This window comes from Ochlerotatus camptorhynchus, unplaced genomic scaffold (assembly GCF_037179485.1).
Source record: "Ochlerotatus camptorhynchus isolate MF236.1 unplaced genomic scaffold, CSIRO-AGI_Acam_v1.1 ptg000529l, whole genome shotgun sequence".
Lineage (NCBI taxonomy): Eukaryota > Metazoa > Arthropoda > Insecta > Diptera > Culicidae > Ochlerotatus > Ochlerotatus camptorhynchus.
In genome coordinates this window covers 49,105-110,052 of record NW_027041013.1, presented here as the reverse complement: position 1 = coordinate 110,052, position 60,948 = coordinate 49,105, and the positions used below count along the sequence as shown (strand labels likewise).

The 60,948-nt window shown below is 43.9% G+C and overlaps 3 protein-coding genes across 3 annotated transcripts; 2 read left to right on the top strand and 1 right to left on the bottom strand.

Moving 5' to 3' along the window:
* Positions 1–4,259: 4,259 nt before the first annotated feature.
* Positions 4,260–9,268, top strand: LOC135713002 (uncharacterized). Its single transcript, XM_065236088.1, has 2 exons — positions 4,260–8,241; positions 8,367–9,268. The coding sequence occupies exons 1-2, from the start codon at positions 4,260–4,262 to the stop codon at positions 9,266–9,268; spliced, it is 4,884 nt and encodes a 1,627-aa protein (XP_065092160.1).
* A 7,888-nt stretch (positions 9,269–17,156) lies between these two features.
* On the top strand, positions 17,157–23,243 carry LOC135713001 (uncharacterized). Its single transcript, XM_065236087.1, has one exon. It carries the CDS (start codon positions 17,157–17,159, stop codon positions 23,241–23,243), a length of 6,087 nt encoding a protein of 2,028 aa, XP_065092159.1.
* An 817-nt stretch (positions 23,244–24,060) lies between these two features.
* On the bottom strand, positions 24,061–25,767 carry LOC135713000 (uncharacterized). The gene has a single exon (XM_065236086.1). It carries the CDS (start codon positions 25,765–25,767, stop codon positions 24,061–24,063), a length of 1,707 nt encoding a protein of 568 aa, XP_065092158.1.
* Between the last annotated feature and the right edge of the window lie 35,181 nt (positions 25,768–60,948).

Here is a 60,948-nt window from a genome sequence, read left to right as displayed (position 1 = left end):
AAGCGAATTGTTGAATCGTGTACAGTAAACTTAAATGCAGGCCATCGTTCAGAAATATTTTGCTGAATGGATTTACTGAACATTTAGAAGAGATGAACCAGCCTCTGGCTGCAAGTCTCGCTAATAAAGATAATCTAACCTAATCTAACCTAACCTACTGAACATTTAATCTTCCATCACCCAAAATTTAAGAAATTTTGGAGCACATTATTACCCGAGCAGGCATAATTAGGATGCCATAACAAATGCTGATTTTAAAGATTCAAATGATAACACTAGTTTACAAAACAACATAAAAAGTGTGAACTTTAGTGGTTGACCAACGTTTCTAATGCAAAATCCTACGCTGAATTCAATGCCGTGGTCAGAAAAAATTAAAGTAGAGCTATTTTTGAGATACACAAAAATTTTGATTTTTTGAATTTTGGACAAAAGTACGATTACTAAAATGTCAATATCTTTGGAACTAGTGCACCAATTTTAAATCTTTTTTTATGAAAATGAAGTTAAATAAATTTTCTATCTATATTTCACTAGAATATTATGTCTTGATTTTGAAGTCATTTAAAAATGTACAGCATTTTTTTTAATTTTTCCTGCGAATTTTCCATAAAAATCTTGTTTTAATCAACATTTTTAATGGGATAAAAAGATTCAAAAAATCATTCCATAATTTATTCTTAAAGTCCATTAAAAACTGGAGAAAATGAGCCTTTAATGGATGAAATTGGTTGGAAATTGTCGAAGTTATGAAATTTTTTTTGTAAAATCATGGAAATTGAATGTTCCAAGATTGGCCGTTGTCCCGCTCCTAGGTTCATGCACCACTTCCAGTAAGCCTTTCTGCGGACGTGTACGCATACGGTGCATTTCACTAACACTACCAGCTGTCACGCAAAATTAAATGGGATATTTTCAACAATATAATTTACGCTAGTGTTTGTGAGACCGCTCGGCGAGAACCTAACGCAACCAACTCAATTTGACAGCTTTCTTTCTTTAACATTGCTTAACGATGTATACGACAAAACGTGAATTCAAGTGTAAAAATGATCCTCAAAAGTTTTGCTACGCATGTGGCAACTATATATTTACAAAATCGGTCAATTTCACTGCTTCGTTGCAAACTGCATACAGGCTTTATTTTAAAATTGATCCTGGAGACTTTGACGAACCGTGGATTCCAAAAGTATTATGTAGTTCGTGCAAAACGTGCTTGGCTAGGTGGATGTCAGGCGCAAGGTAAATTGATTTTTTGAATAACTTTCATATAAACCATTTATGTACAGCATGGTAGTGCTTTGTTCTTTCCTGATCGACATTATCTTACTTCATCTATTTTTGATAAGTGTTAATGTCTTACTTACTAACTCACTTATTTGTTATCTGTCAGTCACTATTTGTCCTTTGACATGCCCACCATATGGCGTCGACCGTTTTGTCATGCAACGGATTGTTATTTCTGCTTGACAAAAGTTAAGCAACAAGGACGTCACAAAACAGTTGAGTATCCACAAGTGGCTTCTATGACAAAACCTGTTCCACATTCAAGTTCGGTCCCGTATCCTGTTTATCCAAAGCGGAAACGAGCGCCCTCTGTTGAATCGACCGTTTCAAAAAGTGAGGAGGAATTCAAGGAGGAATGCGAGGAAGACTTCGAGGTGGAATTGGAAAGAAACCCAAAACTGTTTACACAATCCGAATTTAATGATTTGGTGCGAGATCTCGACTTATCGAAGGTGAAATCCGAATTGCTGGCATCACGCTTGAAAGAACACAACATGCTGAGCAAGGAGGTCAAAATTTCTTGTCACAGGAATCGTCACAAGAAATTTGACAAATATTATTCTACAAAGGACAAGGCATGTTTTTTCCATGACATAAACGGCTTGTTTGAAGAGTTTGGTGAGCCATATGATCCAGCTGAATGGCGTTTATTCATCGATAGCAGCAAGTTGAGCTTGAAAGCCGTTTTACTGCATCAAGGGAATGAGAAACCTTCTATTCCATTAGCTCATGCCGTAAATATGAAGGAAACGTATGAATCAATGGCTCTATTGCTCAATTTGATAAATAACAATCAACACAATTGGAAAATTTGTTCCGATCTTAAAGTGGTTGCCATGTTGACTGGATTGCAACAGGGATACACAAAATATATGTGTTTTTTGTGTAAATGGGACAGTCGAGCTCGTAAGGAACACTACGTCCGAAAAGATTGGCCAAAACGGGATAATTTCACAATTGGTAAAGACAACGTTAAAAATGATCCTCTTGTGGTAAAAGAACGCATAATACTTCGACCACTACATATAAAACTTGGGCTATTCAAAAATTTCGTCAAAGCGTTGCAAAAAGAAGGGCCGGCATTCCAGTACTTGAAATCAGTATTTCCAAATTTATCTGACGCAAAGATAAAGGAAGGTGTATTTGTTGACGAGAGTGATGAGCACGGCGAACGTTTTCATCAACAGAAGATGATGGAACGTCGTTACCAAGGGTTTTGGGATGAAGCAATGATGGGTGACTATTGTTGGTTTCTGATTCGAGAAACAAGTTCAAAACATCGAAGACAAAGTCATTCGATTCTCAATCATTTTTAATAAAACCTAAATAAATTTCTTTTGTATCAACTCGGTTTTAAATCCTGATATGCCTTAATCAAATTGATATGTAGAGAAAAGAATCTCCCATGAAAACTTTACATGCGATTTGGATGCTTACAACGACACCTAGAAAAGGAACTCTAAAGCTGTTGTATTTCAGCAACATTTTTAAGTGTTTTACAAAAATGCTCATAACTTCGACAATTTCCAACCGATTTCATCCATTAAAGGCTCATTTTCTCCTGTTTTGAATGGACTTTAAGAATAAATTATGGAATGATTTTTTGAATCTTTTTATCCCATTAAAAATGTTGATTAAAACAAGATTTTTATGGAAAAATTTGCAGGAAAAATAAAAAAAAATGCTGTAAATTTTTAAATGACTCAAAAATTAAATTTTTAATAAAGAAATAATATTCTAGTGAACGATAGCACATTTATTTAGCTTCATTTTCATAAAAAAGATTTAAAATTGGTGCCCTAGTTCCAAAGATATTGACATTTTAGTAATCGTACTTTTGTCCAAAATTCAAAAAATCAAAATTTTTGTATATCTCAAAAATGGCTCTACTTATTTTTTTTCTGACCAGGGCATTGAATTCAGCGTAGGATTTTGCATTGGAAATGATCATCACCTTACCGAGTTCAAAAATGCTGTAAACTAGTGTAATCATTGAACGGAAATATGCTCTTTTGACAAATATTGATCAGGCGTGGGTCAAAAAATGAGGGTTTAATTCAGGCCCCATTTAGTGAAAAATACGTGTTGAAGCACTGATCAAAATGTAGCATTGTTTGAACGTCACTTGCATGCGATTTCGTTCTATCCATGTTTCACACCCCAATTAGGACAGTTATGATCATCTGTGTAGATTTTCGCCGCCAACGATTGGCAACACAGGCACGAATAGACCCGAAAGGAAAGAATCGAGTTTTTAACCTTCGCATACTCGCCGTCATTCCCGTGTCATTCCCGTGTTAAAAGTGTAGTAGTTCAGATCGAAAAATAAACCTATTTCTTGAGAAGCCTTTTTCTAAGAATAATAAAGTGTATTGTAAAAGAGGTATCCTGCCTAAGTGATTCACTCACCTGCCACTGGAATCACCCGCTTTCTGGTGCCCGTGCGTCGATTGATGTCCTCTGGAACCTGAAAAGAAGGAACTTCTCCTCACCTTACCTGTGCTACTACCGCTCAGAGGGAAACACAACACACAAACAACACAACGTAGGAAATTTCTGGGTAAGCGCCTACATAAATTTGGTGCCGTGACCAGGATCTTCGACACCGTCGCGGTCAAAGCATACGACCGAAGCACGTGGGACGATCCACTGGGCGCTGCCATCTTGCTCCCGCCATTTCAATGGAGGGTCATTCCGTACGGTTTTTCTACTACCGCCATCACGGTTTCGGCCATCTAGCGCCATTGTGGAAGAATCGAAGCTGTTATCCAAGTGACGCCGTTCCGTCATTGTATCCAAGCCATCCGTTCCAGTTTGCAGCTTTCTTGAAATTCAAGGCACATACTTGCCTTGGAACTGGTGAGTACCATTCCAAGTGACTATCTATTTTCGTCCGGGTCTATCGTGGTCTTTTTTGTTTAACAGACCTTTTTCGTCTACGGAGCATCGAGTGCCGTGTTACCCAGTCCAAGATGCCGCTGCAGCTAGATAAGGCGACTCTGCTTTCCCGGAGGGCAACGATGATCACCGCGCTGGGTCGGGCAGAGGCGTTCGTGAACTTCTTCGACGAGCAACGCGATCGGATGCAGGTGCCCATTCGCCTTGAGTACCTGAACAACATGTGGGCCACGTTGGAGGAGGTGCAGGGGCAGCTAGAAGACAGCGAAGACAGCGAAGAAGGTAGGCAAAGTAATGCTGGTATCCGTGCCGATTTTGAGCCGCGGCTCTTTAGAATAAAAGCCGATTTGATCTCCAGACTTCCTGTTGTCACTCAGCAAGCTCGCATCCCTGAAACTTCTTCGCACAGTTCCACTCTCTCTGGGTTGAAGCTTCCTACAATTTCGCTTCCTGAATTCGACGGGGACTATATGCAGTGGCTAGGGTTCCACGACACATTCTTGGCTTTGATCCACTCTAACGCCGAGGTTCCTGCGATTCAGAAATTCCACTATCTGAGGGCAGCTTTGAAAGGTGAAGCAGCGCAGCTGATAGAATCTATCTCGATCAGTTCTGCAAACTACAATTTGGCATGGCAGACATTGGTTGACAGGTACGCCAACGACTACCTATTAAAAAAGCGACATCTGCAGGCTCTTTTTGAGGTTCAATCGGCGAAGAAGGAAACTGCTGCGTCATTACATACACTGGTGGACGAATTCCAGCGTCATACGAAAATTTTGTGTCAACTAGGTGAACCAACGGATTCCTGGAGCAGCATCTTGGAACATCTCCTGTGTACAAAGCTTCCCAACGATACGCTCAAGGCATGGGAAGATCACGCGTCAACCACCAACGAGCCAAACTACAACTGTCTGATCGAGTTTCTTCAGCGTCGTATGCGAGTTTTGGAATCCATCTTGGTGAACCATCATCAGCTTGCATCCACTCCGAATGAGTCCACGCATGCTTCCAGGAAGCCATCGCATTTTCGCCTCTCGTCTTGCGCTTCCACTTCTAGTTCTGGTATCAAATGTCCGGCTTGCAACCAGGAACATCCGTTGATGAAATGTGCGAAATTCAACCAACTTTCCCAGTCCGAACGACAGCAACTCGTTTCCAACAAACGTTTATGCCACAACTGCCTGAAGGGTGACCACATTGCTCGAAATTGTCCTTCGAACTACAACTGCAGGCACTGCAACAAGCGTCACCACACCATGCTGCATTCTGGCGGGAGTTCAAGGTCAGCAAGCGAGTCATCCTCCGTTCGTACTTCTATGCCAACACAAGCTATTCAGTCTAGCGGTTCTTCTGTACCCAAGCCAGCCTCCCAATCCTCTGTTGCAGCAGCTGAAAGTATTTCCAGGGTCGTCGTCAGTGCTTCTGCTCCGCAGCCTCGAGAAGACGTTTTCCTTTTGACGGTGTTGGTGAAGGTCGTTGATGCGTACGGTCAAGATAACATTGCTCGCGCTTTGCTCGACAGCGCTTCTCAGCCGAATTTGATTACTGATCGCTTGGCACGCAGGTTGCATTTGAAGAGAAGTTCTGTGAACGTGATCATCCAAGGGGCTGGTAATCTTTCGAAGAGGGTGCGAGAATCAATCTTCGCTCGGATCAAGTCGAGGAACGATGCCTTCGAATGTGGCGTTGAGTTCCTACTAATGGACACAGTGACATCAGATCTTCCCGCACAGGACATTTCCGTCAATGACTGGCAGATTCCTCAAAATTTAGCGCTGGCCGATCCCATGTTCAACAAGAGTCAACAGATTGACATGGTTCTGGGCGCTAAGCATTTTCACTCCTTCTTCCCAAGCACTGCTCGTCTTCAGTTGGCTGAAAACCTTCCTATGCTGGTGGACAGTGTATTTGGCTGGGTTGTCACGGGATCAGCAAGCATGATTCACCCAGCTCAACAGCAATCTTCCAATCCTACCATCGTCGCTGTTTCCATGCTGACACTCGAAGAGAGTATCGAAAGATTCTGGAAGACCGAGGAACTGACCGTCAGCAACAACTATTCGATCGAAGAACGCTATTGTGAAGATTACTATCAGTCCACCACGTCTCGAGATACGACAGGCCGATACATCGTTCGTCTGCCGCGGAAGTCTGATTTTGATGCCATGCTAGGGGAATCCAGGACCAGTGCTCTTCGACGTTTCGATCAACTGGAGCGGCGTCTCGATCGGGATCAGAAATTGAAGGAGGAATACCACAACTTCATGAAGGAGTACCTCTCCCTCGGCCACATGCGTCTGGTCGAAACGGACGACGGGAATTACTCCCACACTTACTATCTACCCCACCACCCCGTGATAAAGGAGGAAAGTACGACCACCAAAGTGAGAGTCGTGTTCGATGGTTCGGCTCGTACTTCTACCGGCTTCTCCCTCAATGAAGCTCTCTGCGTGGGTCCGGTGGTTCAAGATGACCTTCTCGCTATTATCCTTCGGTTTTTGACGTACCCCGTGGCTCTCGTCGGCGATGCAGCGAAAATGTACAGGCAGGTACTGCTGCACCCAGATGACTGTCCTCTGCAATACATATTTTTTCGGTTCTCCAAAGATGTTCCTGTTCAAACTTACATGTTGCTAACCGTGACATATGGACTAGCCCCATCCTCCTTTCTCGCGACGCGTACTCTCCAGCAGATTGCGACGGATGAAGGTGATGCATATCCATTAGCTGGTCCATCAGTACCCAAAAACTTTTATGTGGACGACTACATCGGAGGAGCAAATTCTATTGAAGAAGCTGTTCAGCTTCGGAGGGAGCTTTCGGAATTGCTTGAAAAAGGTGGCTTCATGTTGAGAAAGTGGACGTCGAACCGCCTAGAAGTTCTACAAGGACTCGAAAACGATCAGATTGGGACTCAATCGAGTTTGCAGTTCAGCCCAAACGAGTCTATAAAGGCGCTAGGAATTCGCTGGGAGCCAGAGCCCGATCAACTGCGGTTTGATTCCCAAATACAGCAACGTGACGATCCACCCACGAAGCGGTCCATCCTCTCCGACATCGCTAGGCTCTTCGACCCACTCGGCCAAATTGCACCTGTCGTTGTCACAGCGAAGATCCTGATGCAAGAATTGTGGTCTCTATCGTGCGACTGGGATGATCCTGTACCGCATGCCATTCAACTAAAATGGGAGAACTTCCGGCGTGAGTTACCGAAGATCGCTACTTACCGAATTGACCGTTATGCATTCTTACCGGAGGCTAGAGTAGAGCTACATACTTTCGCCGATGCTTCAACAGCTGCATATGGAGCCTGCACGTACGTCCGCTGTGAAAACGCCCTGGGAGTGGTGAAGATTCGTCTGTTGGCTTCGAAAAGTAAGGTGGCGCCGCTAAAAAGACTGACCATCGCCCGACTTGAGCTTTGTGCTTGCGTCTTGGCAGCGCATCTATATCACCGCATCAAAGAGTCCATCAACGTCCACGTGTCAGCATCGTATTTCTGGTCAGATTCTTCAGTCTGCATATACTGGCTTCGCGCACCTCCTAGCTCGTGGAAGACATTCGTGGCGAACAGGGTATCGGAAATCCAACATTACACTCATGGTGGCAGGTGGAATCACATATCTGGCTCAGAGAACCCTGCAGATCTCGTCTCACGTGGGATGTCAGTTGAGGAATTTGTGAAGAACGAGGCGTGGAAGCATGGTCCATCCTGGTTGGCCGACCCGCAGCAGTCCTGGCCGATTTCAAATACGTCTACCGTTGCTGAAGTAGATCTGGAAGCAAAAACCGTCGTTGTGTCCGTCCAAACGACACCCAGCATTAACCCATGGTTCCTTCGGTGGTCGTCATACAATCGCTTGCTCCACACCATGGGATACTGCCTGCGTTTCGCTACTAAAGCTCGATCAAAGACTAAAACCCAGCCAATTGCTTCCGTTGCTCCCGGCACCATCCGATACCCGAACAGCAGCAAATCGGTCAGCTACCTGCTTCAAGGATCGTTCCAAGTCGTCCGTTCTCCAACACAGGCGTGGATTACGCTGGTCCGTTGTACATCAAGCCTATTCACAAGCGCGCCGCGCCCGCAAAAGCTTACCTGTGCGTATTTGTATGCTTTGTAACAAAGGCCGTTCATTTGGAATTGGTTGGGGACCTTTCTACCCAAGGATTTCTAGCGGCTTTGCGACGGTTCACCTCAAGGCGGGGAGTCCCAACCCACCTATATTCCGATAATGGGAAAAATTTCGAAGGAGCAAAGCGCGAACTGGTCGAGCTATTCGCCAGATTTAGGAGCAACAACGAGCAGAGCATAATCGCTTCAGCCTGCTCCGAGCAAGGGATAATGTGGCACTTGACTCCTCCTAAGGCACCACACTTTGGTGGCCTATGGGAAGCAGCGGTCAAGACTGCCAAGCGGCATTTATTTCGCCAATTAGGTAGTACACGTCTCTCGTTCGAAGCTTACTACACTATTTTACATCAAATCGAAGCAGTAATGAATTCTCGTCCATTGCTCCCGATGTCCGACGATCCAAACGATCTTGCTGCACTGACGCCGGCACACTTCCTCATCGGAACGTCTCTTCAGGCCCTGCCCGACCCAGACCTCCAGCACACATCGGTGGGCACCCTCGATCACCTCCAAAAGCTCCAGCAACACATCCAGAAATTTTGGAGTCACTGGCGATCAGAGTACCTGCAGGAGTTAATGAAGGACACCAAGCTTGCTGCACGAAACGACGAGATTCAACCCGGACGAATGGTCATCTTAATCGACGAAATGTTGCCGACGCCCCGTTGGCCGCTTGCCCGCATTACGGAGGTGCACCCTGGAAGCGATAAGTTAATTCGAGTTGTTAGCCTACGAACTGCGAAGGGCATCATCAAGAGACCAATCACCAAAATTTGTCTGCTGCCGCATCCAGAACCGATTCCCGAAGAAGAACGACGTGACGATCCCACCGCTGATTTTCGCCGCCAACGATTGGCAACACAGGCACGAATAGACCCGAAAGGAAAGAATCGAGTTTTTAACCTTCGCATACTCGCCGTCATTCCCGTGTCATTCCCGTGTTAAAAGTGTAGTAGTTCAGATCGAAAAATAAACCTATTTCTTGAGAAGCCTTTTTCTAAGAATAATAAAGTGTATTGTAAAAGAGGTATCCTGCCTAAGTGATTCACTCACCTGCCACTGGAATCACCCGCTTTCTGGTGCCCGTGCGTCGATTGATGTCCTCTGGAACCTGAAAAGAAGGAACTTCTCCTCACCTTACCTGTGCTACTACCGCTCAGAGGGAAACACAACACACAAACAACACAACGTAGGAAATTTCTGGGTAAGCGCCTACAATACGTTTTGTTTTGATGATCAAAGATTGAAGTTGCTCAAAAGGAAAAAATGATTATTTATCAGTATAAATAAATATAAAAAATAATATATTCTCCTTATTTGAAAAATCTGTATTTTTTTTTTTTCAAAAATCTGTAATCTGTATATACAGATATCTGTATCAAAATATTGAAAAAAATCTGTATGTTTATAGATAAATATGTATATGTGGCATAACTGCATTGACCACTATCTCATGCATTATGGCAATCAGGAATTTCGTCGCTCGGCGTGGCAGACCTCATAAGTTCTACAGCAACCAAGGAACCAACTTTGTCGGAGCGGATCGTGAAATGAAGATGCTTGAAAAAGTGATCAACTACGATGAGATCATGAATGAGTTCGCTAGTTCTGAGATCGAGTGGGTGTTTAATCCTCCGCTGGCATCACATATGGGTGGAAGTTGGGAGCGGCTAATACGAGCACCTGATGGCCGTCTGCATAACTAAAAAACCGTCCGATGAAGTGCTGCGAAACACTCTAACCAAAATAGAGAACGTGGTAAACTCCTGGAAACTCACGCACGTGCCGACAGACGACGGTTCTGCTCCGGCTCTCACCCCGAACCATTTCCTACTCGGTTCATCCAACGGATCGAAACCACTGGTCAAGAGTGACGACTGTCGTCTCGCCGTGAAGCAGAATTGGTGCACCTATCAGATTCTGGCCAACCTGTTCTGGAAGCGGTGGGTAACTGATTTTCTTCCTGAAATCACTCGTCGATCCAAATGGGTCCAGTCTGTTAAGCCGGTCGTTAATGGAGATGTTGTAATTATCGTCGACCCTAAGATGCCCCGGAGTTGCCGGCCAAAAGGAAAGGTCATCAGTACGATTTCCAGTAAAGACGGTTGTTGCGGTCTACTGTGGCAGTCCCCATCGGGAGCGTTTGAAAAATGATCGATAGGGCCACAGCACAACTGTCATAAAATAATAGGTAGAAATGGAAACGTTAGATTGGACTGTCATCGACAAGAATAAATGTGTGAGAAGACCGTCGCATGGTTAATGCACTTGCTGAAAATTAAAGTGATTAATTTGTTGGTAGTCTAAATTAAATCTACATTATCAACTGAAAGATCAGGAACAAACTAAATGTAAATATTAAGTAAAATTTAAATACCCACTTACTTACCTACTTATATTAATCTACAAAGGACTTCACAACATTGAGGTTATTACTACGATTCATGCACTAGGAAAGGATCCATTTGACCTAGTTTCCCGTGAGTTAAAACTTACAGCTAAAATACATATTATTATTAAACAGAACAACTATACTTTAACAAGGAATCGGGCAGTAGTAAGTCTACATATTTGAGGTAAAATTAGAGAGCGGAAAATCCAGGAGGAAAGAGGAAACTAAAATGGTAACAAACGATAAAATTTAATGTTAAAACGAAAACTAATTCAATTAATAAATGACAGTTTGAGTCTTAAACTTAATTAATAGGTGTATTTATATAACTTAAAGCTATTGTATAAACCAAAACTAGTAACAACGATCAAATTGAACCTACAGCTAAGGGTTGATGCATATATTATGACACGCTCTAAGGAGGGGGGGAGGGGGTTTGAGATTTTGTGACAAGCAATGCATTAGGTACAGGAAAAACGTGACGATAAGGGAGGGGGGGGGGGTAAAATTTTCCTCGATGTAGCGTGACATAACTAATGCATGGGCCCTGACCTTATACTATTGTTATCACTGCATCTGAGATACATCCGATGTATTGAAGTAGCTACCAGAATCGGCCTTACTGCTAAAACTTTCAGCTGTTTTATTGATTGGATTGAGGTTGAAATTTACAAAGGGAACAAAGGAAAATTATATTTTTGATCGTATTTATACATTTGTATCTGGGCGAGAATTATAACTTTGTAAACGTCCAGTTGAATTTAATTCAACAGTCTATTGAAATATTTCAGAATTAAACACCTTTTCGATTTTTTTTTTATCAAAATTACCATGCATAATTTTCGTAAAAAAAGTCTAATTTTCTGTACAGATTTATCTCAGACGTCATTTCGATTTAGTTTAGTTTGGATTTATTGATTCAGAAATCTATAATAGGGGAAAAGGATGTAATGTCGGCCTAAATACCCCTAATTTGGGCCCATGCCTAAATTAAGCAATCGACTAAATTTTCAATAGCGACCAAAAATATTCATTAGTACCGTCCCAATGACGCGTTCATCTAGATACAATTGATAAATAGCAGATTTTTAGCGGTGGGCCCAATCTTAGATCCATAGGCCAACATTGAGGCCATTTCCCCTATTTTTTCTTGAATCATCACGGTTCCGATGGTTGTTGAATGATTCATTTCTAATGCAAACAAATTAGGATGTAAGCAAACCGGCGAATGAGATCCACAGAGCCTAACCACCTTGACATGCGTTGGATGAAATTTTCCAGAAATTTTGCTGAGATGTGCCAAAGTTCTGTAATGAATAGTAGTCGGTTAAGACAAGCAGAAAGTAGGTGAATTTAAGCAAATATTTGAGATAGCTACCATTGTCAAAAAACTTCGTTTTACAAGTGTTGGGAACGATGATAAGTGGACTGTATTTTTTCTATAGGTAACTGGTTCCCGGATAGATGAAGGGAGATTTGGTTTTCTCTCGCGCAAATCGAAACACTTAATTTTTATCGAAACATTCAACACCGTTTATTCTCGGAACACTTTTTTACTCGGGACAATTAGTTTAACGTTTACTGTAGTTTTCTTTACCAACTATATTTGAGCGAGTTTTTATAAGCAAGAAGCTCCAGAATGTTAATTTCCCTAGCTTATATAGGTTGGGTTAGTGGGAAATTACTAGCCTTTTCTCTGTCTAATCGTATACTCATCTTTATTCCGCGTAACTCGTCTAATTTTGATTAGTCATATTCGATGTTCTTCATCAGTGGTCGTCAATGGATGTTGCTACGCTGGAAATAGGTCGACTCGCTCGGGACTAGTTGATTGCGTCTCGTACATTCTCCCCCCGTTGAAAGGGAGCTTTCAACACCTTATTACCATCGGTACTGTGGACTTATCGAAACTTCTCGGGACTTCGCCTTCACTGTTATTGATTCAAGTTGCTTGATTCTTGCGGTTGGTTGTCCTTTATCGGCAGCATACTAAGTCGTGAAACCGACCGCTTGTAGACACCTCGGGCTGTTCTCACTGTCACGACTCTAACGATGTTATCGTTACCAGGAAAAAGTTGCTCAATTCGCCCCAGTAACCATTGTTGAGGAGGAACGTTGTCTTCTCGTACTATCACTAGCTGTCCTGCTCTCACTGGAACCTTGGTGTGCCATTTCGATCGTTGTTGGAGTTGATTGATGTAATCCACGTTCCATCTGCTCCAAAAATGCTGAACATATTGTGTGATTCGATTCCATCGGGACAGGGTGTGCATGTTTTCATCAGTCAAGTCAGGTTCAGCAATAGCGTTGAGTGGTCGGAAGATTAAGAAATGACCAGGCGTCAGGGCGTTATAATCGGTAGGGTCGTCCGATAATGAACAAAGTGGTCTGGAATTTAATGTTGCCTCTATTCTCGTCAACACTGTGGTCATTTCCTCGTAAGTCAGTATCGCTTCACCAAGGGTTCGACTTAGATGGTACTTCAGCGATCTGACTCCAGCTTCCCACAAACCTCCAAACGATGGCGCACGAGGAGGAATGTAGATCCACTTAATGGTCTTTTCTTCGACAAATTCTTGTAGTTTCCGCTGGAAGGGCTGCGAGTTGAAGAGTTCGTGCAGTTCCTTTAGGTTGTTGTTTGCTCCAACAAAATTAGTCGCATTGTCGGACATTAGCTTGGCACACTTTCCTCGTCGGGACACAAACCTTTGTAGCGCAGCGATGAAAGCAACTGAAGTCAGGGATCCTACTAACTCCAGATGAATTGCCTTTGTTGCTTGGCACACAAATACGCAAATATAGGACTTCGCACGGGTCGTTGATCGAATTGTTGGCTTCAGGTACACCGGTCCACAAAAATCCACCCCTGTGTTGTAGAAAGGGTAGACTAACTCTACCCGGTCCAATGGTAGGTCGCCCATGTACTGTTGCAGTTGTTTCGGCTTGTGACGAAAGCATCGTAGACAGACGAATCGTTTTACAGAAGTCTTACCACGCTCAATCCAGAATGTGTCCCGAATCATCGACAGAGTTAGCTGGTTGCCGGAATGTAGGTTTTCACGATGATACTCACGAATGACGGCTTCCGTAAATTTGTGGTACGGAGGTAGTATGCACTGATGCTTCATGTCGAAATTACAGTTTTTGTTCCGCAGTCTACCGCCGACACGTAAAACTCCATGCTTGTCGATAAATGGTGAAAGGTTGATCAGTTTGTGCTTTGAGTCGATCACCTTTCCTTGCTGCAACTGGTGGATCAGCTCGGGGTAGGCCTCCCCCTGCACTAACTTCACCAACTGTTGTAAGGCGGCTGTCTTCTCCGCATTACTTATCTCCTCTGTTCTCGGAACTTCAGGCTGCTTCTTCAGGATACTGATGAATCTCTGTATCCATACCATAACACGAACCATTCGTCGATAAGAGCTGATGTTCACGAATACAGGGAATGATTCAATGGGTTGCTCGACACTAAGGTTGACAGCTACTCGAATTTCAGAGATTTCTTCAGGATCTTGGAACTCCTGTAGCCACACAGCTTCAGTACTTGACAGGAACTCGGGACCATTCCACCACAAAGATGAATTTTGGAGATCCTTTGGCATCAATCCTCTCGATATGATGTCCGCTGGGTTGTCGTTGGTGCCTACGTGACGCCACTCCATAGTCGATGTCAATGCCTGGATCTTTGTGACACGATTTGCCACAAATAGCTTGAGTTGTTCTGGACGTCGATTGATCCAAGCAAGAGCGATTGTAGAATCGCACCAGAGTACAGTTTGATCCGTAGAAATGTTTAATGATTTAATGGTAGCAGTGACTAATTGAGCTAAGAGCAGAGCACCACATAATTCCAGCCTGGGTATTGTAAGATCAGGCTGCGATTTTTTTGGGTTTGTGGATTTCTTGATAGGGGCCACACGTGACTTTGAGCATACTAGCGATACATTGACCTGACCGTTTTCTTTAGTGGACCTCAGATAGATGCACGCACCGTAGGCGTAGTTTGATGCATCACAAAAACCATGGATTTGGATGGAGACCGATGCAAATGGCAGAATGCAACGCCTCACCTTGACCTCTCGTAGACACTCCAACTGCGACTTGAAATCTGCCCATTTTTCGATGTCTTCTTTGTCAGCATCCTCATCCCAATTTTTCTCCTTCTTCCACAAGCCTTGCATGATGAGTTTCACCACGATGATTACTGGCCCAGCCAAGCCAATTGGATCGAAGAACTTTGAGATGCTCGATAATATATCCCGCTTCGTAGTCTCCGATTTGCCGACGATGATGGAATCAACGTTAAACATGAAAACATCTTCGTCAGGTTTCCAAACAATTCCAAGAGCCTTAACCGATTGTTTCTCACCAACCAGCAATTTCTTCTCAATGCTGTCCTGAGGGAGAGTTTTCAGAAATTCACTGCTGTTCGAGCACCACTTGTGAAGCTCGAATTTGCCGCTTCCAAAAAGTCCGATGATCTCATCTTTCAGCTGGATCGCTTGATCGAGTGTTTCTGCTCCTGTTAAAACGTCATCAATGTACGAATCTTCAGCTACAACCTTCGCCGCCCAAGGAAAACGTGCTGCTTCGTCGATACAAAGTTGCTTCACTGCTCGAACCGCTTGGAATGGTGCACTCGCTAGTCCGTAAGTCACCGTTGTAAGTCGATACACGATTGGATTTCTTATTTCCTTGGGTGTCCACAGAACAAGTTGAAATTGTTGATGCTTATCTGCAGTTAATACCTGTCGATACATTTTACCAACGTCTGCCGTAAACGCAATCTTCGGAACTCGGAACTTCATCGATATTTCATTTAGTTTGGATTGTATCACCGGTCCAACGAGCAGGTTATCGTTCAGTGATTTTCCGTTGCTAGATAACGCTGATCCGTCAAAAACAACGCGGCATTTTGTCGTGCTACTGTCCGGCTTCTCGACTGCATGGTGAGGAAGGAAGTAATCGTGTCCAGGTTCAGATACGTAAGTTTCCAAAGGACCAACCTCCACCATATGCCCTAGACTGATGTATTCATTAATGAAGTCCTCGTAATCTCCAGCCAGCAGCCAATTTTTGCTTAGTCTCCTGTCTAGGGCTTGAAGTCGTTTCAATGCCATCTGCTTCGAATCACCAAGATTAGGACAGCCTTGCTTGAAGGGTAATTCCACCACGTATCGACCATCCTCCTGACGACGGTGAGTCTCGATGAAATGTTGTTCTGCTTGATCTTCTTCAGTCGTACACTTCGATTCAGTACCACAATCTTCCACTTCCCAGAAACGCTTCAGCAATTCATCCAGATCCTCGTTTGTGACCAAAGCAGAAACTAGTGGCTTCTTGACTTCCACGTTTCCACCAATCACCCAACCAAAAAACGTTTGTTGCATAACAGGGCTACCATTTAGCAGAGGAACCCGGTTGTTCTCCAAGATCTTCCTGTATACATCCATACCAGTCAAAACATCAATTTTATTTGGGATGTTGAAAGATGGATCCGCCAAAATCAGATTTTCAGGAATCATCAAGGTATCTACCTCAAAACCTTCGAGAGGAAGATCTGCTGTTGGTTACGCCCGCTCCAGATGTGTGTACTCCCACCGCTGATCTACGCCACTGACGAGTGAGTGCAACCACACCCATCGCTATACGAGGGATTGTCACGTGGTGAGAGGAAAAAGTGGTCAGGATGTAAACAAATCAAACTATGGAAAGAAGACAAAACAAAAGTGAAATTGCCCTGCCAATTGCGAAAATTAAAACTACTTATATATATACTTATTATATACACTAAATCTACTGCTTAAACCTAGTGAACTAAACCTAGTGAACTAAACCTAGTGAACTTGAGTGCTAAATATTAGTTGCAAATTATTGATTCTTAATCTAGAGGTGAGAATATGAAATAGTATGACAGGAAGATTCTTAACCTATTATGTGCTATTATTAAGGTATCGATGAACCACTAGAACTTCTACTTGCCTTCTGAATAAGTTATATGTGGCCCGGAAAAAGGTGAGGTAAAAAGAATTTAAACCTAAAACATGATCCTAAACACAAACATCTAACTAGGTACCTACGGCTAAACGATTACTTATAACTACCAGCAAATTCGGCTGCTCTGTTACCGTTGATAGGTGAGACATTATATCTAGAGCCAAGGCACACATTAGTAAACTAAACTTAAACCTACAGATTTCCTAAACCTACGAGAGTTGTTGGATCTCTCAAGCGATTATATTGCCATACAGCGAGAATCACTAAATGTAAGCATTACATGAAAATTATCCTAAATTAGCCTAACTTAACTGAGTATTCCACAGGAATTTTATAACTTTCATTCGCTGAAATACATTGGTTGGTGAATAAAGTTTATAGAATTTGATTCATTTCGGCTGTTACCAACATTTTATAAAATTCATTTATAATATCGATCCCGAGATGTCGAAGAAATCCACCGAATCTGAACGGGTAATCACCGTAGTACCGACGGAGGACGATGTAGCAGCAGGTATCGCTAGTGGCGTAGCAGTGGTAGCCACGACCGTCCTCGATGGTGTAGTATCCCTTCCCAGTAAAACGCAGGTAACCTCTAGCCTAGTTAATGCTCAATCGGTACATCCATCTCGTAGTACCGGAGCGAATCAAAAAACGCAGAAGTTCGATGCCGCCGGTAAAATGCCAATGTCAATTCCGACCGTGTCCGACGCGAGACGAAATCCGATGCGCGTTGTTCGAAGGAAACAAGGTTTCCATTGTCACTTGTGTAGTGAGCGTGATAGTGATCATATGGTGCAGTGTGATGGTGATGGTTGCAAGCAGTGGTTCCACTACGAATGTGTGGAAGTTACGGATGACATCGCGAACGTTAGTTGGATCTGTCCCCTATGCAATACCGCAAAGGATTCAACACCAACAGCGATTAATCCCCCCACCAGTACCACCACAAACCAGATGGTTTCCAACACGTCGAATGAGCAGCAGCAATGGACAGTCGAGACAAAAAATGATACTGGTGCAATTCGAACGAAGAGTAAGGCAAGTTCAGCTAGGAGTGAAGCAAGAAGGATAAGGGAGTTAGAGTTGCAAAAGCTCAATGAACAGTTCGAGCTGGAGAAGAAGTTTCTGGAGAGAAGGTTCGAGATCCTGAAGGATTACGGTAGCGAAACGTCAACGATCGCCAGCGACTTGGAAAGGATGTCGAAGATCCAGGAATGGGTAGATGAAACCGAACGCCATGGTGTGGAGAACGATTCCGGTTTAGTAGAAGAGGAGATTAACGGTCATGCATCGAACATCTCGAGGAGGCCACAGGAAAACCAAATTCCGATTCTCGCTCAGCACAATTACCAACCATCGATTCGTCCGGACCAACCAGGTCAGCCATTGCAGCGTACATATACACATCATCCCAATTCCACCGTATTTCGGTCATCAAACATCCCTTCGATGAATCCAGGCACATTGGCAGACGGCAACGAGTTTTTTCCTGGACAGCGTTCAACTCCAGTTCGTCGACCACCTCCTGCAGCGCAACCTGCGGTGACCTTCAACGACGAGACTGTGTGTATCCTGAATCGAAGTCAACTCGCGGCACGCCAAGCAGTTTCCAAGGATTTACCAGAGTTCAACGGAAGTTCAGAAGACTGGCCACTTTTCTTTTCTATATTCAACTCCTCGACCCAAATGTGTGGGTTCTCAAACGAAGAGAACATGCTTCGATTGCGAAAGTGCTTGAAGGGAAAGGCACTGGAGGCAGTGAGGTGTCGACTGCTCCATCCATCAAACGTAGTAGGAGTGATGTCGACGTTGAAAATGCTCTACGGAAGACCGGAGGCCATTGTTCACGCAATAATCCGAAAGGTTCGTGCACTACCACTACCAAACATGGAGAAGCTGGAGACAGTCGTAAACTTCGCGCTTATGGTGGAGAATCTTGTCGCCACGATCCAGGTGTGTGAAGTTAGCGATTTCGTGTATAACTCATCGCTAAGGTACGAGCTGGTGGAGAGGCTTCCGTCAACTCTCAAGATGGACTGGGCCAAATACTCTCGTGGAAGGCCGAATCCAACCTTAATCGATTTCAGTGCGTGGCTGTACACGACGGCGGAGGATGCCAGTGCAGTTATGATCAGCAACACTAGCAGCGAGAAGCGAGGCCGAGAAAACAAAAAGGATGGCTTTCTGAATTTCCATTCCGAGTCGGAATCCACGAGAGCAAGATCTACCGAACCATCGACCAAGACGAAACCTTCCGGTGCTGCATCCAAGGAGCAGTGTGCAGTGTGCAAAGGAACGTGTCCGTCCGTAGCGAAGTGCAAGAGGTTCGAGGAGTTCAGCTACGATTCCAAGTGGGCAACCGTGAAGGAGTGTAAGCTATGCCGGAAATGCCTGCGAAAGCATAACGGATCATGTAAGCAGTCCAAACCGTGTGGAAAGAACGGATGCGAGTTTCTTCATCATCCTCTGCTTCATAACACGCAGAAACATGAAGCTCCGAGATCGCCAACGCCGATGGCAGCAACACCCAACAGCACCCAACCAGAGACGAGAAGGACGGATCATAGCTGCAACGTTCACCAAGGTCAATCGGAGATCTTGTTTAGAATCGTTCCGGTTATGCTGTATGGGCCAACGAAGACGATACGCACCTACGCGTTTGTAGATGATGGGTCTGAGCTCACACTAATAGAACAGAGCCTGTCCGATGAGTTGGGTGTGCAGGGACCGACGAAATCCCTGTGCTTGAAGTGGACCGGCGGAACGCAGAAGATGGAGAACCAGTCGCAGCAGATCAACCTGCAAATTTCCGGCGTGTACAGTTCGAAGAAGTACGAGCTGTCAGGTGTCTACACGATGTCCTCTCTGCAAATTCGTCCGCAAACGTTGCTGCTTGCGGAGATCCAGAGGAAGTACCCGTATTTGGCAGGGTTGCCACTCGAGTCGTACCACAACGTCAGTCCTCGTATTCTCATCGGTCTGGACCACGCTAGACTTGGCCATGCCATCAAGAGTCGGGAAGGTAAGGACCACGAGCCCATAGCAGTGAAGACGCGCCTAGGGTGGATGGTCTTTGGAAATTGTGCCGGCAAGGAGGAAGCTACGCGGTATGTGAACTACCATAGCGTGCAAACGTGCGAGTGCAACCGAGATCCGGACGAGGACCTACATAAAATTGTGAAATCTCATTTCTCGCTCGACAGCCTTGGAGTCGTAAAACCGGACAAGTTGCTAGTCTCGCATCAGGATCAACGGGCACAAATGCTTCTAGAAACTCTCACTCGTCGTACAGCTGATCGTTACGAATCCGGCCTCCTTTGGAAGTACGATAATGTCCGACTTCCGGACAGTCAACCAATGGCGCTGAAGCGGTGGAGATGCTTGGATAATCGTATGACGAAAGATCCCGTGCTAGCCGAGGCGCTGAAGGCGAAGATCGACGACCACGTAAGGAAAGGCTACGTAAGGAAGTTGACAGTGGAAGAGCTGCAAACACCACGATCCCAAGTGTGGTACCTCCCAATTTTCCCGGTCGTTAACCCGAATAAGCCGAGCAAGATGAGACTTGTGTGGGATGCAGCAGCCACCGTCCATGGAGTATCGCTCAATTCCGTCCTGCTCAAGGGCCCTGACCAGCTGACGTCTCTTCTTTCCGTGCTGGTACAATTCCGAGAGTTTCGGGTGGCAGTTTCTGGTGACATTCGTGAGATGTTTCACCAGGTGAAGATGCGAGAAAATGACCAGCATTGCCTACGTTTCTTCTGGAAGGACGACGACCAAGCGACGGAGCCGAGTGTCTACGTAGTGCAGGTGATGACTTTCGGTGCTTGTTGCTCACCAAGTACTGCACAATATGTGAAAAATATTAACGCTATGCAGTTCGAGCGGGATCATCCGGAAGCTGTCAATGCAATTGTCAAACGGCACTATGTGGATGATATGCTTGTGAGCGTGGAGTCCGCAGAGGAAGCAATTCAGCTTGTACAGGACGTGAAAAGGATTCACGCATCGGCCGGTTTCGAGATGCGGAACTGGATATCGAACTCGCGTAGCGTCTTGGCTGCGGTGAGTGAGGAAACGACGAAGGAGAAAAACCTCGACATCGGCGAAGAAAGCATCACCGAGAAAGTTCTTGGCATGTGGTGGGATACCTCAAAGGACTGCTTCACCTACAAGGTCTCCGCGCGATACGATGAGGAGCTCATATCAGGAAACCGTCGGCCAACCAAAAGGGAAGTTCTACGCACTCTAATGATGGTATTCGATCCATTGGGACTCATCGCGCACGTGTTAATGTTCTTGAAGACGTTGCTCCAGGAGATCTGGCGAACGCCGGTTGGTTGGGATGACCCGATCGAGGATTCGCAGCACGACAAGTGGTTGGCATGGTTAGCGATCTTTCCGCAGATAGCAAACGTTGAAATACCACGCTGCTATCGAGTGCAAACACCTGGTGGATCAAGTACCGTAGTGCAAATGCATACATTTGTTGATGCAAGCGAGAACGGGTTTGCTGCGACGGTGTACCTACGATTCGACAACGGCGATACCGTCGAATGCGCACTAGTTGGTGCCAAAACAAGAGTTGCGCCGCTCAAGTTTCTGTCGATTCCTCGTTCCGAACTGCAAGCGGCAATCATCGGTGTGCGTTTTGCGGATACCATTTCGAAATCACTCTCTATCAACGTCAGCCAGCGAACGTTCTGGACAGACTCCAAGGATGTACTCTGTTGGCTGCGTTCAGATCACAGGCGGTACAGCCAGTTCGTGGCATTCCGTGTCAGCGAAATCCTCGAGACTACGGATATCATCGAGTGGCGATGGGTGCCGACGAAACACAACGTTGCTGACGAAGGAACGAAATGGAAAAGAGCCCCCAACTTGTCAAGTGACAGCCGCTGGTTCCGTGGACCGGAGTTCCTTATCCTCAAAGAAGAAGATTGGCCTGTGAATCCGTTTCCTGGAAGAACTACCGAGGAGGATTTACGACCGCATCTGCTTCTGCACACTCAATCTAGTGATCCAGCAATTCATCCACCGGATTTCTCGAGGTGGACCGACCTGCTACGCGTAACGGCCTACGTACTGCGTTATATCAACAACCTGAAACGTTGCTGCTACGGCCGACCGCGAGTGTCGGGACCGCTGAAAAGACAGGACTTTATCGATGCAGAAAATCATCTGTTTCGCCAGGCTCAATCTACCACTTTCGCAGAAGAGGCAGCTATCCTCATGAAGAACCGTCTGTTGAAGGTTCCAGCAAAAACGGTTCCCAGATCAAGCCTGCTCTACCAGTGGTGTGCCTTTCTGGATGAAAATGATGTGCTGCGTGTCAAAGGTCGAACGAAGGCCTGTATATTTATCGATCGAGATGCAGCCGAACCGGTGATTCTTCCCCGGGATCATCCTGTTACTCGCCTCATCATCTCTGCAGTACACGATAGATTCAATCATCAAAACCACGAGACGGTGGTGAACGAGATACTGCAACGCTACCGTATTCCTCGCCTGAAAGCAGCGTACCATCAGATCCGGAAAGACTGTCAACAATGTAAAATCCTCCGCGCCAAGCCGCAGCCACCAGCAATGGCTGACCTTCCTCCAGCTCGCCTGGCCGCCTTCACTCGTCCCTTCACTCACACGGGAGTGGACTACTTCGGTCCGATGATGGTATCGGTTGGAAGACGTACCGAGAAACGGTGGGGGGTTCTCGCCACTTGCTTAACCACTCGCGCCATCCATCTGCAGATCGCTCACTCACTGACCACCGATTCCTGTGTAATGGCCATTCGGAACATCATGGCTAGAAGGGGTATACCTGCTGCGATCTATAGCGACCGTGGGACCAATTTCCGAGCTGCAAGTAAGGAGTTACAGAGTGCTACAGAAAAACTCGACCATGATGCGCTAGCGAAGGAGTTCACCTCCAGCCACACTGAGTGGTCTTTCAACCCTCCCGTCACGCCTCACATGGGTGGAGCATGGGAGCGTTTGATTCGGAGTGTCAAGCAGAACCTCGGACGAATGCAAACGAGCAGAATCCCGACTCCCGAAGTACTGGAGAACACGTTGGTGGAGATCGAGAATATTGTCAACTCCCGTCCTCTGACCAACGTACCAAGCGATGGTGACAATTTCCCGGTTTTGACGCCCAATCACTTTCTCTTGGGATCCACCAACGGCCTGAGATCGTGGGCTCCTCTGGACGATAGCCCTATCCTGCTTAGGAACAGCTGGAAGCAGCCGCAGGTGATAGCGGACGCGTTCTGGAAGCAGTGGGTTCAGGACTACCTGCCTACAATTACCCGTAGGACTAAGTGGTTCACACCGGTGAAGCCGATCACAGTTGGAGATCTGGTAATCATTGTGGATCCGAAGCTACCACGAAACTGCTGGCCAAAAGGCCGAGTGATTGCCACGTGTCCGGCTCCAGATGGTCAGGTAAGGTGGGCTACCGTGCAAACCGCATCGGGGGGTATCTACGAACGACCAGCGGTGTCTTTGGCTGTACTCGACGTAGGCGTTTGAGACGAATACGCTTTAGGAGGAGTCTTCGCGTATTCCGGGGGGAGTGTTGGTTACGCCCGCTCCAGATGTGTGTACTCCCACCGCTGATCTACGCCACTGACGAGTGAGTGCAACCACACCCATCGCTATACGAGGGATTGTCACGTGGTGAGAGGAAAAAGTGGTCAGGATGTAAACAAATCAAACTATGGAAAGAAGACAAAACAAAAGTGAAATTGCCCTGCCAATTGCGAAAATTAAAACTACTTATATATATACTTATTATATACACTAAATCTACTGCTTAAACCTAGTGAACTAAACCTAGTGAACTAAACCTAGTGAACTTGAGTGCTAAATATTAGTTGCAAATTATTGATTCTTAATCTAGAGGTGAGAATATGAAATAGTATGACAGGAAGATTCTTAACCTATTATGTGCTATTATTAAGGTATCGATGAACCACTAGAACTTCTACTTGCCTTCTGAATAAGTTATATGTGGCCCGGAAAAAGGTGAGGTAAAAAGAATTTAAACCTAAAACATGATCCTAAACACAAACATCTAACTAGGTACCTACGGCTAAACGATTACTTATAACTACCAGCAAATTCGGCTGCTCTGTTACCGTTGATAGGTGAGACATTATATCTAGAGCCAAGGCACACATTAGTAAACTAAACTTAAACCTACAGATTTCCTAAACCTACGAGAGTTGTTGGATCTCTCAAGCGATTATATTGCCATACAGCGAGAATCACTAAATGTAAGCATTACATGAAAATTATCCTAAATTAGCCTAACTTAACTGAGTATTCCACAGGAATTTTATAACTTTCATTCGCTGAAATACATTGGTTGGTGAATAAAGTTTATAGAATTTGATTCATTTCGGCTGTTACCAACATCTGCTGTTATCCGCTTAGTAACCAGACATTCGATTTCGGTCTCGTACCTGGAGGTGGTAGAACGAATCGTAGCGTGAACCTTGTACTGGACAGCAGAAGTTTTACCGCAGACCCCAGAAACATGTACATCTCCCTTGGTTTTTCTCAGCCCAAGCCGCTGAACGCAGTCTTCGGTAATAAAGTTGACCATGGATCCAGAATCCAAGAGCACTCGGACCTTATGTAACTTCTTGTGGTAATCTTCGACGTAGACGACGGCAGTATTGAGCAAAATTTGACGATGAATCGGAATGGAACGACAAGTTTGGGAAACGGTGATATTCGACACAGGAGGTTCGGATGGCATCGGTTGTTCACGTTGACCTTTGGGTTGTTCAATCGGTACATTCTCCCTCGGGACTACGGAAAATGATTGTTTGGTTTCCAAATGCAGCAATGTATGGTGTTTCTTCTGGCAGGTTCGACACAAACTTCGATTGCATTGACTCGACGTGTGGTTGTTGGACAAACAGTTGAAGCAAAGGTTGAGCACTTTCGCCTTCTCGATACGTTGTGGAGGAGTCAGCTTCAAGAAACCTTCACACTGGTTGATGTAATGGTTTTGACGACACAAGAAACAACTGATTTTGCTGCGCTCACGAGTAGTAGTTGCAGCGAATGCACGATTCGATGACGACGATCGAGGACCAGAAGCAGAGCTGGAAGGTTTCGACGTACGATTGACAGTAACAGGGGCACAACTTTTGTTCATACATTCCAAATTCTCCAGCATACGGCAGTGGTTTCCCAAAAAATCTACTAATTCCTTCCACGATGGAATTTCACTTTCTCCGATTTCTGCTTCATACTCCCGACGAGTTCGTGGGTGAAGACGCATCATCACCATTTGGCCGAAAACCAATTCGGACATTTTATCCAGTGTAATTCCAAGGGCATTCAAAGCTCGAATGTGCTTCAGAAAACTATCTAGCATTGTTCGCAAACCTGCAGCATTTTCGGACGTCAGAGAGGGAATCTTGAACAAATCACCCAAATGTTTTTCGATTAACCATCGCTTGTTTTCGTAGCGACGGGTCAATGCATCCCAGAGAGAGGAGAAAGTCTCTTCGTTGCATTGCAAGTTTCTTGCTTCCCCACACAGACACATTCGTAGATAGTGCAAGCGTTCGAAATCGTCCAAATTCTCACGACGACAGATAATTGAATTAAACTGATCCCGAAAGTAGATCCAGTTTTCATAATGACCGTCAAATTTGGGAAGCGGAATGTCGGGCAATTTGGATTTTGAGGAATGAGAATCGGATTCTTGTTTCACGGAACTGTTTGTTGGAGGTCTGGCTTGCTTCACATGACGACGTATTTGAAACCGTGCACTGTCGAGGGTATCCTCAATTTCCTCACCATGTTCGTTGAGTTCGGCAACGTCATCGTCCTTAACCAAACTGTAAAGCTTCGAACGGGCATCGAGAAACTGTGAACGTATATCTTCAATAACGGAAAGTCTTTCCTCCAACTCATCGAGATCCCCATTTTCCGCAGAAAAATCCTTGGCAAACTTCAGTTGTTTTAGCGAACGGTCGCGAATTGCGTTAATCGTTCGGTAGAGGCAAACAATTTGAATCTTTTTGTCGGTCATTTTGAGGTCACGCTAGTATGCTTTAATGTGAGCTCGCTCAAGGAAACAAAATGGCTCAAGTCACCTACCTTTTCGTCGACGTGGGGCGTCACTAGTTGTCTCACTTCTACACAATGGCTGCCGCTGGCGTCAGTAGGCACTTTATCGTTCACTTGCTGGCTGGATTCTTTATGCCTTTTTTGGCACTTGTTGCACTTTATTCTTCTAATTGGCCTCTTCCTTTGGCTTCTTTAAGTTCACTGACTCTTGGGTCTTTTTTAAAATTCACTTTTAGTTTTGTCGTCTCGGCACGTTCAGGCCACACAAATTTGTTCTTTTTAGGTTCTTGTTTCGGCCTTTTCAAGGTCCACACACGGGATACTCGGACGGAACTATTATTTCAGTTCTCACACTCACGACGGCCAGAAACTTATCGCACTCCCGAAGGCAACCCTTGGTCTTTCGACGGCGTTTTTTGTTTGTTCAAATGGGATTGCCTCACTGGCAAATCAAAACGGTTCACCTTTAGGAAACGAATTTCAATCGTCTCACTCACACTCGCAATGGATGCGATGGAAAATTTTGGTTATTTCGCGACAAAATTTAGGTTTTCGGCTAGCCAATTTATTTCACACACTCCCGATCTACACTTTCGGTACGGCGGTACGTTAATTGTCCGGACTATATTCGCAATTCGAGTGCAAAGTCTCGAAATTGCCACGAATCAAATTTTGCACGTGCTTTGCTCGATGGTCATAAACACAATGGCGAACAAAATATTTTCTGCTGCCTTTATTTGCACGGCTCATACACTCGCTCGGTACGTCACTCGCTCTGTCCCGTTCTGACGCGTGCATATTCTTGTAATAGGGCTGTGGCACATTCGTCGATCGGCGTCACAGTTCGATGTTATTTCGAATTGGTCGTTTTTTAGTTTTCACTTGGTTCATCCGCGGGCCTTTCATCTATCCGGCTCGAAGGACCAAAATACAGTCCACTTATCATCGTTCCCAACAACAAGGTTTTTTAATTGTAGTAAAATGATCAAACTATTCATCCGTCTGATTCAATCGATCCCATTTTTTCCATCCAAAATAAAACCCAAAAAATGCCGCACAGTCAACTCACTCTGGAAAAACGACCGTTTTCGCCGGCTTGTAAAACGGACCACCCGCGGAAGTTCGTCTTTCCGTCAAATGATCGCTTCTTGTACCTAGGTTAGGTATTGTATTGATTCCACTACATAATGGGAAACCAAACCGATCGGATAGGGTAGGGGAAGTCAGTAGAAAAATTGGTTTTTAATTTAACACCTCGTGATTTTCAATGTCCAATTCCGCTACGGTACCTTTTGCCTTTGACTTTTCTCCTGTCTCCCGACGAGGTCGAAGGTGTTTGCAAACTTACAAACGCTGCGGTGGTTGGCCGTTGTACAAAATGTGGCATCCAGGCGAGACGAATCAAGCTGAGAAAACGGGCTCGTTGTGTTGTTCGTCTCGTGACGATCGATCTCGGTAAACATTCCCGCTGGGCAGAGGTTCATGACAAATGTAAATTATAGAAACATGTTATTTATTTAAGATTTGAATCTGCGTGAAACATCTGGACCACTTCCCACGGTGGCGACCGATTTCGGGATACGATTATTGTTATGTTTGTGCGGTGTCAATTTGCAGTCATGGCGCGGCAATTGCAACTGCTAACGTTCAGGCATAAACAGCCGGAGTTACACACCGCAATTTGAATGCAGAGAGTGCAACAATGTAGGCGATTCGTTCCACGACATTAGCTGCTTGCTGCTGTGCCGTTTGCGGTCGTGTGAGGCTACTTCTTCCGACAAGCCGCAACCAAATGGGTTTATGGGTTTATTCAATTGCTGATTTTCGATAGCGACGTGGTGCGAATGAGGAGGGGGTTTTCATTTAAAGTAATATCGTATTTGAAGCAGATTTTTTTTTATTATTAATTTATTTGATAAGGCTCAACCAAAGTAACTTTACAGAGCCGAGGATTCTTGTTCACTATACAATACATCTTAAAACTATAGTCAAAAGGTACAACACAATAAACATTTTATCTTCCGATATCCAATAGGCCTCCTCCACCAGGTCGGGAGTCATTGTATGGCGAGTTCGCCAACGGGGGTCAGAGCGCTTCCATTGCAGCAATGGACGCAAAACGTGGTCAGCACTCACGCGTTCATCACGAAACGGTTGCTTTCCAAAGTCGACGACGCATCGACTGAAAGAACTGCTGATGAAGAACAATGAGGAGAACCACACAATAGTTGCTGCCGAGTAAACAGATGATCGCGTGACACACATTGAGAGTACAGAGATTTTCACGTCCGGTTGTATTGGTGTGATATGTGAGAGCGTGTTAGTGAATATCCGAGGAAAATACATAACAAATCGATGTAAAACTCATTTTGACAGATCTACTTTCATACATTTTGACGTAGGACTACGTCTGTGATTTCTATATGGGGGTACACTTTGTGAAAACCGAAAATGGAACATGTAACAAATTAAGAAAGATTTTGAACGTTAATAACTCAGCTGCCCCTGGTCCAATTTCAATAATTTTATCACCAATCGATCAGAAATATGGCTACGCATCGAATGTTGATTTTCAACAATAAACTATTGAAAAACTGGTCAATGTCCAGCATTGTCCAAAAGCGTCGAATTAACTTACAAATCCACCAATTACCTACATTAGAGTGATGCAAAATTTGAAATTTTCGCTCCACAATACTTAAACGATTCCAATCGGATCCTGACTAACCTCTCAAAATTTGAACCCATTTGGTGAGACATAGTAATTCCAATACAAACCATATGAAGTTTGTATGGGAATTACTATGGTAAAACCAAGATTTTTGTTCATATCTATCTAATAATTCACCATATCGGTCTGCTTTAAAAGCATTCAACTGTACTTGTAGGCTACAACTTTGCTGAAGACTTCTTTTTGATAAAATGCAAGGATCGAAAGTTATCAATGGTTCAATGCGCTGATGTCTTATGATCATGCTCAATCAACTGCTCAGCAGGCAACATTGGTGTTTCTGAGGCGTTGAATAGGACACACAAATCATGGCTACTATGTCACACTGCAAAATACAGTGTTGCCTACAGAGCAGCTGCTTGATCATGTCATGAGTTTACCAATCTCTTAAATAATTAATAACTTTTTCCTGTCTCGTGTTACATAGAAACGATCTTGAGCAAAGTTGTAGCTGAGAAAATTTTCTATATGAATGGCAAGCGAACTGTTTCGCAGCTCAATATGGAAAAAGACTGGAAGGCAATGAACAAAAAGTTGAGATTTCCCATAGTAATTTACATGTTTTTTTTTGTTTTACGGTTTAGCGACTTTGCAGTCAATTTAATTGTTTATATCAAAGTTTGAACATACTGAGAGGTAAGCACATATCATCGGTAAGAGACGTGTGTGTGAGAAAATTTGCGAAAAAAAAGTAGAAGGGTCTGTGCCTAGGGGCACGAACGGAAGCTTGACGTAGGACAGCTAGTGGACGGAATAAATGTGAAGAGCATTTAGTTCTTTTAATTGATCAATCATCTATTATCTAAGCTCTTTCCGTTTTTGAATTGTAGGCGTACCAAATTTGTATTAATTTTTTTCAAAGTGAAAGTTGATTAAGAGAATCAATCAAAATCACTTGTACCCCTGCTTCCAAGTTTGGTTACAAGATTACAACTCTGGAGAGCATTTTGTGTGGTCGTTGAGGGTCTGTGGTTCTGAATATGGACAAACGAGCACAGATAAATTCTATTCCAACTTTTTACTGATGTAGGCTTGATGGCCCTGAAAAGGGCCATTTTATTGAAGAGTACATCCATGGCCACTTATGCTTGGCGTGTTTAGTGTAGATGACAGCATCACGGCCCTTATTTTCCAGGAACACCTTCAGCACACCTCGTAGATCAGACTGGAGATACGTTTGACACCACCACGGCGAGCCAGATGACCGATGGCGGTTATCTCGAAGAACTTTGCGATGACGCAAGACCTTTTCCTCCTTTGCCACGACCAGTCAATTGTTGCTTGTTCCTACTGCTGCTATTGCTGTTCACCACGCCGTCCGAAGCGAAAATGAGCTTATGCCATACAGCAGCGCTCTTTTATATCTTTTTAGGTTAAAGCAGAACGATTTGCAACCAAGTGGTATAAAAGCTACAAAGACTCCTCCCATTATGAGTAGTTTGCTATCAAGTAGCGACATTGGCTCATTTCCTTTTGCGTACACGGCGAATGAGAACGACCCAAATTTGAGTTTAGTTCACTCATAATTGCCAAAAATGCAGTAACTCAGCGATGAGTAAATTTGTCTCATGGTTTCCTGTGGAAAACCTAAAAAATCTGCCAGAAAATAAGGAAATTGACGAAAATTTTATTCAGTCTCGGAGTAGTACCAATAGACTGAGTGAATCCTATCTTTACTTTTCTCAAATTCGGAATTTTTTCCCTTGAAAAATCCTGGAAAATCCTGGAAAAACCTGGAAAAACATGAGGAAAATTTACTCATCGCTGAGTTCCTGTACTTTATTTCTTCTTTCTGAGATAACTAAACTCAAATTTGGGCCGATCTCATTCACCTTAAAAGATATCGGCGGCGGTGGTTATCGTGATTACCTCTCATCCCAGCAGGACTGGGTTCTTTCTCAGTCGCACCGGCATGTTCTGAGGCATAACATATCTGATCCCACCTTCCTTCGGGAAGAAAAGCCGTTGATCCCCTGTTCATGTGTTGCTTTGCGTGTTTAGTGTTGGTGACAGCATCACGGATCTCATTTTTCAGGAACATCTTCTGCACACCTCGTAAATCAGACCGGAGATACGTCAGACACCGCCACGGCGAGCCAGACGACGGATGGTGGTTATTTCGAAGAATTTGCGTTTGGTTCTGAATATGGCGATGAGTGTGCAAAATATTACGCAATTCCATCCTCCCTATTCGCACGCGCCCGAGGATCGGAGGCGAATGCCACTTCGACTTGTTTCGTCTACTTACTACTCTCTGACGCCTGTGCTGGGGAAGCAGCATATGCATGTAGGTAATTGGTGGATTTGTTAGTTAATTCGACGCTTTTGGACAATGCTGGACATTTACCAGTTTTTCAATAGTTTCTTGTTAAAAATCAACATTCGGAAGCATTGTTATCGATGCGTAGCCATATTTCTGATCGATTGGTGATAAAATTATTGAAATTGGACCAGGGGCAGCTGTGTTATTAACGTTCAAAATCTTTCTTAATTTGTTACATGTTCCATTTTCGGTTTTCACAAAGTGTATCCCCATATAGAAATCAAAGACGTAGTCCTACGTCAAAATCTAAGGGCACCGGTGGGATTCGAACCCACAATTCCCATTCAGTACACGGGTGCATTGCCAATTATACAACGGTGGACCTATGGTGCTGGAAGCTCTGGCAAAACTGGAAGTTATGCTGGCCAATAAAGGCACCAACAGCATTTTTCGCAGGAAAGTCCGGGAATCCATTATCGACTTTACTTTATGCAGTCCGTCACTGGTAGCAAACATGGATTGGAGAGTATGCGATGCATATACCCATAGCGACCATCAGGCAATCCGATATGGCATTGGTCATCGGAATATTGTGGCAGTACGGAGGACGAGAACTTGTGACCGGAAGTGGAAGACGAAGGCTTTCTACAAGGATCTTTTCATTGAGGCACTTCGTGTGGACAGGAGTTCCACAGATCTAAACGCGGACAAGCTGACAGACATTGTAGTGAGAGCATGTGACGTGACCATGCCGAGGAAACTGGTGGAACGAGGTACTTAGCACGCTCTGCGCTAGTTGTCTCAGAGCCAGAAAACGTGTTCAGAGAGCAAGAACGGCAGGGTTGCGACCTATCACAATTACTATCGCCAAACAGCTGATGGTAGTAACGCTTTGTACATTCCTATCAATGTGCTCGTCGAAGCTCTCTCCATAACCATCCATCAAGTTGACGAAAGAAGTAAAAAGCAACTGATGAATGTCGTCTTCTGTTGTGATCCATCACCGATCTGGTCATTCCCGACAATCACGACACTCATCTGTGCTCGTTTTGAAGCAGTTGCTGCTTTGCTTGCTTATGTGAGTGTGTTGGTGAGTTAACCCAACAGCTTCCGTATCATGGTGCCTGCTTTGTTTGTAACTCACACAGTCACGCCTGCCGAGACGAACTTGGAATGCGTAGGCATTGTTTTGATTTTCTTCTGTCGTTTCGCTTTTTCTCATGATCGTACTGCAGAAGTCTTCACTGTTTTCGTTGTGCTTTTCATCATCAGCAGCGAGTGTAACGTTTTGCTTGTGAGCAGCGACCATTACTGGTGATTGTTGTTTGCCATGGCTCTAACTCTCACCGCGTAACAAAACGATCTGTCAGCGATAGTCGGTTGATGCGAAGACGAGTGTCACGTGAGTGTCATGAAATTTTGCATCACTGACGGAAGCAGACAGAGAGGAACGAAGAGGAGTGTTTCGAGCGGCCAGGGCCGCACTTAAACGAGAGATAAAGCAGAACAAGTCAAACTGTTTTAAGGAGCTATGTAGAGATGCTGATGCCAACCCCTGGGGCGACACATACCGAGTCGTGATGGCGAAGATCAGAGGTCCAACGATGCCTGCTGAAATGTGCCCAGAGAAGCTGAAAGTCATCTTGGAAGGACTTTTCCCGAAGCACGACCCAACGACCTGGACTCCTACACCGTACGGAGAAGGAGAGGGAGATAACGTCGAAGTCACCAACGAGGTACTCGTAGCAGTGGCGAAAGGATTGAAGGTGAAGAAAGCTCCCGGTCCGGATGAAATCCCCAACGTAGCGTTGAAAGCGGCGATCCAGGCCTGGACGAGGGTCACTTCCCTGACAGGTAGAAGATACAGAAGCTAGTGTTGCTGCCGAAACCAGGAAAACCGCCGGAGGATCCAGCATCGTACAGGCCTACATGCCTGCTGAATACACTCGGAAAACCCTTGGAGAGGATCATCCTAAACAGGCTGACGAAATCAACGGAGAGTGAGCACGGATTGTCGGAAAGGCAGTTCGGATTCCGGAAAGGGAGATCGACGGTGGATGCAATTCGGACAGTGGTCGAGAGAGCTGAGAAGACGTCCAAACGCCGTGATAACGATCGACGTCAAGAATGCGTTCAACAGCGCCAGCTGGGAGGCCATCGCCGAAGCACTGCATAGAATGAGGGTCCCTGATTACCTGTGCAGGATCCTGAGGAGTTATTTCCAGAACCGGGTTCTGGTCTACGAGACAGACAAGGGACAGAGATCGATTAGGATCACATCGGGAGTTCCACAAGGCTCCATCCTTGGTCCAACGCTCTGGAACGGGATGTACAACGGCGTGCTAATGCTGAAACTGCCCAAAGGAGTTGAGATCGTTGGCTTTGCGGACGATGTCGTCTTGACGGTAATAGGCGAGACGCTGGTAGAGGTGGAAGTGTTGGCGACCGAGGCGATCGACATGATTGGTAACTGGATGCAAGGAGCGAAGCTGCGGACAGCCCACCACAAATAGGAAGTGCTATTGGTCAATAACTGTAAGGCGGTACAGCGGGCAGAAATCACCGTCGGGGAGCACGCCATAGCCTCGAAGCGTATGTTGAAATACCTGGGAGTGATGATCGATGACCGGCTAAACTTCAACAGCCACGTTGAATATGCCTGTGAGAAGGCTTCAAAAGCCATCAATGCGCTAGCTAGAATCATGCCGAACAACGCGGGTCCCAGCAGTAGCAAGAGGCGTCTTCTGGCCAGATGATGCGTACACAATTCGATGTTATCTTCATTATGACGTGTAAAGTGAATCAGGATTTCTTCGAAAATCTATTTGCAATTCTTAGATTAAACGGCGGTACGCATGATCATCCTACGCCATTACAGGCTCTCGGTCGCTTGCGATTGGTTTTTTCTGGGTAATAACATAAACCAACTTAAACGATATCAGAAAACGCAAAATAACCGAATTGATGAAGCTTACATCATGGCGAAGATGTTAAGGAAAAGAAAGGACTGCAGCAATGAAGCACCAAAGATATTGAACAGTAACGAAGACCACGGTGACAACGATGAGGAACTCGAACCTTGGCAGTTTGTTCCTGCTGAACGAACTTTAGAGGAAGCCGATGGTGCAGAGTATGTAGCTGGATTTATAGCTCAAGGAGTCAAGATAAATTTTCCGGATCTGGAACGAGATGGAAGATGGCCTCTGTTCGGAGAACTGTGGTCAAGACCTTTTCTACGGCGGACTTATTCATGGAGTGGACGTCGCATTCAGTAAGAGGTTATATTCAAGACACGACGTAGTATTACGAAAGGTAGTTTTGATATCACCTGGGGCCTCCCTTAGCTCAGTCGGTAAAGGCGCAGCTACAAAGCAAGACCATGCTGGAGGTGGCTGGGTTCGATTCCCGGTTCGGTCTAGGAATTTTTCGGGTTGGATAATTTCTCGACTTCCCTGGGCATAGAAGTATGATTGGACTTGCCACACAATCATATCAATGCAAAAATGGTACAGGCATCGAAAGCTCTCAATTAATAACTGTGGAAGTGCATCTAGAACACTAAATTGAGAGCACGCAATAAGCTAATATGCGATATGCAATAAGCTTGAAATGCGAAGAAGAAGAAGAAGAAGTTTTGATATCACAGCAAAAGTATAGTATATATTAAATTGATTTCTTAACTCGTTCACTGATAACGTTCGATAGGTTGAAATTCGGAAGCAATTTGAGAGTTCCGTTTTTGAGGTGCTCTGTCGATGTCTATGAGTACGATATGTATAAAAGCTCGTACTCTTAATAGTTAACTCTTTTATCAGTCATTTGTGGTCCTGAAAAGGACCGATGGATTGGAAGCTTGGAAGCCAGTTTAGAACAATGCTGTGGAAATGTTTCCTCGATGTTCTTGGAGATGATAGCGGTGCGGAAATTAAATATGTATTGGGAAAACACATCAATCACAGAAACTGAGCATACCTTACGGTTCCTACGTTTATGCTTTTTGATGCAAATTTTAAGTCTCTTCTTTTAAGATAATTCGGCAAGCTTTTTTTTGCCGTAATTTTCTTAATAGGAGGCATAATCAAAAGGCATAAAGATAGGTACCGTCTGGCATGCTCAGTCCTCGATATCAATATTCGGCGTCTGTGTTAGGGAAACCACTTTTCGCATCACGGAGACGCATCGTTTTCTTATTACAAAATTACGCATTTTCGTGAACAAAACGCACGGAATTGTTGGTATTGGAGGACGGTTAATAGTGATTGGAGGCATTTCTTTGCAAAAATTTTCCAATCGCGAGATATTCACGATCAATCATATAAATTCCGGTTTATTTTGCTTTTTCTAGCGTCCTGCAGAAAACCTTACGAACTGTTTCTGGTTAATGGACGCATTTGACCACAAACGTTTTGTTTCTGGGTACATTATCAAAAAGCTTTGAGGGTGATGTTGCTGGCAGCAAACGTTCAATGACAATTAACTCTTAAACAACAATAATCTACGGTGGTCCTGAAAAGAACCGTTTTGTCGTGATGGTTTAGTAATGCGGATGAGGCTGACGAGCTGTATGTTGTTTAGAACGAGGGTGACGTGTTTCGCATAGATGGCCCACAGCGACTCACGAAGATGGATCCCCATCAGTAGCGGGGAGGCTTCTTCCTCTTTCTTCGGTGAATGGACACCCATGTGGGCTGCAGTTTGCTGCTTGGGGCAGCCTTCCGTTGTGTACTATGTTCAACGCCACGCGCCGAAAGCACTGCTGCTGCTGACGACCGACAGGACCCCGCCGGAACTTACGGTGATTGAATAAGCACCGTTCAGGGAGACCGGATGGAATTCGATTTTGAAATCTGTGTTAGGGAAAGGGCTGTTTGCAGGCAATTGGTGATAATTTTGATCACTATCACAACAGTTGGACATTTGTATAATTTTCAGTAGTGACCTATTGAAAATTAATGAAGTGTTCAATTTAGCAGGTTCGTAGCAACATTTCTAATGCATTAGCTTGTTTAGAATTAAAATCCATCCGCTATTGACAGAGTTATACGTGGTCAAAACCGGACCACTTTTCGTAATGCAGTCGTTTTTGTTTTTTTTTAAATTGCACCCCCAATATGTTGCCGAAAGAGGTAATCCTACGTAATCCTACCTGACGTCACCAATCAGTTGATCGGTAATGTTTACATTTTTTAAGCTACTAACACAAACAAGCTGCGCTCTGGGCCTTATATACAGTCATCGGTGTTAGAGTAGGATGCATCAGGAAGCAGCCAGAATTTTGTGAAATATTTCACGCAGTTTGAAATGACGGTTCGTCGTTAGTGTATTTATAAATATCGGAACCACAGACAAACAGGCGTAACTCTTTGAAAAAGTTTTCTTGAAAACATACATAGTATCTCAAAACATAGGACCTCAGTAACAACACCTCTCGGGCTACTCGTGGAAAACATAGCTTACTCTCTAACTCACAAACAATATTGCATAAAAGTTTTATAGGATGTATAGAAACGTGAAAGTGATCCGATGCCAGCGCTGCGGCGAGTAGTTCGCGGAACTGATAATATTCAAATCAGCCGTTAAATGCGTGACCGAAGATACACAATGAAAAGCTACGTCTGTTTGTCTGTGTCGGAACGGTCTTTAGCTGTTGAACGAAAGGTGGTATAAATGTAAACCCCTGAATAAGGCCAAGCGAATAGACCGAAACATCGGATATAAAACATCGTATAGCTTTGTGATCAGAGTTGTTAATGACGTTAAAGTCTTTCATACAAACTCCCTTTGAAGACGTTAACGCTGAAGTTAACGATTATCAACCACGGTGTGATCCACCGTTAAACTGAAGAGCCAATATAAAATGTAGTATTTTTAAGTTTTATTACGAGCTTATTCACTGGCGTGCACAGGGTGGGGCAAGGTGGGGCAATTGCCCCTCCTTTTATTAATAAGATTACATTTCCAAATTATGATATAAAATAACTTGATTTCTTGATAACTTGGTAAATAACTTCATTTCAAGACCAACAATTGAAAAGGCCACAACTCCATTTTGTAAACAAACCTTGTAAGGCCATTTTCTCTTGAACTGAAATCTACATTCGCAAACTTAAAACACAATCGGGTAGATGAGAATATCCCCTACCTGTTCATTTTGTTGGTTTGCGTTGGCGGACTTCGGTTTGCGACAAAATGGCCTTACAAGGTTTGTTTACAAAATGGAGTTGAGACCTTTTCAATTGTTGGTCTTGATTTCATACTATAAGGGCACTGAAAACCCTTTATTGCGTCAATTCCTTTGAGATGATGCCTGAAAATTGCACCACAAAGGTGCATGAAGGGACAAACTTCAATGAAATTTTTTGGTCCAAAAATTGCACCCCAGTGGCGTAATTTTTTTTTTTCAATTAAGGGTTAAAAGAAGAGGGTAAATTTAAGGTTGAAAAAATTCACCTTCGTGGTGGTAAATTGTAGAAAAAGCTTTTTTTTTAATAATTCTGGTGTAAAAATATCATCAATGAATAATTCTGGTGGAAAAATTGAATCACGCAAAAAATTTGGAGGTGCACAATTAACTGCAACACTGTGATGAATGTAGAAGCAAGGTTTACTCATGTTTCTGGTGCATAATTTGCATCGTTCTGATAAATGCAAGCTTCATTGAAAATTTATGGTGGAAAATTTGCATGAAGAGGCAAAGCCTGTAAATTGCACCACAAAGGTGCATGGTGAAACAAACTTCACTGACAATTTTTGGTGCACCGTTCTGGTGAATGGAGGAGCATGCTTTATTGAAAATTTCTGGTGCAACATTTGTATCGCTCTGATAAATGAAATGAACAGAAAATTTCTGGTGCACAACTTGCACCGGTCTGGTAAATGAAGGCACAAGCTTTATTTGAATAAAGATATATTGAAAACTTCTGGAGGAAAATCTGCACCGTTTTGGTGAACGGATGGGCAAGCTTTTCGGAAAATGTTTGGTCTCAAATTTGCATCCTTTTGCACAATAGAGGAACAAACTTTAATAATATTTTCTGGTGTAAAATTTGCACCATTCTGATGATTGGAGGGAAGCTTCTTTACTGAAAATTTATGCTGAAAAATCTTAAAATAGGGGCAAGCTTTATTTGGTGGAAAACCTGCAACATTCTGATGAAAGGAGAAGGATATATTGAAAATGTCTGGTGGAAAATGGAAAAAGGATATCTGCACCAATCAGAAGATTGGAGGACAATTTTTATTGAACATTAACCGTAGAAAATTTGTATCGTTCTGATCAATTGAAATTTCCTGGTGTAAAATTTTCTGGGACAAGTTGTATTGAAAATGTCTGGTGCAGGATTTGCAACAACCTGCTGCATGGAGGCGCTAGCTGAATTGAAAATTCCTGATGTAAAAATTGCACAGTTCTGGTGAATGGAGGAGCAAGCTTTATTGAACATTTCTGGTAGAAAAACTACAACGTTTTGGTGAATGGACGGACAACATAAACTTGACTTCCGAGAAGAACCTCAAGGGTATTGAATTCTGAGGACAAGTTCCAAAAAAAAAAAATGATTTCTGGGGATGATTCCATAAAAATTCTGCGAATAGTTTCTAGTGAATCCTGCAGATAGTTCCAAGATAATTTTGAAGAGAATACCGAGAGAATCAAATTTTGAATGAAATTCCAAAGGGATGTTGGGACAAATTTCAAGGAAATTCCGAGGATAAATTCAACCTCATTTTGGGAAGAATTTCTGGAGAAACAGAGGAAATTCTTCTGCAACTTTAGGGGAATTTCAGTTCCAAGGTGTTCTGAGAAAAAAAAGTTCTAAAATATTCCGAGAAGAACCTCAATGATATTGAATTCCTAGGACAGTTCCAAAATATATCTGGAGAGAATTCAAAGAAAATTCTGCGGATAATTTCTAGTACACCCCGCAGATATTTCCAAAATAATTTCGAAAAGATTACCGAGAAAATCAAATTTTGAGTGAAATTCCAAAGGGATTTTAAGCAAAATTTCAAGCGAATTCCGAGGAAAATTTCTAGCGCATTCAGTTCCAAAGTGTTCTGAGAAAAATCATAAAGAGTTCTAAATATAATTCCAGTGAACTTCTCTTAGGAGAGTTCTAAAAAAATCCGAGAAGATCCTCAAGGATATTGAATTCTGAGGACAGTCCCAAAGAATTTCTGGGGAGTATTCCAAGAAAATTCTGCGAATAATTTCGAGTGAATCCTGTTATAGCAACCGGTGAACACTCGTGTTTATTTCAGTTACCGTGGAGACGTAATTTGTGATTAGCCCCGGTCCCTTTCAAATTGTATCATTATTTATGTACGGTCTTTATATTTGAAATGACGTTTCACATTCATCTAGTGATGGCCGATTTTCATTTGAATAATCGATTAATCGATTAACGAACCGAAAAGTAAAATATTTGTAATCAGTTATATCATGCCGATATAAGCATTAACATCTCCAGAGGATCATCACCGATCGTTTCAAACATGTGCTGCACTCTCATTGGTGCAAAAATGGCAGCACAGCGAACAAAAAAAAAATCGATTAGTTGTTAATCGAGTAATTAAAAGATTGGACATCTCTGATTTTGGTGTGATTGTTTTGATCAAAATGAGCGCAAAATTTCATCTCTACCGAGGGGACAACAAAATCACAATATTACCTTGAATACGGAGGGTATTCATTGGATGAAAGGGACCGTGAAAGAGGACACTAAAATAGAAAGTTTTTTTTCCGACAGTTTCATCTAAGCATTCATCTTTTTCATAGCTCCAAGATGATTCCGGAAAGAATACCGAGAAAATTAAGTTTTGAGTGAAATTCCAAAGGGATTTTGAGGAAAATTTCAATGGAGTACCGATAATTTCTAGCTCATTCCGGGAATAATTTCTGGATAGTACTGGGGAAGTTCTTCTGAAACTCTAAGGGAATTTCAGTTTCAATGTGTTCTGAGTAAAACTCAAGGAGAGTTCTGAAAATAATTCCAGAGGACTTCTGAGAAGAATTTCAAAAGAGCTCATAGAGTTCTAAAAAAAAAAGCTTTTGGATTCCCTAATTGAAAAGTGGGTATTAGTTTGTCATTGAACGTTGGTCGATTGTTGTCTTACTAAAAAATCGTCTAAGAATCTTCTCTGAAAATTTCAACGGATAGCTTTGAGTGTGTTGGTTTATTTCCTTTTAATTCCGTTATAATTGCTTATATTTTGACAGATACGCGTATTTCGTCTACTACTTGCAGACTTCATCAGTGCCAAGCACTCAATATCACTGATCAAGATTGGATTGATCAAGAGCAATATACTGTTTGTTCACTGCTATGCGCACTGTTTGAACCTTGTACTTGTCGACGCATTGTGCAGGAGAATGCGATTCGTATTGGTCATTCATCTCGGTTTGTCGATGCTATCACCACTATCTGACGTGACTTCAGCTGAATTCAACCACCAAGGCAACAACATCGCAGCAAATGTATAATTTAGGATAAAGCCCTACTATCGCAACCATTTGACGAACCGGCCATCATCGACATCGTCGATGGGATTAAATTGCCAATTTCCATTGGCTGTCTGAAAGCAGTTTGCATTGAAGAAGATGAATCACCACCGGAGCAAAATATAAATAAAATTAGCTAAATTGAACAGTAGGGAAAAAGTGGGAGGAGGACAGCACCATCTACGACGTACTTTGGAGTACTCCCCATCCCCAGGTTAAATGCACCAAAGAATAAAAATTGCCCCTCCTTAACAAGATTCCTGTGCACGCTAGTGAGCTTATTACAGACAAGTTTTACCCGTACCTTTCTCAGTGATAATACCTCTAATTATTTAGTTTATAACTGAGAAAGCCGTTTTAATCAACAACTATACATTCCCAGTCGATAGGGAAAATGGCTCTAACGTTGGCCTATGGATCTAAGATTGGGTCCATCGCTAAAAATCTGATATTTATCAATTTTATTTAGATGAACGTGTCATTGGGACGGTACTAATGGATATTTTTGTTCGCTATTGAACATTTAGTTGATTGCTGAATTTATGTATGGGCCCAAATTAGGAGCATTTAGGCCGACAATACATCCATCTCCCCTACCATATCAATTCCTAAATAAAAATTTTGGGCGCTCTTTAAAGGAGCACATGGAGTTGAGGTAGGCGCACATATGAAAAATCAGTTAGGTACCAGCTCCAAGTTTACATGATAGATCTGAATCAGGTCTTCAGGATCAAACTGTTTCAACGATTTCTTTTAGATCGTTTCTTACGCTTCATTTATAGTTTGATTGAAACAATTGGTTCAGCTCATCAATGCCAGTTTCCAGTAGCTGCAGCAGCTCTAGTAGCATTCACGTCTAATCACTGTACATCGTTAACCCGTGGGTTCCACACTCACCGAAAACTGCTGACTGGTTTACAAAAATGGTGGGCCGTAGTGTCTGTTTACACGCATATCGACCGAGGTGGCACGGCGGGCGGCACCACCACCAATCAGCCCTGAAGCATTTCCCGCCAGTCATTCACTAATCGCCACCGCATAAGCGTGGACCCATTTTCATGAAATCAGAACACAGAATCGCGCTTGATCTCGCGCCGCATATGTGGGTTGGTCGGTATTTTATCGCTTTGTCAAGTCTGAAATCGAGATTGGCTCCATTGAATTAGTGTTAATTAGAGGATCTGTGGGCGGAGAGTGTGAGAAACGCTGGTTGCTTTACCGATTAATGGTAATTACATAATGACAAGGGAGTGAGGTGAATCGGTTGGAACGGATTCAAGTGTTTTGAATGATGGAGTTGGTACAACTAAGGGAAATGGCTCTAATGTTGGCCTATGGATCTAAGATTGGGCCCATCGCTAAAAATCTGCTATTTATCATTTTTATCTAGATGAACGCGTCATTGGGATGGTACTAATGGAAATTTTGGGTCGCTATTGAAAATTTAGTCCATTGCTGAATGCTATGTATGGGCCCAAATTAGGGGCATTTAGGCCGACATTACATCCATTTCCTACAAGTATTCACGGCAAATGAGAGTAACTCAGTAACCGAGTCGAATTTGACTCAACATTGAAAAAAGGGGGGTCGGAAAAACTGTTTGGAGATGAGGGAAATGGAGAGATAGACATAGTAACATTTTCGTCCAAGCAGTTGTTCCAGAAATATTTTACTCATCCGCTGAGTAGCTTTTCAATTTTGAGTCGAATTCGACTCAGCTACTGAGCTACCATCAGTGGCCGTGTATTCAAACACGGCCTGGAAACACCCTGGATCTACATTTGATTTGCAATTCTAATGACCAAGAAAATTGCCCTACATGGCAAACAAAGTTCCACAAAAGCGGTGATTTAAGCGAGAGCAACAAAGTTGTACCGTTCAATTTTAATTCTAATTGGCCAATCCCACCAAAAACTATAACATCCAAGGAAATCGATCAATTTGCCCGACTCCGTCGAGCGGGCGGTGAAGAACGCCTGACCTGATGAGGAGCCGGTCAAACCGAAACCGGTTCACCAGAAGCGCTGAGCACCTTAAACGAATGTCGGCAAAGTGGCCTTGCTGTGTGATCATTCGACTTGTCGTCTGCAATGCGTTTAAATCGAACTATTATTGCCCATTAAATGGAGCACATATTTGCGTAAAAGCTCCATAAAGATGGCAATTGCATCTGATGGGTATGTGCACCGATATCATCATCATCATCATCATCATCTTTGTTATGATCATCATCGATCGGGCGGAACCAGCTGCCGTGTCACATTTATAGTTTGTTTTGTTTTCAAGTGAACCGAGGTGAAAAAAAATCCCACTTCCGGTCCGAAACCGAAAGTCAAACGATCCTTAAATGGAAGATGTCGTGCGTGGAATGGGCCTGTAATGATATGGCACCGTGTCCGGTCCGTTGAAATGTCACATGTGCAAGCAGGGCAAGGTGGTATGCAAAATGATTTTTTCTTCTTTCGATTGCCATTCAAAGCCCTTCGGGGGCAGAAAAAAAAGGGCCCGAAGGCTAATTAAACGTGCATCGCGTACCCATGTGGCAGTGTTTCACCTGAGTGACAATAAGTCGGTAATTAGACAACGTATAATTGAAACCTCGTGTATCGTGGATGTGTTATTACTGATAAGCTGCCTCTTCAGCAAACAGAGCAATTAGTTTATGTTTACAGAGATAGGTGAAGTGGAAATTGATGGTTACCACTGATCGATGATCAAGGCCTTTGGAGAGCAATTTGAAACATGTGTTTCAATTATTGTTCTCCTTATTTTATGAAACAATGTTGTAAAGTTAGAATCGTACCATTCAGTCCTGTTCGTTCGGTTTCATACCAGTTCGCAAATCGAGTTATGTTTGTACCCTTTGATTTAGCTGAAAATTTGCAAAAATGTTATTTATGCCATTTTACATCTTCAGATCGCTACTTTGACTCCAGCCTTATGTTTGAAAAGGGCCTATAGAAAAATGTTAAGCTTATCTTCAGAAAACTGTTGCTCGAAAATGTTTTGTTCAAACGGGTTGGTACCTTTGGCAATGTTGTAGGTAGCATCTGGCACTATTGAAAATGCACTCTAAAAAAAATTCACTATTTTTTTTTAGTTTAAAATAAAACTTAAAAGTATTCTATTCAAAATCATTTGTTTTGTTTTTTTTTTACTTAGAACTACGTCTTTGTCGACTATACTGGGGTGCAAATCGAAAAATATGTGTGGTGAAGGAGTGTTAGGTTTTGAACGCTTGTAACTTCGTCATTTATAGATGAAATTAAAATCCAATTACGCCAATCGATAGGATATTACATTACGAACCTGTTAAAATAAATATTTTTCCAATTTTTCCTGTAATTAAACTTTTGAAAATGTACAAATGATAATTTTATCGCTGATTTCATGAAATAAGCCTTTTTCCCAAACACAGTCATCATAAACGAATACCACTTGGTTGCACATCATTCTGCATGAACCTGAAAAGATATAAATCAGCGCTGCTAACATGCCACTGCTCATCAGCTCATTCTCTGCTTGAACGTCAAGCAGTACAGTTCGGTCTTTGCTCGCTCTGTCGAGTTGTTCTAAAGTTTCTAGTTTGTTCCAAACATTCGCAGTTTAATCGCGTCGTCAGTAGTGTCGGTCGCATCGTGTGATGGGAAGACAGCGCTCCCGGAGCAGGCTCCGTGAGAAAGCGGAAAAGAACAGTGGTGAGTGTAGCACGAGTGTACCTATTTCAAATAGGTACGCTACTCTTCCCACCGATGTTGGAAATACCACCTCCGCCACGGTGAAGCGATCCAAGAAGAGGAAGAAAAATCAAGGCCAGTCCGATGGTGCGAGTGGACGTGATGACGTCACAGCAACGAACGCCAGCGACATCGGTGATTTCGGCGACACCATCGACAACGAAAATTCTGCCGGCCCGAGTGCGGCAAAAGTGAAGCTACCTCCATTGGTGGTAAAAAATGCTCATCTTAATGAGCTCATCGCGGATCTAGCGACGCTGGGCGTTAAAGCCGAATACAAGTTGGGCAGAGTCGGCACCAAGGTGGTGCTCCGTACCAAAGCGGAGTATGACTTGGTCGTCACCCACCTGAGGACTTCCAAGGTGGAATTCTTCACCCACGACATTCCCGGTGAGAAACCATTCAAGGTCGTCATCAGGGGCCTACCAAACTTCGACCCGAAGTTTATCGAAGCTGAAATCAGGGACCGGTACAAGCTGGCCCCAAGTGCCGTCTATCGGATGACAAGAAGAGACGAGAATGTGAAGGCGTATCCGAATTGCCTTTTCCTGGTACACTTCCAGAAGGGAACGGTGACGCTCAACGCGCTGAAAGCCATCCGCTCCATCAATTGCATCATCGTCCGCTGGGAGCCATACCGTGGCGGCCATCGCGATGTGACTCAGTGCCAACGGTGTCTGAACTTTGGACACGGCACCCGCAACTGTAACATTAAGCCACGCTGCGGCAATTGCGCTCAAGACCACGCCACTTCCGACTGCCCTGCGGATGAAGCCGTGGCGTTAAAATGCGCCAACTGTGATGGTGCTCACCAAGGTTCCGACAGACAGTGCTCCAAACGCGAGGACTTCAAACGCATCCGAAAACAGGCGGCAGCTAACAACCAACCAGGACGCAAGAAGGACAAAGTCCCGGCATTTCGGACGGAGGATTTCCCGCCTCTTCGTGCTCCTCAGCAAAGGCAAGCGAATTCGCGGGTGCATTCCGCTCAAGCAACTTCTGGTGATTCTGCTGGCCAAAGCTCTCCATCCCCCCCTGGATTCTGGAGACAACCACCAGCGCAAAACAACAACCCCGATCTGTTTTCAGCGGATGAACTGATGGAAATTTTCGTCAACATGACCGGTGCTCTACGTAAGTGCCGCAATAAGCCCGAACAGATCCAAGTGCTCGGTAAGTTCATCATCCAGTATGGTGTCTAAACCGCTAACCATCGCTACTTGGAACGCTTGCTCTGTAAGAGCAAAACAGATTGAGCTTGCCGACTTCCTCCGCAAGCATAGCATCGACGTGGTTCTTCTAACCGAGACCCACCTAAAGTCCGGTGACAGCTTCTGGTTGCCTGACCACAACATTATCCGGCTTGATCGCACCAGCTCCAGGGGGGGTGGTGTAGCGGTCATCGTCAGAAAGGGAATCAAGTTTTGCACTCTGCCCCACATCCGCACTTCTATCATCGAGGCCATTAGTGTGGAGGTGGAATCACCAACTGGAAACGTCCGGTTCATCGCTGTTTACTGCCCACGCCAATGTACCGCAAGCAACGGATTAGGAATCCAATTCAAGAAGGACCTGACCGCCATCACCCGTACTAGCTCCCGATTCATCGTTGGGGGCGACCTGAACGCCCGCCATGAAGCTTGGAGGAACTACCAGAGGAACCGGAACGGATGTCTATTGTTCGACCACGCACAACATGGATTGTACACTGTGCAATTTCCGGACGAACCAACTTTCATCTCTCCGGCGGGAAATCCCTCCACGCTGGACTTTTTCCTGTCAAACATCGGACTATCCAAGCCGGAGGCGCACAACGATCTCAGCTCCGATCACCAACCGGTGGTGACTGAAGTCGGTGTCAATGTGGTTCCTGCTAGAAGCTGCCTGCGTAAAGACTACCACCATGTCAACTGGGTGCAGTACGGACGAATGGTGGACAGCAACATCGATGAAAATCCACTACTCAACACCGTAGATGACATCGACCGGACGTTGGAAGGGCTCCAACAGGCCATATCCATGGCTGACGAGGCATACGTTCGACAAGTTCCTGTGAGGGGTAAGTTTGTTGCTATTGATTCCCACACCCAATTACTGATTCGGTTGAGAAATGTTCGTAGACGCCAGTTTCAGAGGACTGGAGATCTGGGCAAAAAACGTGAAATGGCCGATCTGAATAGGCAGATTGCTTCCAGAATGGACTCACTCCGAAATGAAAGTTTCGGGCGTGTTGTCCAGAATCTGGATGACCGCTCCAGACCATTCTGGAAGGTAGCCAAGGTCCTGAAAAATCATCCCAAACCCGTTCCACCTCTCAAAGTCGAAAATGATGACGATCGGCTTTTAATCACCCCACAGGAGAAAGCAAATGCGATCGGCGAGCATGTCGCTTCATCGCATTTGCTTGGCTCGACTATCCAAAGTCCGCTCGATGATCAGGTTGCGCAATGCGTTCAAAACCTAGATACCTTCCCTTGTGTCGTGCCTCCGGCGGATATGATTACAGTACAACAAATTTGCTCAGCGCTGAAACGCACTAAGAACATGAAGGCTCCCGGGTTTGACGGTATATTCAACTTGATCTTGAAGAGACTCAGCATGAAAGTGCAGTCTCTTCTAACCGCTATCTTCAACAGATGTTTGGAACTGCACTACTTTCCAAGCATCTGGAAAGTAGCAAAAATCATACCGATCCGCAAACCCGGTAAGGATCCAACATTGTCTTCAAGCTACAGACCCATCAGTCTCCTTTCAGCGCTGAGCAAATTGTTCGAGAAACTCATTCTCAATCGTTTGCTCAAGTTTGTCGAGGAAAGCAACATTCTCCTTCCGGAACAGTTTGGATTCAGAAAGGGGCACTCCACCAATCATCAGCTAGTACGGGTGTTGAATAACATCCGAAGTAACAAAGCTGTATCCAAGTCCACAGCCATGGCCTTGTTAGACGTTGAAAAGGCGTTTGACAATGTTTGGCATGATGGACTTGTGTACAAGCTTTGTAACTTCAACTTTCCTTTACATCTTATTAAAATCACCCGTAACTACCTCCGGCAAAGGTCGTTTAAGGTATCGTTGAATGGTTGTCTCTCAGACACGTTTTTGATCCCAGCAGGAGTCCCGCAAGGTAGTCTGCTGGGCCCCTTGCTTTACAGCATTTACACTTCCGACATTCCTCCCCTCGGAGACGGTTGCGTGTTCTTCCTGTTCGCAGATGATACCGCAATAGCCGTCAAAGGAAGGATGCCTCGCGAAATAACGAACAAACTTCAACGATGCCTTAACGCCTTTGCTGATTATGCCACCACGTGGAAAATCAAAATCAATGCCACCAAAACACAAGCGATCATGTTCCTCCATCGGCAATCGCCCAAACTGAAACCGGCTCCATCTTGTACTGTAATCATGGATGGCACAAGGGTTGAGTGGTCTACCGAAGTTACCTATCTTGGGATGTTGTTCGATGAAAAGCTCCTCTTCCGTTCGCATGTAGAGAAAACTGTAGTCAAGTGTTCTACCTTGGTTAGGTGTCTGTTTCCGCTGATTTGCCGCAGATCCCGCCTCTCAAGGGTGAACAAACTGGCCGTCTACAAACAAATCATAGCACCTGCGATCCTCTACGCAGCTCCGGTGTGGGAATCATGTGCACAGACTCACAGGAACAAAATTCAGGTCGCTCAGAATAGAGTGCTGAGGATGGTTCTTGATCGTCCTTTCGACACTAGAATAACAAATTTACATGAAGAGGCAGGCATTGCCAAAATAGATTCCAAAATTAACGAAATTAAGACTAAATTTGCACAAAAATGTAATTTATCAGAACATGCTTTGATAAGCAATTTGTATATAGTAGGTTAGGTGTACATAGTAGTTGTAGGTTAGTTGTAGTTGTAAATAGTAGTTATAAGTAGTCTCCTTTTTCAAATTTTCAAACAAACCAATCCCACCAAGGTGGTCATTCTCTAAAACAGGCCTGATAGGACTAGGAACTGTAATTAATAATAATTGAAATTTCACAGGAACTAAAGTTGAAAAGACGCATCTGTGTCACTTGATAAGTTATACATGTAAACCACACAAATTCAAGAAATATAGATCATTTTAAGTAAAAGTGCCACTGCTCATTACCGCTTCGGACGGCATGGCACTAGGTCCTGCATCAAGCAGGACTAGGTTAGCGGCTAAAGGTGGATCACAGCGTATCCACCACAATGAGGAATGAGACTTTGAAAAACCCCCTCCCGCTTAACAACCCCCTCCCCCTCCCCCTTAACAATAACCCGAAAAAGACAGAAATAAATTGTAAGCAAACACCAATAATGTATGAACAATTAATTTTTTACATGCAGAGCTAACATTTTCAAAAAAAAATATTGCTTAATAGGAGACATACACTCGATGAATTACCAACAACTGACTGTTAAACATATCTGGTACCTCTATATATGCAATTATATTAACATCCAAAGTCTATCCTTTTTTACATATTCTGCACAAAAGAAACTTTTTGCTCCGCCCCATTCATAAAAAAACGGCGGGAAATCCTATCAGGTGCTGAACCTGAAAAGATATAAAACAGCGCTGCTGTCATGCTTTTGCTCAACAACAAGTCAACATTCTCTGCTTGAACGCCAAGCATTTCAGTTCGGTCTTTGCTCGCTTTGTCGAGTTGTTCGATAAATCTATAGTTTGTTACAAACGTTCGCAGATATACTGCACGTCGCGTCGTCAGTAGTGTCGGTCGCATCGCGTGATGGGAATACAGCGCTCTCGGAGCCGACATCGTGACCAAGCGGAGAAGAAGAACAGTGGTGAGGGTAGCTCGGTACCTACCTCAAATAGGTACGCTACTCTGCCCACCGATGTTGGAAATACCAACCCAGTCCCGGTGAAGCGGACGAAAAAGAGGAAGAAGAATGAAGGACAGATGTAACCGCAACGAACGTCAGCGACATAGGTGATTTCGGCGACGCCATCGAAACCGAGAATTCTGCCGGCCCGAGTGCGGCGAAAGTCAAGCTTCCTCCACTGGTGGTGAAGGTAGTGCCACTCAAGACGCTAATTGGCGATTTCGCATCGCTGGGCATCGCAGCTGAGTACAAGATCAGCAGGATCGGCACTAAGGTGATGCTCCGAACGAAAGCGGAATACGAAATCGCAGTCAAATTCCTGAAGGATTCCAATGCGGAATACTTCACGCACGACATCCCCGGTGAAAAGCCCTTCAAGGTAGTCCTTTGGTTTGTTTTTTCTGTCGATCTTGTTTTCCGTGCTGAGCACCAATGCTACCGACGTGCCAGGAAGGCAGCTCCCACACCTGGACCCTACCTATCCACCCACCAACTCATGAACCGGGGACCAACGGCTTTACTTCCCATCCGAAGGAAGGCGTGATCAGAGATGTTATGCCTCAGAAAATCCCGGCGGCGTCGACTGGGATTGAACCCAGGCCTTCTGGGGTGAGAGGTAATCACACTTACCACTACACCACCGGCGCCGTTTTTCAAGGTAGTCATCAGGGGTCTACCGGATGTTGATCCCAAGGCGATCGAAGAAATCAAGGACCGGTACAAGCTGGTCCCAATCGCTGTCTTTCGGATGACGAGGCGAGACGAAAACGTGAAGACGTACCCGGATTGTCTTTTCCTGGTGCACGGAACGGGAACTGGGAACGGCGACGCTGAATGTGCTGCAGGCTATCCGCTCAATCTACTCCATAATCATACGATGGGAGCCATACCGTGGAGGCCATCGCGATGTGACCCAGTGCCAACGATGTCTGAACTTTGGACACGGCACTCGCAACTGCAACATCAAGCCACGCTGTAGCAACTGCGCTCAAGAACACGCCACTTCCAACTGCCCTGCGGATGGAGCCGTGGCGTTAAAATGCGCCAACTGTGGTGGTGCTCATCAAGGTTCCGACAGACAGTGCTAACAACTAACAACCAACCAGGACGCAAGAAGGACAAAGTCCCGGCATTTCGGACGGAGGATTTCCCGCCCCTTCGTGCTCCTCAGCAAAGGCAAGTGAATTCGCGGGTGCATTCCGCTCAAGCAACTTCCGGTGATTCTGCTGGCCAAAGCTCTCCATCCCCCTGGATTCTGGAGACAACCAACAGCGCAAAACAACAACCCCGATCTGTTCTCAGCGGATGAACAGCTAACTATCGTCACCTGGAATGCTTGCTCTGTAAGAGCAAAAGAGATTGAGCTTGCCGACTTCCTCCGCAAGCACAGCATCGATGTGGGCCTTCTAACCGAGACCCATCTAAAGTCCGACGACAGCTTCTGGTTGCCTGACCACAACATTATCCGGCTTGATCGCACCAGCTCCAGGGGGGGGGGGGGGGGTGTTGCGGTCGTCGTCAAGAAAGGAATAAAAACCACACTCTGTCCCATATCCGCACCACTATCATCGAGGCCCTTGGTGTGGAGGTGGAGTCGTCGACTGGATACGTCCAGTTCATCGCCGTCTACTGCCCTCGACAGTGTGCCGCCAGCAGTGGACTAGCGGCTAAATTCAAGAAAGACTTTTCCACCATCACCCGTAACGGTTCCCGCTTCGTAGTAGGAGGAGATCTAAACGCTCGCCATGAGGCCTGGCTTAACTACAGGCAGAACCAGAACGGTCGTTTGCTGTTCGACCACTCACAGCATGGGCTGTACTCCGTTTGGTTTTCGGATGAGCCAACATTTATCTCACCGGTGGGCAACCCATCGACGCTAGACCTGTTCCTGACAAATATCGGCTAGTCCAAGCCGGTAGCCTTGAACGAACTCAGCTCCGACCAACACCCACCAACTGCAACGTGGCTCCTGCTTCAAGCCTGCGCAAGGACTACCATCGCGTAAACTGGGCCCAGTTTGGACGCGTGGTAGACAGGCACATCATCGACAACCCACCGTTTGACACCGTGGAGGACATCGCCCGAGCGTTGGAGGGACTCCACCAAGCCATAACCGTGGCTGACGAGGCGTGCGTCCGACGAGTTCCTGTGAGGGGTAAGTTTATTGCTATTGATTCCCACACCCAACTCTTAATTCGCCTGAGAAATGTTCGTAGACGCCAGTTTCAGAGGACTGGAGATCAGCGAGGAAACGGGAAATGGCCGATCTGAACAAGGAGATTGCTTCCAGAATGGTCTCACTCCGGAACGAAAGTTTCGGGCGGCTTGTCCAGAATCTGGACGACCGCTCCAGACCATTCTGGAAAGTTGCCAAGGTCTTAAAGACGCACCCTAAACCCATTCCACCACTAAAAGATGAAAATGATGACGATCGGCTCATAATCACCCCTCAGGAGAAAGCAAATGCGATTGGTGAGCATATTGCCAAATCGCACTTGCTTGGCTCCAACATCCAAAGTCCGCTCGAAGTTCAGGTTGAGCAATGCGTACTCAACCTTGATTCCTCCCCTTGTGGCATCCCTCAGGAGGATAGAATCACAGTGGAACAGATTTGCTCAGCGCTGAAATGCACCAAAAACATGAAGGCCCCCGGGTTTGACGGAATATTCAACCTAGTGTTGAAAAATCTCAGCATGAAGGTTCACTCTCTGCTGGCTGCTGTCTTCAACAGATGCTTGGAACTGCACTACTTTCCAAGTATCTGGAAGACAGCGAAAATCATACCTATCCGCAAACCCGGGAAGGACCCAACGCTAGCTTCAAGCTACAGACACTAGTTTACAAAACAACATAAAAAGTGTGAACTGTAGTGGTTGACCAACGTTTCTAATGCAAAATCCTACGCTGAATTCAATGCCGTGGTCAGAAAAAATTAAAGTAGAGCTATTTTTGAGATACACAAAAATTTTGAATTTTGGAAAAAGTACGATTACTAATATGTCAATATCTTTGGAACTAGTGAACCAATTTTAAATCTTTTTTTTATGAAAATGAAGCTAAATAAATAAGCTATCGTTCACTAGAATATTATGTCTAAATTTTGAAGTCATTTAAAAATTTACAGCATTTTTTTTTTATTTTTCCTGCGAATTTTCCATAAAAATCTTGTTTTAATCAACATTTTAATGGGATAAAAAGATTCAAAAAATCATTCCATAATTTATTCTTAAAGTCCATTAAAAACTGGAGAAAATGAGCCTTTAATGGATGAAATTGGTTGGAAATTGTCGAAGTTATGAATTTTTTTGTAAAATCATGGAAATTAAATGTTCCAAGATTGGCCGTTGTCCCGCTCCTAGGTTCATGCACCACTTCCAGTAAGCCTTTCTGCGGACGTGTACGCATACGGTGCATTTCACTAACACTACCAGCTGTCACGCAAAATTAAATGGGATATTTTCAACAATATAATTTACGCTAGTGTTTGTGAGACCGCTCGGCGAGAACCTAACGCAACCAACTCAATTTGACAGCTTTCTTTCTTTAACATTGCTTAACGATGTATACGACAAAACGTGAATTCAAGTGTAAAAATGATCCTCAAAAGTTTTGTTACGCGTGTGGCAACTATATATTTACAAAATCGGTCAATTTCACTGCTTCGTTGCAAACTGCATACAGGCTTTATTTTAAAATTGATCCTGGAGACTTTGACGGACCGTGGATTCGAAAAGTATTATGTAGTTCGTGCAAAACGTGCTTGGCTAGGTGGATGTCAGGCGCAAGGTAAATTGATTTTTTGAATAACTTTCATATAAACAATTTATGTACAGCATGGTAGTGCCGTAGTGCTTTGTTCTTTCCTGATCGACATGATCTTACTTCATCTATTTTTGATAAGTGTTAATGTCTTACTTACTAACTCACTTATTTGTTATCTGTCAGTCGCTATGTGTCCTTCGACATGCCCACCATATGGCGTCGACCGTTTTGTCATGCAACGGATTGTTATTTCTGCTTGACAAAAGTTAAGCAACAAGGACGTCACAAAACAGTTGAGTATCCACAAGTGGCTTCTATGACAAAACCTGTTCCACATTCAAGTTCGGTCCCGTATCCTGTTTATCCAAAGCGGAAGCGAGCGCCCTCTGTCGACCGTTACAAAAAGTGAGGAGGAATTCAAGAAGGAATGCGAGGAAGACTTCGAGGTGGAATTGGAAAGAAACCCAAAACTGTTTACACAATCCGAATTTAATGATTTGGTGCGAGATCTCGACTTATCGAAGGAGAAATCCGAATTGCTGGCATCACGCTTGAAAGAACACAACATGCTGAGCAAGGAGGTCAAAATTTCTTGTCACAGGAATCGTCACGAGAAATTTGACAAATATTATTCTACAAAGGACAAGGCATGTTTTTGCCATGACGTAAACGGCTTGTTTGAAGAGTTTGGTGAGCCATATGATCCAGCTGAATGGCGTTTATTCATCGATAGCAGCAAGTTGAGCTTAAAAGCCGTTTTACTGCATCAAGGGAATGAGAAACCTTCTATTCCATTAGCTCATGCCGTTAATATGAAGGAAACGTATGAATCAATGGCTCTATTGCTCAATTTGATAAATTACAATCAACACAATTGGAAAATTTGTTCTGATCTTAAAGTGGTTGCCATGTTGACTGGATTGCAACAGGGATACACAAAATATGTGTTTTTTGTGTAAATGGGACAGTCGAGCTTGTAAGGAACACTACGTCCGAAAAGATTTTTATTATTTTTATTTCACAATTGGTAAAGACAACGTTAAAAATGATCCTCTTGTGGTAAAAGAACGCATAATACTTCCACCACTACATATAAAACTTGGGCTATTCAAAAATTTCGTCAAAGCGTTGCAAAAAGAAGGGCCGGCATTCCAGTACTTGAAATCAGTATTTCCAAATTTATCTGACGCAAAGATAAAGGAAGGTGTAATTTGTTGGCCCACAGATCAAAAAACTGCTCAATGATTCCGCATTCAATACAGTTTTGACACCAGATGAGGAAGAAGTGTGGAAATCGTTCCAGCGTGTTGTCACAACCTTTTTAGGAAATTTCAGAAGCCCAGATTATGAGGAAGCCGTCGATGAATTGCTCAAAAATTATGAGAAAATAGGTATAAATCAAAAATATTGTGTTTGTTACATATAATTAATTTCAAATCCTTTTATTTCACTGAACACAGGTGTGAATATGTCTTTGAAGATACATTTCCTACATTCTCACATGGATTTTTCCCGGAAAATCTTGGTGACGAGAGTGATGAGCACGGCAAACGTTTTCACCAACAAATGAAGATGATGGAACGTCGTTACCAAGGGTTTTGGGATGAAGCAATGATGGGTGACTATTGTTGGTTTCTGATTCGAGAAACAAGTTCAAAACATCGAAGACAAAGTCATTCGATTCTCAATCATTTTTAATAAAACCTAAATAGATTTCTTTTGTATCAACTCGGTTTTAAATCCTGATATGCCTTAATCAAATTGATATGTAGAGAAAAGAATCTCCCATGAAAACTTTACATGCGATTTGGATGCTTACAACGACACCTAGAAAAGGAACTCTAAAGCTGTTGTTGTTGTTGTGGTATCTGTTTAGGTGTGTACGCACACACCTGCAAAATGAGAGGTGTTCAAGTGTTTTAGAGGCACATTTAAAAAAATACGCCATATTTTAGTCGACCAATTTTAGACCATTCCTTCCTTTACATCCCGTAGCCCTATTAGGTTGGATCGGGACCGAAAAAGGCAAAAGTTTATAAATAAGGTTGATGTTACTTTGATGTGTATATTCTCAAATAATTCATCATGTGTCATTCCCCTTGGAATTTTCCATAAGTTCGTAGTTCAACCAACAATCAATACGAAACTAACGATTTAAAATTGGCTCACTACTTGACTAGCCTATTGGTCCCAAGCAAACGATTAACGTACCCCATTCTAGTCGAAATTCTAGTACTACGCAATGTTTGTTTTGATTCGCTATGAAAGTTTGATAGATAAAATGAGGGGTTCGGGGATTTTCCTATGTTTCGAGGGGTCCATCGATTAGCTTGGGACCAAAGATAGTACCAGAGCTGAGCCAAAAAGTTGTGCACATTTCTTCGGGATCTTCTGGTCTTAGAGTTACCTCTATGGTATCTGTTTAGGTGTGTACGCACACACCTGCAAAATGAGAGGTGTTCAAGTGCTTTAGAGGCACATTTAAAAAAATACGCCATATTTTAGTCGACCAATTTTAGACCATTCCTTCCTTTACATCCCGTAGCCCTATTAGGTTGGATCGGGACCGAAAAAGGCAAAAGTTTATAAATAAGGTTGATGTTACTTTGATGCGTATATTCTCAAATAATTCATCATGTGTCATTCCCCTTGGAATTTTCCATAAGTTCGTAGTTCAACCAACAATCAATACGAAACTAACGATTTAAAATTGGCTCACTACTTGACTAGCCTATTGGTCCCAAGCAAACGATTAACGTACCCCATTCTAGTCGAAATTCTAGTACTACGCAATGTTTGTTTTGATTCGCTATGAAAGTTTGACAGATTAGCTTGGGACTGAAGAGAGTACCAGAGCTGAGCCAAAAAGTTGAGCACGTTTCTTCGGGACCTTCTAGTCTTAGAGTTACCTCTATGGTTCAACCATAAAGGTAACTCTAAGACCAGAAGGTCCCGAAGAAACGTGCTCGAAACTTTTTGGCTCAGCTCTGGTACTATCTTCGGTCTCAAGCTAACCGATGTACCCCTCGAAACATAGGAAAAAACAAGGAACCCCTCATTTTATCTGTCAAACTTTCATAGCGAATCAAAACAAACATAGTGTAGTACTAGAATTTCGACTAGAAAGGGGAACGTCAATCGATTTTCTTGGAACCAATAGGCTAGTCAAGTAGTGAGCCAATTTAAAATCGTTAGTATCCACCGGTTGGTACAACGCTATTCGCTATTATGCGGTTTTGACATTTTAAAGTTCTGCTGCTAAAACATTTTCACCCGAGGCAAACTGGATAGAGAAGATGAAGTGAATTTACATGCTGTTGAATGGCTCAAATTCATTGGTGATTTGCAGCATCAACCTCAAGATCTTTACTGACCACGAGGGGTTGTAAATTTTAAATTGTGCAAAAAATCAGCGTCATATAAATTCAATATTATTGCTGGCGTTACAACTTTGAGGCTGGCGAACAAAAGAGTGTAAGAGCCATACACCCTAGCAAACAACAGCCCATCTACTGACCCCGATCAATGCCACAGCTCAACGGAAACGTTTTAGTAAGTGGCATCATTTCACGTTTAATGCTAAATTATTCATTATTTGCATAATAACAGACGTTAATGATTACATTTGCTGCAGCTCTTTATTCCCTTCTTTGGTTCACATTCTACAGGGCACAGCATACATTGTACTCTGGGCAGTGATGGTCATGACGCGCTGACTTCTTCACCCTGAACGAGGAAAAAAATCGAATCGAAGGAAGTAGGTAGCAAGGCCACGCACAGCGAAAATGAAAACAACAAATCCTCCTCTGCAGCAGTGCACCCCCTCGACGAATCAACATCAAGGAATAAAGGCGAAAAAAATTGTATCCTGAAAGTGTTTTCATGTTGTTTTTCTCGCCCATTCACTTTCCATTCTTGGAAATTTATGCAAAATCATTCCGCAAATAAACGGTCCAAGTAAAAGAAAGACGGTAGAGCTTCTAAGGACGGACGAGGTGCCAAAAGTGATGTTCGATCATTATGTTGCATTTCGTTTGTTCGGCATGGGGGCTTCCGAGAAATCTGCGTACCGCAACATTTGTCGAAAGTCTCAAATTACGGGAAAGTCGATCGATCTCGTTCGGTGTAGAGTTCGGATACCGTTGACCAGGGCAGGTGAATGGTGTGAAATTTCGTGTAAACAAAATAGAAGATCAATAAACCGTTTGGATTCGTGGAAATTGAAGAAACAGATCGCACCACGGAAGACGCATGCATTGGAGAAATTATTGTTTGTGGGCATTCCCAAGTGACCGCTAATTAGAAAAAGACTAAATGTGTTGAAAACAATAATCACTCACAACATTTCTTCACACTATTCCCCTTCCGAAGTGACTGCGCACGGTAATGTCTACTCGAGATGACCCTTTCCAATGGGCGACAGCTTTAAGGATTCAACGAACCGGCCATCCACTGTCGGATCCGATGACCCGTCCCAACACCGACCGCATCGGAATTACCGCCCGACACCCCACTTCGAAAGGCCACATTCCGGCCTTGCCTCGTTAAGTGCCCATCACATCCTCCCTGCACATTGTATTGTGTATCAAAATAATAGTAGCACGCTCATCATACACACGTGACCATAAACCACACACCTTGCGGAAGCGGATGGCCCAACCGAAGTTATAGCCTATCGCAAATTGGTCATTATCCGGAAAGACGACCGCGCACTCCCGAGCGGATATGGCCGAAGCACTTCATCACGCCGCTTTTGGTGTGGTTCCGCTTGTGCCGTATTTTGAGATGAAGTCGTAACCATAATTTGCGGAAAAGATGTTCCGTCAAGCGCGAACACGCGGAATTGCTTTGCGGTTCTGACGCCCCGTTTCATTGCTCCTAATACTTTGGGAAAGTGCCGCCGCCGCCGCGCACGGTTGGAAATGCCACCAACAACGTTCAGGTTGTCTAGGCCGATGATTTATCGAATAGCGCTACCTGAATGCTCTGCAGCAGCCGAAAACAAAACACCTTTCGTTGCTGTCGTTGTGCTCAAAATATTGACAAATTGATTACTACTTCGGATGGTTCTTCGGTGTTCTGAGAATTTGCGGTCGTTGCGGGTTCGAGGCGCTTATCTTTCGGATCCTATCTGGCGTTTTCACACCTAATAGTCTTTCCAGTCAACACTATTTAGCTGCAGCTGAAAGACATTTTGGAACTGAAGGATTTTGCTTTTCACCTGCAATATAGTTATTGGGCTTTGCTTTTTTCGATATTGGGCACAGTTGACCCATATCCTAGATACCGACAGATCGATCAAAATTATGGAGTGTGAAAATTGAATCCGCTTGGTTCGGATATCATCGAATCCAGTTTAGGTTACTGTTGGAATGGTTCTTAAAATAACTACTAGTACCCATCCTGAACGGTTTGATACGACATCAACATCCAAAGAGCCTGTGTGATATGCATGCATCTACGACAGTAATGGCTATGCAATTTGGCGAGTACAAACGACAGCTTTTTAACTTCCCACGTTTCGGCTGTTTTGGCACTCTTGGAGACTTGTTATCTGGTACAAAGTGCTTTGACGTATGTGAGCAGAAATCAAGCCAAACAGTGCATGAGGTCCTAAGCAAGATTGTAAGATTGATCGAATCTCATCATCGAGTTGCTCATCCCTTATGGGGTGTTTACACTTATGCTATTTCACCAGCGGTAATGAGCTAGCTGATAGCAAAAAAGATCACCAGCATAATGTAAACAGGGCATCAGCGTCTACCAGCATGATTTTTAGGAGCAACTGAAATTCGTGCTAGTTGGCTAGTATACTAGCGCTAGGAAATCCGCTCAGATGTAAACACCCCATTAATTACTCGTCTACTAAAACCCCTAGCAACACACTTGTCGAACAGTTGTGATTACTATTTGTAACTTATTTCAGCTACAATCAAGTTGAAGCAGCTTATCCAAGTAACATTCTTCGTTTTATGAAGTACTACAAGGTTGCTATAAAACAACATTCATAAAACCCTGGTCAAGACAACTTTTCCTCATTGTGATGTCTTTGGGTGACGATCTCGCTAGTACTGCATCTGCTAAATGCAATCTATTCGTGTAGAGTTGTGATTATAGCATTTCTATAATGTTTATATAACAAGGTAAATTGGGTAAACCACATTAACTGTGTGAGTGGAGAGTTTGGAGAATCGACGCATAACAAGAACGGAAGGCAGCGAATGCGCTTCGCAGAATACGAACAAGTCGTATAGCAGCCTTATATAGCAAAAAGAGCGATTAACGGCCTTGTTACTTGGGCGCTTATAAGTTACGGCACGAGGTTTCTACGGATTATACAATTTAGCGCAGTCGGTAGGATCAAATGGTGAGTTTTTTTGGTACAAGCTCTTGTGTGAATATGGTCAGGAGATGGCACAACGTATACGATGAGTGAAGTGGAAATTGTGTGCTTTGTCTAATGAACGAAATGGTGGAAATTTATTTCATGGTGAGGATGAAGAAAGGTTTAGTAATGTTAGAACGGAAGAATGATGAAAAGATGGCGGGTCCGGTTGGAAGCCGTAGCGCTCAGAAAAAAATAGAAGGGTCTGTGCCTAGGGGCACAATTGGAAGCTTGACGTAGGACCGCTAGTGGACGGAACAACTGTGAAGAGCATTTAGTTCTTTTGATATAAACTCTTTTCGTTTTTGATTTGTAAGCGTATCAAATTTACAGTATTTTTTTTTCAAAGAGAAAGTTGATGAAGAGAATCAATCACTTGCACCCCTGCTTCCAGGTTTGGTTACAAGATTACAACTCTGGAGAGCAGTTTGTGTGGTCGTTGAGGGCCTGTGGTTCTGAATATGGACAAACAGGCATAGATTTAAATCTATTCCAACTTCTACTGTTATACGCTTGATGGCCCTGAAAAGGGCCGTTTTATTGTAGACGACATCCATGGCCGCTTACGCTTGGCGTGTTTAGTGTAGGTGACAGCATCAGGGATCTCATTTTTCAGGAACACCTTCAGCACACCTCGTAGATCAGATCGGAGATACGTTTGACACCACCATGGCGAGCCAGACGACGGATGGCGGTTATCTCGAAGAACTATGCGATGACGCTTGGGGCCTCTTTGACCAAGACCTTTTCCTTCTTTGTCGCGACCAGTCAATTGTTGCTCGTTGAATGTAGAAGGGTAGACTAGCAATCACCTTCCTACTGCCGCTGAAGCGAAAATGAGTTGATGCTTTAGTTAGTTTAAAATGATCTTTATTTTAGTTTAACTTGGACGATTACCATATAAATTTTTACTAAGTGATTTAATGATTTCTTCATCTTTAGGTATGGGCAAAATTCAAAATTTGTTTTACAGAATTAGTCCTAGACTTAGTACACGGTCGACCACCTTGGTGGGATTGGTTTGTTTTGTTTTTAGAATTTGAAGAGAAACTACTTAATACTACTATTTACAGCTTAAAACTAACCTACTCTACTATATACACTTAACCTACTATGTACAAATTGCTTATTAAAGCATGTTCAGAAAGATTGCATTTTTGAATAAATTTAGTTGTCATATCATCAATTTTGGAATCTACTTTGGGAATTTCTGCCTCTTGATGGAGGTCTGCTATTCTTGTGTCGAATGGACGATCTAGGATCATCCTCAACACTCTATTCTGTGCAACCTGGATTTTGTTCCTGTGGGTCTGAGCGCACGATTCCCACACCGGGGCGGCATAGAAGATCGCGGGGGCTATGATCTGTTTGTAAACAGCCAGTTTGTTTTGCCTTGAGAGGCGGGATCTGCGGCAAACGAGCGGATACAAACACCTAACCAAGGCGGAGCACTTAACTAGGGTTTTCTCTATGTGCGAGCGGAACAGGAGCTTCTCATCGAACAACATCCCGAGATAAGTAACATCAGTGGACCACTCGACCCTTGTACCATCCATTATTACGGTACAGGAGGGAGACGGTTTAAGTTTTAATGATTGTCTGTGAAGGAACATGATCGCTTGGGTTTTCGAGGCGTTGATTTTGATTTTCCACGTGGTGGCATAATCAGTAAAGGTGTCAAGGCATCGTTGGAGCTTGTTCGTAATTTCACGAGGCATCCTACCCTTGACAGCTATCGCGGTGTCATCTGCAAACAGAAAGAACACGCAACCGTCTCCTAGAGGAGGGATGTCCGACGTGTAGATGCTGTAAAGCAGTGGTCCCAGCAGACTCCCTTGCGGAACACCTGCTGGGATCGGAAATTGTCCCGAAAGGGAACTATTCAACGACACCCTGAACGACCTTTGCTGGAGATAGTT

Bases quoted from the DNA above. Each gene is read 5' to 3' on its own strand.
- LOC135713002 (XM_065236088.1), top strand. From the start codon at position 4,260: ATGCCGCTGCAGCTAGATAAGGCGACTCTGCTTTCCCGGAGGGCAACG. The intron at 8,242-8,366 runs GTACATCAAGCC...AAGGATTTCTAG, and splicing joins GTGGATTACGCTGGTCCGTT to CGGCTTTGCGACGGTTCACC.
- LOC135713001 (XM_065236087.1), top strand. From the start codon at position 17,157: ATGTCGAAGAAATCCACCGAATCTGAACGGGTAATCACCGTAGTACCG.
- LOC135713000 (XM_065236086.1), bottom strand. From the start codon at position 25,767: ATGACCGACAAAAAGATTCAAATTGTTTGCCTCTACCGAACGATTAAC.